Source organism: Nymphaea colorata, chromosome 9 (genome assembly GCF_008831285.2).
Source record: "Nymphaea colorata isolate Beijing-Zhang1983 chromosome 9, ASM883128v2, whole genome shotgun sequence".
Lineage (NCBI taxonomy): Eukaryota > Viridiplantae > Streptophyta > Magnoliopsida > Nymphaeales > Nymphaeaceae > Nymphaea > Nymphaea colorata.
In genome coordinates this window covers 8,080,883-8,152,971 of record NC_045146.1, presented here as the reverse complement: position 1 = coordinate 8,152,971, position 72,089 = coordinate 8,080,883, and the positions used below count along the sequence as shown (strand labels likewise).

The 72,089-nt window shown below is 37.9% G+C and overlaps 1 protein-coding gene and 1 long non-coding RNA gene across 6 annotated transcripts; one reads left to right on the top strand and one right to left on the bottom strand.

Annotated features, from left to right (window-relative positions):
- The first annotated feature begins 5,453 nt into the window (after positions 1-5,453).
- On the top strand, positions 5,454-6,666 carry LOC116260925 (uncharacterized). The gene is made up of 2 exons (XR_007574290.1): positions 5,454-5,740; positions 5,851-6,666. It is a non-coding gene; the product is annotated as an uncharacterized LOC116260925 (long non-coding RNA).
- Positions 6,667-18,871: 12,205 nt separating this feature from the next.
- On the bottom strand, positions 18,872-68,160 carry LOC116260301 (plant intracellular Ras-group-related LRR protein 6). Of its 5 annotated transcripts, none has more exons than XM_050079496.1 (22): positions 67,964-68,159; positions 67,532-67,595; positions 67,228-67,364; positions 67,024-67,110; positions 66,330-66,405; positions 65,976-66,050; positions 65,822-65,891; positions 65,652-65,729; positions 65,445-65,505; positions 65,273-65,351; positions 50,805-50,895; positions 49,022-49,082; positions 48,862-48,932; positions 41,803-41,832; positions 40,006-40,079; positions 39,795-39,932; positions 39,422-39,526; positions 24,144-24,268; positions 23,973-24,066; positions 23,770-23,844; positions 19,411-19,466; positions 18,872-19,321 (listed from the first exon to the last, which is right to left on the bottom strand). In XM_050079496.1, exons 1-22 carry the CDS (start codon positions 68,026-68,028, stop codon positions 19,249-19,251), a joined length of 1,785 nt encoding a protein of 594 aa, XP_049935453.1. In that variant the 5' UTR covers positions 68,029-68,159; the 3' UTR covers positions 18,872-19,248. The 5 variants fall into 5 exon arrangements, with proteins under 5 accessions (XP_049935453.1, XP_049935454.1, XP_049935452.1 ...); XM_050079497.1 differs by having other exon boundaries at positions 23,973-24,069; positions 65,849-65,891; XM_050079495.1 differs by having other exon boundaries at positions 23,973-24,069; positions 67,964-68,158.
- Between the last annotated feature and the right edge of the window lie 3,929 nt (positions 68,161-72,089).

The following is a 72,089-nucleotide window of genomic DNA, read 5'->3' as shown; positions in this document are numbered from 1 at the left end:
AATGTTTCAATTTTTAATTCTTGTATGTCTACTTTAGAAATTAATGCATGTTGTCATATAGTCTATTTTCTTATTTAATCATAGTATATTAGAACCATGCATATGCATTGGTCTTTAAACTACAGTTCTAGTCTAGGACCATGTAGCAACTAAGTCTAATTGAATAGTAGCATGCCTTGAGACAACATCCCGGCATGTGAAACCCAACTCAACCTAGGATAAGCGTGGGCACATTTTGAAGACATGGTTTTCATATGCACATTTTCCAAATACCTCAACACATTTCAAAATATTTTTTATTAAAAACCTAAGTTCATACATGGTTTAAACCTAGTTAAGAATTAAAACCAATTTAAGTCTTTTAGGATCTCACTCAGACCGGTCCTAGAACCCATTACATCCTGACCTAGAGCTATTGCAAGTTCTAGAACCAGATCTAACCCACTCAAAGCTTGAGCCCAAACTCACTTTGGCAAAGCTTTAACGAGATCTACCCCAAGCCACTAAAACATAGTCATGAGAATCCAGAATAGATCAAGATCAATTGGATTCATTCATGATTCTGGAACAATTGAGCTTAGAATTTGAATTGGGATCTAATTCTAGGTTTGACATAAATTATGGGTCAAACCCCAAACTTTGGACCTACAACACTGAACTATTAAATCAAGTTCAATTGGATCAAACCTCGATTCCTGAACAAATGAATCTGGGTCATAAAATTGGACTTTGGATCTAATCTTGGGTCGAACATAGATATTGGACTAAATCCTTAAACCTTAGATTTAAAACTTTAAACTTGGATCATGGATTTCACAATTGGATCAAGAAGATTTTGAACCTTAAACTCGGATCTCAAACCCTACCCGATTTTGAAACTGGATTAGATCGACCCAGTTTAAATGCAGATCATAATCACTTAATTTTGGATTTGATCTACACCTTAATCAAACCTTGAATTGATATTGGATCTTGATATTAGATTTTGAGCCTTTGATTTGGAACTTAAAAGTTATTGGATTTTAGATTTAAATTTTAGATTTTGTTGGGTCTGTGTCCCCAAAACTCTAGAAACCAAGTCTAAACCATGTTTGAACTTAGTTTTGCATGCATCATATTGGACTTAGGTTTCGTTTGCATGGATCAATGATTATTAGGATCATGAACTAATGATCATTAGGATCATGAACTAAGTCCCTCAATCATATTATCAATTCATGTAAATCCAAAATCTGATGATCCACATAGATTTAAAAATCATATGATTATCTAAACCTAGAGCATGTTTGTCTTTATTTCAAAAGGTCTAGACGATAATCTGAACTTAGATCATAAACTTAGTCCTTGGCTTGATAACCCTTGGTAAAGAAGACAAGATTGGTTTCTTCTCTCGGATTCCTGCACAAGGAAAATGGAGGCAAGTACAAAATTTTATTTTTCCATCTACAAACAGTATGCATGTAAGATTGAAAAATTTTGCATGTAAACACAAATTTAAGTATATGCTAGAAAAATAAATAAACTAAACTATGTCATTACTAAAGCAAATAAAGAAAAGCTAGGAACGAAGCAAGAAATAAATTAAACTAAGCATTCTAAAACCAAAGAAAACCTAAACATGCAGAAAAGGAAAGAAAAGCACTAAATTGTAAATAAGAAAAGATAGAAGCAGAAAATGAAATAAGTTAAACTACAACGTTACTAAAGTAAATCAAGGAAACTACAAATAGACCTGACCGACCCTGCTATAAGAAGAAAGGGGTGACAAGGGCATAGTTGACCCAAGGGCATAGTTGACCCATGCGCCTAGCCTAGAGACATAAATTCAAGTCTATACAAGGAAAATTCATTATTACTAAAGTAAATCAACAAAACAAAGGAACTAACCAAAAAAAGAGAAACTAAAGCATGCAAGACAGAAGACAAAAGCAAGAAAAAGAGTAACTTGCAAATAAAAAATGGAAGAGGAAGGAAAAAGAAATTACCTAGACCTAAAGACCCGACCGAGTCTGCTCCTATGGCCTTGGCACTAAGCCTGGTTAGGACTAGGTTGACCGCTAATGCAGCATGGACCAAGACCTAGGCCAAATGACCCTAAACTATTTACATTGAATTGAGGCAAGCCAATTCAAGTACTACTTTGACATTTACCAAAGTATTATACCCAATGGCAGCTCTTAAAGTATGGAGAGAGAGGAGGGCATGACCTTTTCTTATAGTAGAAGAAGGAAGTCTATCCTCCTTGGTGGATCGATATAAGACAAAAACATTGAGTCCTCTATCTCATCTCCAAAACACAAAACTTTATTGTAAATCGTATTTTTTTCAATCAGAAAAATATTCTCACAGTGGGGCCTTTTTTTTCTGCCCTGCCAATAGTGTCCCATCAATCAAATCCGTCGTCGCAGAAGGTTCCGATGAGGATGTGGATCTGGAATGACGACTCTTTTGAGGTCGGTCCATGGTGAATGGAAGATGTCTAACCAAGTGACACTGGAAAATGAACCTTTGATCCCTCCGAGTCACCATCCTGGCTTATTACAGATATCAGCTTCCAGCATTCCCGGCTGCAAACTACACGAAAGTTGTCCCTTTCTTATGGTTCTATCACATAGATGCACAGAAGAGCAGAACGAACTTCATGTATCCCTTTTCCACTCAATCCACAAATAAGATCGGACGTTATTCCAGTTCGTCTCCATTATCTAGTCTTTCTATGGTTGAGACTAGTGAATGGAAAGAAGTGCGTGGTCAGAAGCCTGACTGAGAGTTGAGTCTAGAGAAAGAAACTCTCTTGGTTCTTCAGGGTCTGTTGTTCCAGTTGGTTCCGTTGGTTCATGGATTGCCAAAGGAGTGAGTCTATGGAGTCAATTCTTCACGGGGCAATGATCGAGTCCAGTTCTCGACTCATTGAGCGAGTATTAATGTATAGTAAATATACAAGGCTGTGAAAAAGGAAGAGAGCGCTACACAAATTCCTTAACCTATCTCGAACTCCGTCCCTAAGAAAAGGCACTGCTTGTCATTAGTACTCACTATACCAAAAAAAAAGAACTAAGTGCAAAAAAATATCATTAGTACTCATTATATCAAAAAGATGTCATTAGTACTAACTGTACAAAAAAATGCCATTAGTACTGTTATCATATGTGATCCAAATTCGATTCCATGAAAAGCAATGCATGCATGGAGAAGTATCGATTATTGGTAAAGGATTCAGAATGACATTAAGCTTGGAGAACAAATTATACATGATGTGAGGTGAAGAAAGCATAGATTAAAAGCATAGTTTAAAACAGATATATCATAGAAAAATGTTTATGCCAACCACATACTGATATTGATTCCAATTCCATCTGGACAGGCTTGCTCAACAAAGAATTTCAAACGATTTATGTTTCTTCGTAGGAATTGACATGAAGCACAAAATACTCTGGCATGAAAATCAAAATTGGTAGGTCGTGTGGGTAGGTTGACCACATTGGGGCATACACAAGGTAAAAATAAGGCAGCAATGACCTTGTTCGCTCCTTCAAAACTCAAAAATTAAAATTTTATAGATATCAAAATGACATTTTTCTAAAGCTTGCGCAAAGGCAAAATAGAAAATTTTGATTTGAGCCATGTCCATCTAATCTAGCGATGGAAATATTCTCTTGAATTGTTGTTGATCACAACAATGTAAAGTTTTAATTGAGAAACTGGACAAACCTTAGTAAATTTGTAAAATGGAAATTGAGCTAAAATCTAGACGAATGAACTGAAATTAAAGTCTGAAATACTCAGATTGGACATTAAAGATTATGATTCTAGCTTGGCATGAGTTGACATGATATAGATTTGGGATGTTTTGCTTGGACCTGCTAGAGCTGGTGAGAAAGTGTCATTATGATTTTAGGACAAAGCTCTATAACTCAAATGTGGATTCCAGAACAAAAATAACTGAGGAACTATTTATGCACTGAGGAGAGGAGATCTTATATTTATCTCAGTCCAGCTTGACATGGTTCTGGTGTTTTAGAATTGGGTGGTACATGGTCTAAATGAGGTGATTTAGGTATAGTGAGATGGGTTTTAGCTACCCTAGTGGGCTAACTCTAACAACTTATAAGGGCAAGTAAAGCTGAAAAATGGCGTACTCAGGGTTTTGATAAAAATCCCTGTTTTTTAGGTCAGGGTGCAGGGATGAAATGGTCATTTTAGAGCAATGGCAACCTAGGTGTAGGTCTAGCTGCTCAATGTTGGTGTACAATGCACTTGTTTGGCTCGGTAATGAACTTTGTTTTTGAAATTTGGCTTTTGAAATCCTATTTGGAAATATCATGTTGAAGAGTAAAATCGTAATTTGGACTTGTAAAAGTTGTTTTGGGTGTTTGTAGATGCCGGTCTTTGATATTGAGCTAGGAATCCATGCTTAGTGGCAAAGACAAAAACACCAAACCTTGAAAATGATGATGAAATCTTGAAATCAGCAAATCCTATATATATATGTATATAGGGCGAGTATAAATACTTGTGTGATGCTCGTGATCACTTGTGAAATGCTTGTGAGATGCTTCTGAAATTTGACAAACATCCCTTTGCTTGTACCTCTTTTGTCTTGTAAGAACCTGGATGATTTCGTTCCGTTCCTATAAGAGCAAAATCTTTTCAGCCAAATGTTATGAAAGTTGTGTAAAATGACTTGCTTTTTCATTTTCAAGTGATAAAACGGGAAAATTGCTCTCCATGTCATATGGTTTCTTCACACTTCACACAGGATTTTCACTATCCATGCTCCCTTTGTAATCACAAGAAACTTACATTTATAATTAGAGAAATTTTGACTCAAGCGACTTTGATTTTCAAACAGACATCTTTGCTTGTTTTCCTTTCTTAAATTTGGTTGTTTTCTGCTCTTTTCATTCTTGTTTTTGTTTTTCCTTTTTTTCTTTTTAGGCCAACGTTCACCTACAAGAGAAATATCTAACCATCCCAGAAGCTAGTATGAGGCTCTATGGCTTTGATGGTCATGTAGTTTTGACATCTATCATGTCATGTCTACCAGACTTTCTATTGAATCCTTGCAACGAGTTTTGGATCAGCAACTCTCAAACCAGTTGGTCTTAGGATACCAGGTGTAAAACACTCCTCAAACTTACTTGAGCGAGCGTAGAATATTTTAGAAGACATAACTAAATAAATGTTCAAAGATTGCACAACTTCATAGGATAGGATAGATGCAAATCAAACTTTACGCCTATTTGGTACTCTCAAGTACTGGTCTAGTGGAATGGCTACATTTGTTCCAATACTATCTCTCAACGATCATTTTTCATATTTTGCTTCTTGGTAAGCTCTTGTTTTATTAAGAGGCCGTTTGATAGGTGTCCCTCGCAAGGAACGAACAAGCTTGTTCCGTTTTATAAAATTCCAACACAAACATCAGACACAGAACAACATGGACAGGAAGGACACTGGAACAGGGGCTATATATTCTTCCTCTCTTCCATGTTGTTTCGTGGTTACCCATGGAACTCATCACCTGGGACATGCTCTTGACAGAGTCTCTGTCCCACTCCCTCTCGCTCTCTCTCCCCCGCACCCACAGCTTTCTCTGTTTGTCTTCCATTCCGACATCTACGCGTTGAGGCAGCCTTATCAACGGTGTCCTGGCGGCATGTTCACCAAGTGTTCCGGTTCTCAGCTGCTCACCGGCTTCCTTCGCTGGTGCCAACCGACTCTTCGGCATCCCATCCTGGTGAGAGGCCAATCTCTGATTCCTCCTTTCTTCTCTCTCTCTCACTCTCGCTATTAGTCAAACGCCGTATGCAATGTCCTTTACTGAAGCCCCTTCTGCATCATTCTTAGGTCAAATCTGGGGAAAGCTTCTCTTGTTGTTGTAGACCCTTCCTCTCCATCATATTTGGGCGAAATCTTCTCGATTGCAACTAAACAAGAAACAGTTGCAAGCAACAACGATACTTGATTTCACTTATGAGAGAGAGAGTACATCCCACTCGTTTGATTAATTGCTAGAGAGATGGAAATCCTTTTAATGACTGTAGTTACAAGTTTAGGGCTATAGATGATGTTGTAGCCAACGTCTTGCATACTTACAAATTTGTTTGAGCTTTTCCACAGTGGTCATATATTTCTATAGTTATACTTCTACGAGCCTTATTTGACCAGAAAATTCACATTCTTGAAGAAGATCCTTTGTACTTTTAGGTTTTTTGGATCGACAAGCAGGTTTTAGCTAGGGAGGTTCTTATTAATTCAAGTTTAAGTTCACGTTACAACCAGCATGAGCTTGATCTGGTTTTGGGTTTAGCCGATTGTTGAGATGGTTTGGGAGGTCTCTGTCTTATAATCATACTGATTGAAGTATCTAATTTTCTTGCAATAACTTAGCAAAAATCTGTGTAACTAGGGTTATGTAGTATTTGGTTATTCAGTTGACTTTCTAAATTTGTAGTGGTGACAGTGTGGATTTAATGATGTAGACCTGACCATCAAAGTTTGGTGGAGATCTTGCAATAACTTTTGATGTCCTTGAGAATGCTTGTTTTTTCCTCAAGGGTACTGGACTATTTAATTGTTCCATTGACATTGTAGTGCTCCCACTGTGTGATTGTTGGATTTGATGATATGAATGTGACCTCCGAGGAGGTGTTTTTATGTAAATATTTGTCTGTTGGATTTGATGATGTGAATGTCACTTCCATAGGCATTTCAATGGATTGGCTTGAAATTATTTGGGCTTTTCGTGTTTAACATTCTTTCTTTAGTTTATCAACGCAAATGGGTTGAAGCGGTTTTTTTAGTTCTCTCAACCAAAAACTTGAGAAAAACTATGCCTTTGGGATCTTTATATTGGCCATATTTGAAGAATAATAATAAAAAAAATCATTGTATTCTTATAGGAAATGTTTATATCTTGGAGTCCGCAGAAGACCGTTCACGCTTGACAAAAATATACTTTAGATGGTTTGCTATTTCCCCCCTTTTTATCTATATTTTATCATCTAATATTAAATTAATATGAGAATGCTCAATTTTTATGGTTCGCAGGAAGCAAATACATGGCCCAATCAAGTTTACAAGATGAACAGAAATGATGAGGAGACTCTTGATGGCCATTGTACAGTACTATTATAGAAAGAAAGAGTATAGAAATGGGGAGACCATGTTTGAGAGTAAAAGGAAGTAGCTAGAAGGTTGTTTATACTTATACATGCAATTATGAAGAGTTGATGATTCATGAACAGTGTAATTGTTTTTGTATAAATGGCAAAAATTATTTTTTTGAGTTGATGATCTCTTTCTCTCTCTTTCTTTCTCTTTCTCTCTCTCTCTCTCTTTCTCTCTCTCTCTATATATATACATATATATATAGAGAGAGAAAACTATTGCATCATCTTGGCTATTCAAAACACTTCCTTTGAGTATTTTTATAATGGAACAAGGACTCCAAGAAACAAACATTAGACAGGACGAACGAGACAGACAATAAAAATAGAGATAAAACAAATGTTGGACATAAGGAACATAATGTTTGTTCCTAAAACTATCAAACAATTGATAGGGAACACCATTGACAGGATAAACAAAATAGTAGTGTGATGGACATGACGTCTTGTCTGTTCTATCCTATGGTACAGCTATCAAATGACCTCTAAGGGCTCCAAGTCAGTGACATCTTTGAGACTTCGATTCCTTTTTTTTCCTTGAATTTTCTTCATGGCTTACAATATGGTCATGTCATCACTTTCATCCTTCGATGATCAACAAATCATTGGCTGAAAATTTTCTGTTGTGTTAAGGATACTGAAATTATTTGGGTACTTGTAAAATACAATATGATAACTTGTTATGAATATTCATCAAAATTGTGAAGCTTGTAATGTTGACGTGCGTCAAAGAGCAAGAATGTGCATTGAGGTGGAAAATCTTGTATCCATGTGCATGTATTTGTTTGCACCGAAATGTGAAATCTTATGCAAGGGTATGCTTATTTGTGTTTTAAAACATGAAATTTTATGCTGATGCATGTTTGGTTGGGTGCACCAAAGAGTGAAAGTCTTATACCAACATGTGTTTGCTTGCATGCGCCAAAGCACAAAATTTTACACTGAAACATTGGGACTTATGTGCACCGAAATGCAAAATATTACGCAATAGTACATTTACTTATGTGTGTTGAAGCACAAAATCTTATACTAAGACACATTTACTTGTGTGTATCACAACACAAAATCTTATACTATGATACATGAGTTTGCAAACGTGTTTCTTGTGTGCACTGAAGCGCGAAATCTTATGTCATGGCATGTTTATTTGGAGACGCCAAAGCTCAAAATCTTATACTGTAACACATTCTTATAAACATGTGTAAGCTGAAGCACAAAATCACCTTGAAAATTTGTGAAATTTGGGTAAATCGAAAGGCAAAATTATGTGCAAAAGCACAAAATTTCAGGAACTTGTATAAAGTTGGAAGACTTGAGTATGCCGAAGCATGAAATTAGAAAAACTTGTGTGCATTGAATTGCAAAATTGGAGAACTTGTGTGCTAATGTGCAAAATTTGAAAAACCTGTGTATGTCTAAGTGCGAACATAAAAAACTTGTGTGAAATCGAATAACTTGTATGCACTATAGTGTGAAATTGGAAACATGTGCATCAAATGCTTGAAAACTTAGAACTTTTGAAAAGATAAAAAAAGTTACAAAATTTGCATGCATTGATTGTGTAAGCATGTTTCTCGATTTCTCTCGGATTTTGAAAGCTCTGAAACTTTCCTTGTTCAAAAACCTTTGTAGCCATTTTCATTTCTTAGAATATGACCTATTTGCTTCTTTTACTAAAAATATGTACCAGTGTGAGGAAGACACAAAGAATGCATGGGTAGGGAGAGAGGGAGGTTAGTCTACCCATCAAAGATCATTTTATTGATAGTAAATATTTGATACAATATGATTAGACATAGATTTTTATCAAATGATGAGCATTTACATGATCAAGCAATTCAACCCCCATTAGCATCAATTAATCGATATGAATTGCATGACAAATCTTTCTTAACAACATAGGATCCATTCCGATTGGGTGCCCACTTTCCATGAGGATGAATTCTTCCATGGAATGCTCATTAACTTTGAAATTCTGCTCTATTACTCATTTGGCATAGCGTTATTGTATCTTCTATCATATGCCTCTACATGTTCTGCTGCTCATAGTCTTTTTTCATTGAGCAAATCTAATTGTAGCATCCACTATCTCTACTACTGATCCATTAGGATCTCAATGAGGGATGCAAACATGTAAACAAGATTTTACACGTGTAAAGGGAGAACCACACCTGTACTATATACCAGTTTTGCTATAATGGCTTCAGTGGGAGTTTTGATGGTTGTCTTGTAAGCCCATAATACATTGTGCAGCCTTTCATGCTAGTGAGGACCAGTTTCTATAGTTTTTTCCATAATTCGGATAAGATCTTATTAGTTCTTCCGTTTGGCTGTTTTCCTGTGGATAACAGGGTGCTGAGAAGTGATGCTTGATTTTGAATCTTGAGCAGAAATTGTGCATTCTTTCATTCTTAAATTGCATTCCATTATCAGACATGATGTCATGCGACATCCTGAATCTACACAAAATGTTTTTGTGGATAAAAGAGACAATGTGCTTGCCTTCCACTATTTTCAAGGTGATTGATTCCACACATTAGTGAAATATTAAGTCACAGCGAGAAAGTACTTGTTTCTATTTGATGTAGGAGGGTTTATGTGTCCCACCACATAAAATTCTCACATTAAAAAAGCCATAGCTATACAATAGAGTGTAAATATGCTACCAAAAAATGTATGTCATTGGCATAAATCTAGCATTTTAAGCATCCTTTGACAAACTTGTAGCAGTCTTGTTGCATAATTGGCCAATAATAGCCTACTCAAATCAACTGATTGACCAAAGTCTAATAACTGGCATGCCCTCTGTAGATTCCTTCATAGGCTTTCTTCTTGTTAAGACATCCAGAGTATTATGAACTGAAGCTATACATGCTGATTTAGTCAGTCTCCCAACCTCGAAAGCTCAGCAGAGCTTGTTTTTCTTGAAGGTGATGTTGAATCTCAAATTGGCCATGCCATTTGCAAACTAATTGAACTCCTTCTTGATATCAAACGATTAGATTTCCTCGAATTGCTGGATGAAAGCTCAGGCCATTTCTTGATAGGCTGTTAGTTTTGGATATTTTACCTTTCATTTTTCATTGACTTGGTCCACAATGAGTAAGGACTCGCTATATGTATGAACCTTTTGAATGTTGAAACTAAGAAGTGTCCTTACCCTAAGTATTAATCATTCATAATCAGTCATGTTGTGTCTCCATGTGAATTCTAGTTTAATAGAGTGACAGGTCATCTCCTTTTAGAGAGTGAGTAGGAGAATCTCAATGCATGTTCTTACTATGTACTTAGATCCATCAAAGAACATTGCCCATGACTAAGTAATTTCAATTAATTCATTGACCAATGGGAAATGTGCCAAGTGATTAACCAATGCTTGTCCTTTAAAATAAGTTTTTAGGAAATGTACTTAAAGTCATAATGCATAAGGAGTACCTACCACTTGGCTATCCTTCATGTGAGAAATGGCTGCTCCAAAATGGACTTGAGAGGATTTAATTTTGAGACTACTTTTCCCTTGGACACTTTTCTTTTATAGCCGAGACCTGTTGTGCCCTTATGCCCGGCTCCGCTACTGATTGACTCAATTATGCCATTTTCATTGGCGCTCAAGTCTATGTATGGGTTGTGCCCCATTTTGATCATCAAATGAAATCCTTGTAGAAGGTCAGTCCTCTCCAATCGATAGTATTAACCTACTAACTAAGCTCATGTCCATTGTACCTAAGCATTCAAAGCTGTCTTTCAGATGTACTTTGTTTGGGTGCCAAACACTTAGCATCTTGATGGTGCACATAGGACGAGGGACCATAGGCTATGGTAGTCTTGCTTTTAGTTTCTCAGCCATGACCATTGCCATGGTGCATCCATGACTCCATTTGACACACTGGTGTAGGGTGGATGGCATCATTTTCGCCTTGTGGATCCATGGTCATTCGAGTAACAAGTTATATGATGGTGGCACATCTACCACATAAATAAGACTGTAAGGATGGTGAAGTTAATATGTAAATCAAGGTAGATCTTCCCTTTCACCGCTGGTCAAGGCCATAGATGGTCATTGTCATCTGGCATGTAGTGCTCATCATTCTAACTCAAGGCTTTGGGGTCATATGCTAGCGGATATTTAGACTTCTCTTACATCTATCAAAACATGTGGAACATTCATGCCCAGGGTCCTCACCATGATGTAAAATGCACTATTGTGAACTTGGTGAAGCTTTGGCAAATCATCCTTTGAGAAGGTAAGATGACCATTTACCATGACCAAATTGAGGGTATGTTCTAGAGTTTCTGAAATGGTGTTGGATTTAACCTTGATATGGCTGAGCACTTCCTCCATGACAATCCTATGTACAGCAGAATTGTTTATGAGGTCCATAAAAAAGATGTTCAAAGGGATGTTTAAGACCTGATGACACTAGAAGATTTGGGCTGGTCTTCAGCTTTTCTTCTCTTCTCTCTTGATCTATTGTTTATACACCTAGGTTGAGGCTTGGTGGTTGTGGTTGTCTCTTTGACTTTGTAAACTAACTTTTGGGAGTTGGTGGGCTTGGGCTCATCCGCTTGTATATACATTGCAACTGTCTTTTTGCTAAAGGCCTGAATGAAATTCAGCGGGCTTTACGTGGGCTTGCTTTTGATGGTCATGATGACCATCTTTTCTTGTGTGCAGGCCTAATATGATCTTGCAGATAAAAGGTATGTTAATAACCATGGCAACTGTATTTTTGCCATTGACCTTAAACGGGTCCTTGAAGACCTATGGAGTGGTCACTCTAACCAATAGATCCTTATCAATGCGATCTTAGATGACATGCTTGAACGGTATGCAATCTTTTGTACTATAGCCCAAAGCACGATGAAATTTGCAGAACTGGTCTTTCCCATTTCCCTTCATTTCTCTAGGATCTGATACATGTGGCAGCAAGCTGAGACCTTTTGTTAGAAGATATGCTAGAATCTCCTCCCTCTTCTATTTTAAGGGAGTGAATTTTCTATCATGCATCCAAGTTGGACTCTTCTCACTATTTGCACGACTTTGTACTTTATCTTTCACATTCTCTCCTTTGGTCTTATAAACATGCTATTGGTTAGCATGGCTGGGTTGCATGTTGGAGACCAAGTTCTTGATGACAAAGATTCTACTGCCCATTTTCATGATCCAGATCAAGATCTTGTTGGTGGCTTCCACTTGTTTGTTTCCCTATGAATAGTAGAGTGCTAAAAGTGATCATTGCTTTTAAATTTTAAGCAAAAATTGTGCATCCTTTCATTCTAAAAATGCATTTCATTATCAAACCTATCATGTGGCACCCTGAATCTCCACAAGATGTTCTTGTTAATAAAAGACAATGTGTTTGCCTTCCATTGTTCTCAAGGTGAAGGCTTCCACCCACTAGCAAAATGTTTCATCACATAAAAAAAGTGCTTATGTATGTTTGACGTGGGACGGTTAATTGGCCCTACCACATCAAATGGCCACATTAAAAAGGGCCATGGAAATTCAACAAAGTGTAAATATGCTACTGGAGCATGTATGACATCGTCATGAATATAGAATTTTAAACATATTTTGACAAACTTGTAGCAATTTTGTTGCATAGTTGGCCAACAGTAGCCTACTCGAATTAGCTGCTTGATCAAAGTTTGAGAACCAGCATGCCCCTTGCAGTTTTTTTCATAGGCTTCTTGAATTATTTCTCGAGCTTCCCACTTGTTGAGACATCAAGAGTAATCTGAACTAAAGCCATTTGATAAGTATGTCAATGGTCGGTACCACTAACAAGTTTGACTCATATTTCTCGATGAAGGCATTGACCACCTTATCAAAAGCCCACATTTGCATGGGATCAATAGATTCCATATACCACTATATAACATCCTCTTCTAGGCTCTGAGGGAAACAGATGAATAGAACTTTGTTTTTGTCCTAAAATTTTCCATGTTTAGCGAAAATAATTGACATATGCGTATGTGGATTTTCGATGTCTTTGAACTTGCTAAACTTTCTTAGAAGTCCCTTGAGATCCTCATCATCCAGACCTTCACAAAAAACCATCCTGGAGTAGGTTTTTTTGCCCATGCTTTGTATATGCCAGCTAGTTTTGTCCATTTCCTCGTTTTGGGATTGGGTACGGTCTGTTACATGTCCAATAGAGGTTTCCAGCTCCTTGTCCTTGGTCTATCCTTTTGATTTTTTTCCAATCGACCCTACTGCAGCTTCATTGTTCATCATTTGCTGGATTATCTTCTAGATTGTCAGCATAAGAGTGGGATCAACTTGAGGAGAGTTTTTCATTTCCTCCTAGATCTCTAGTTCTTTTTTCCTTTTCACCTTGGGATCTTGTGTGAAGTGCCATAGATATTTCTTGTCACTATTTCACCTAAGAAGAACATGTTAACTTTAAAAAAGAGGTAAAAGTAACATTGTTTTAGAAACTCAAGGAAGAAAAGACATGTATTTATTGGAAAATTGAAGGAAAAGTAGAAAAATCAAAATATCATTGTATTGTAAATATTTTTCATGATATAGACTTAATGACAATAAAGAGCGAGACATATAGTTTCTGATCACTTCATGTACATTATAGACCTAGCCGATTCCCCATACGCATAAATCCTAATCCCTACAAAGGACCAGGATGAAATGACCAGACTCTGGATGCTCTACCATTCCTCGCTTTCTATATCAAAGTCTGCTACTATGTGGTAGCCTCCTCGCATCATGTAAAAGTTCATCGGTTGTTAGCAAAATTGTGCCACTCACAATTCTGAATGATATGGGACCATGAAGAATGGTATAAGCAAAAAAATGTTTATCCTCCTGTCTTGGTATGTGTAACGATCCAACTACTTCCTGTAGAAGAAGTCTGAGACAATGTGTTCCTCCACTAACTCACCTAACAAATGCATGTATGCATGTAATGATAATATGTTGCTTGTGGGCCTAAAAACTGAACCTTCATGGACAACGTGCCTGTGGAACCACTCCTAGAAAAGCTAGAGGCAACCTTCTATCATGTTAGAGTCTCCCATAAAAACTCATGTGAGAACTTTATATAGAAATGCCAATCCAGCCATGGCAAGTGAAAGATGCCAAGTCCTGGTGCCCTACCCTTATTCTGAAAAGCTAGAGAATGCACAGTTCCATGGTGCCCTACCCTTATTCTGAAAAGCTAGAGAATGCGCAGGTCCATGGTGCTCTGCCTGTTGAAGAAAATGGTGAGTCCTACCATGTAGACCATCATCACCTCCTTGGTCATGTGTTGTAGCTTGGTATCAAGCCCTCATCTCATCTATAAAGCCTTTGAAATGTACATGAAAATCCACCAGCCAGAGGAAGCAGCAACCTCCCTCCTTGAGATTCTAAATCCTAATGCATGTAAGTGTACAATAAATCCTTGTAGTTGCTGGCCTGAAGTTGATGACAAACTGATCATCCACCAGGTTCCTAGGTTTTCCTACTGGTTCTCACTGACCCAAAATGTGGGTAAACAAATCCATGAGAGTAGGTTGTTGTTGATTTGGCAAACTGCTGATAATGTCATTGTCTTCATACCACAGTCATATAAATGATGGGGGAAGATGTCCATGAACTATTCGAACCACTGAGGATCCCAGCCTGGCACGAGTCCATCTATGGGAATGTACCTGGTGCCTAGGTCATTTCTAAGAATAGAGTGTACAGCATAGCCTTGGGAAAATGTCTTGATGATGGTAACTAACAAAATGACATGGCAGGGGTTAGGATGGACATTTGAATGAGTACAAAATAGAAGATGGCCAGGGTAAATGATGTGATTGTGTCTATCAAGGTCAACCCAAGAGCAAATTTGGAACTTACAAATGACAAAATTTGATCTTCACAGGCTGAAGTGAAACTAGGGGACGACACAAAGATTGCAAATCCTAGACAATTTTGACACAAGTAAAATTGGTTCTTCTGAAATTCATGTCTAGTTTTTTATGAAAAAGATTGTGTTTGACTTTGATCAAATGCGATGCTTGTAAATAAAACACATAATAAAAAAAAAACATGCATAAAATGCTCAAACAGTACTCTAATGACACGGCTCTATCATGCAAACTTCTGGGGATCATCTTCATCTCCCTAACTAGATATCTGGGATTTGAGATCATCAATTGTTCCATATATCAGATATGCCTAATATATAGATGCCTAGAGCATGTGGCATAGACTCCTCCAAATATGGTTATAGGGGTTGTGGATACTTGTTTTCCTTGATCACTCATCAATATACTAGGTTACTGCCTTAGTACGGGTGAGGAGAGGGACAATACCAGCCTTCAATAGGTTGGCCCATCTCTTGAACCACCACGAGCTAATGAACACATAGAGTATTTCATGACATGATGACTGTAACGTATAGGTAAAAACGTATTTAGAAATATGCAAGTAAATGCACAGTTAGTTGGCTCTAATGCAATGGGGCCTAAGATGGTGATTAAGGTCAAAACCAGAGACAAATATTGTTATCAAGCAACTCCTCCATTGAGAGAGGAAATATATGACCATGTATCTATGTGAGCATAGATGATCTCTCTCAATTCTAGGTTCTAATGCACATCATGCATGGGATGACATTTGAAACTTAGAAAACTATAACATTTAGTCTGGTCAGATAGTGATAGGTTCATCATGGTCGCCATGTTTGTTTACATGTAAAATTTTCATCATACTTGTAGAAAGTATAAATGGGATATAATTTACATGTACTTGCCTCTATTTTTCATGTGTACAAATCTGAGATAAGAGACCCAACCTGTCGATATGAGGTTTGACCAATCCTAGCAACTTTACCAAGGGTAATCTGACTAAAAACTAGACTAAAATGTTTCAATTTCTAAGTCTAAATGTGGTCTAAAACCTAATAAAGCAATCGTTCCTTAATTTTAAAATCATTCAGGTTTTAAAATCTAAGTAGAACATTAGAATTGGATTTATAAACAATGAGAAATTAATTCTACATTTGTTCAATGTCTAAATCATCACAGATCCATGCAAATCGATATATTAAATTTTATATGATGCATGCAAATCTAGATCATGTAGACTTGGAGTCTAGTCAATACTAGGGCTCAGGTGAGAGATGTGGTCCTATTTCTACGCAAAATTGGATCCAAATCCAAAAACTTGTTATCGTGATGTGAAAGATTAAACTCTTCATATTTCATGTAACTCTTGTTCTAAGTTTGGAGTAGGAAAAATCTCAGATATGAGATATGTCTTCATAGATTCAAACCCATTATTTCAAATTTTATATCTCAATATCAAATCATGATCCAGATATTTGTATCATATCCAGATCTACTTTCTAGAATCTTCCCAGGTCCAGGATTCACATGTGAGCTTAATGCATATTGTATTCAAATAATACAACATGGATTTCTCACTCTATATTTAATGTTAACTCATATGAATGGCATGAATCATGTGAACTTCTTTGCTGAGCAAGCCGTCATAGACAGAATCCGAATTAGTATACATATGTGATAAAAAATGAACAATTTTTATGTGATATATCTGTTTTAAAATATCCTTTTAATGTGTGTGTTTTCTCGGCTCCATATTCATGCATCATTCATTCTCCATACCCAATGTCAATCTGAATCCTTTATCAAGAATTGATCAGCACTTCTCCTTGCACAAATTGGTTTTAGGGAATTGAATTCGGATCACAGACGAGAATACAACAAATACAATTTGGTGAAAAAAATGACCTCGTTTGCTCCCTCCAAAACTAAAAAATTCAATTTTTACAGATATCAAAATGACACTTTCCTAAAGCTTAGGCAAGGAAAAATGAGAACTTTTGATCTGAGTCATGTCCATCCAATCTGGAGCTGAAAATACTATCTTGAAGAGTTGTTGATAGCAACTGTGTAAATAAATTGAAAATTTGATTCACATATTGATCAAAATTCAGCTCGAAAGATTGAGGTAAACTAAAACTAGATATCCAAAACTGAACAAACCTTAGTAAATTTGTAACATGAAAATTGGTACCAAATATGGATGAATGAACGGAAGCAAAATGCTTAGAGTAATACTAAAGAATATGATCATAGCTCAGCATAACTTGACATGGTTTAGATTGTGAGAATTTTAGTTTTGACCTACTAAAGCTGGTGAGAGAGTGTCTCTCTGATTTTATGACAAAGATCTAGAACTCAAGTTTGGATTCTAAAACTAAAATTAACTAAAGAAATGCTTTGTTTATACTAAGAAGAACTTATGTTTAGCTTGGTCTGGCTTGATTCCAATGTTCCAGAATTGGCTGGTGCACGGTCTTAGTGAGCAAATCCAGCTATGCATTGAACTGGCTTTAAGCTAAGGAAACCCTACTAAGCCGACTCTAACGCCTCCTCCTGAGGCAATTTAAAGCTAAGAAATGGCTTAATCACTCAATTCCCAGAGTTTTGACGAAAATTCCTACTTGGGGGGGGGGGGGGGGGGGGGGGGGGGGGGGGAGGGGTGTAAATGGTCATTTTACAGCAATGGTGACCTAGGTGATACAGGTATAGGTGCTCAATGCACTTGTTTCGCTCAATAATGACCTTTGTTTTTAAAATTTGGTTTTGAAAACCAATTTGAAAATCTCATGGTGAAGGGTAAAATGGTCATTTGGACTTATAATTTTTTTTTTACCTTTTTTATATATATATATATATATATATATATATATATATTGAAATTAGCCAGCTACCGGATATTCCCATAACTTTTCAAAATTGTACCAGTTTATGATATTGTCGTGGTTTAAGGTGTTTTCTAGCAGCAGATTTAAATATTTAGTCATCTGGTCATCGGTTGATTTCAACTTTTCTATCTATGGGTTCCCATTGTTGGGGAACCCATTGGATCTCATGATTAACAAGGAAGCCATCCAATTTCATCTGTTGAAATTTCTGCCACCTGAGCCCAACCTACCCTCAACTTTCTCTCTCCTGTTCTTCCTTCCCTATGAACCCTCTCTTCCCTATCACTCCATCTCTCACACCATTCTCGCTCTCTCTTTTTTCCTACACCCATGCCCACCAATGATGCTGCATCATCTCATCACCATTGGAGTCACCATGCTGTCACCCCCTTTTATCTCATCAGCAGCAAAAGGTCGCTATGGTTTGGTAAATATGAGCGGTGCTTGGGCATTACCTGAAGAAGCATGGGCTGCAGGAAAGTGATAGGCAGTCGCAACGTGTGGGCAATTGTCCATACGAAGCCATAAAAATACTTGTTTTATATTTGATGCTTTAGGGTAATTTTTATCATTTACATGTTGATACCCCTTTAAAAATTTCACATTTATTACTTATGCCTCTTACCTTGGAATTTCTATCTTCATCCCTGGGCAGCTTATAATGTCTAAAAGTTCTATAAACTGTGTTGGACTGTAAGTTATCGCTAATGTTTCTCATCCAACTATTTTATTAACAACATCCGACAAATTTATAATCTTCTCTTCATAATTTGAATAGATAAATCTGCTCAATGCCAAAACACAAAAAAGCCCTTGAATGGTCATGTACCTTTTTCATCAAGGTGTTCGAGCCTCTTGAGCAAAACTTGCAAAGGCCGTTAGCGGTGACAAAGATTTCAGGATAAAAGACTCCACATCTTTCAGCCCAGTAGGCATAAGACCATTTTGTTGTCCATTGAAAGAACTGAACCTTAGTAGTTTTGAAGATCTGAATCAATATCCTAATCGGACAAAATGTCAAGTGCTTTTTCTACTTTTTCCTTTAACAAGGTCACTTTTAATAGCAAAAAAGAAGCATTAAACGCAAACTTACAACAAATAAGAATGAGATAAGTTACACGGACATGTTGCTGATAGGCTAAGAAACTTCACATAGCAGCTTCTCCAGAAGATGGATTTTTTTATAAACCATTCTCACCTTGCGAAAACTCTTATGGACTGCTGGCAACCTTTTTGAACTTCTTTAGAGCCAGACCTTCAAGAATCCCTCCACTTTTTAATGACCTTGACTGGGTTAGCATCTAAACCCAACCTTTTATTTAGCAACTGGAAGTAGCTGTAGTCAGACATGCTCAAGCTGGAATTTTATCCCTCAAGTACTTCAGAACAGCTTTTGTCCCCCGTTCTAAAATAGGGCGTCGGATGCTGAAAGTTCAATCAACGATGCACTCAAACAGGCAAACATAGCAAAGGTAGTGGTTAAAAGCTTGAAACATACCATGGAAGCAACCTACCTCCTTAATGGATTCCCATCAAGTCTTAATGCTTGTAAGCTAGAATCAAGCAACCCCTGAAACATTCCATTTCACATGTAAGACCAAAGTTGCCAGGGAGGCAAATCACAAACAGAAATGCCTTCATGAAAAATTGAACTTTAAGGCTTACATGAAGTAGAAAATACTAATAATTGTGATTTATGTGGAATAGAACATTTACGCCTATCATAATGCACATTTGTTTGAAGGTTAGCCTGACACTCAGAAAGAGGGAGGTGTTGCTATATATCAGCTGCATGTTGCAATCTATAGCTAGGACTCACATCTGAAGTTATCTCTTTTAGCAAAACTACCTGCACGACTGGACCATTGTTGAGATCTACATGTCTGAATAGTGCAAGCTTTTCAACATAAAAGATTATCTTTTGTAATTAATAGACAAGATTAATAATCCTAGACAAATCAGTCAATTCACTTTTAAATCCTAATGATAACCTGATGTATGCATCAGAAAATATGAATTTTAATAATTGCCCCACAAACACATATAATAACCAACATCCCTGAGAAATTGAAAGCCATGCACGCATGCTCCCTCTCTCTCTCTCTTTCAAAAAGCTAAAAGGAAAGAAAAGAAGATATCTTGTTCTAGGAATGTTGAGTTCTGATACCTTGATTGTCTCAAGTTTCAGTTTGCCGTTACTACCAAGGCTGCATGCAACTTTTCCCTTATAAATGATGGAACTACCAACCCAATAAAACCAATAGGTTCTATTCGTGGCTGTGAAAAGTTGAAAACTTCAGAAAAAGTACAGAAAGTTCAAAACCTCATTGTTCAAGTACGTGATAATGTTGTTATGCGTTGTCCAAGCACATGACAATTTTGCAATATCAATGCTACTTTAATCACTTCTATGAATTCTAGCTAATGAAAATGAACTTGTATTTTTCATGATTCTTCCAAGACTTAGTTTCAGGCTGACTTTCGGCCAAAAAAGTTACCTTTTCTTTTAAGAAGATTGCCTGAATTCATACAGGAAATTTTTAGTGACAAACCAAAAAATCACCCCTTTTGTACATGATATAAGTTATACTTTAAATGGCTTTTTTCTTCATTGTTTCCATTTTTATGCACGATATATATTTTAATTACTTAGCAATGAAGATTATGCTTCAACATCGTGAAGCCTATGTTGCTTCATGAAAGATTCAATGCCTTGTCTCTCCTCAATACCTTAACATAACGACCAACATCTAATATCTTGAAGGATCTTGACATTGTCAGGATTTTAAAGCCAATTAATTATGGTGGAGAAGAACATGATATTTTTAAATATCAATGAGCATACATATCCTAGAAGACATGGATAGGCTACACAATGGTCAGGAACCTTCTAAGCTAAAAAATGTTTAACTAGAAGATCATTTTTCCTTTCATGTACTATATATGTGTATAAACAAAAGTGTAGTTTACTATTTAATCTACAAATGTGTCTTTCATTGATCATGCATTCACTGTTTAAAATTACAAAAGTTATTTAACTTTTCAGAGTGAGTGAGAAGGTAGGTTATTAATTATGGATGAAAGATAAATATTGGTTAACTATATTTTAGGAATTAAGAACCTATTTGGAATTTTTTTCACAAAGATCATGAGTTCCACAAAATATATTGCTGCCCCAATAAAATGTTAAAGCACAACAATAAATGCTAGGAAACATGTATACTTGAAAATTCGTAAAAGCAATAGTAATTGAGAGTTGCTCCTTGTCCAGCTTTAATAAATAACAAGTCATACATATTTCCTAACAATATTGGCAATATGATTGTGATAGTATCAACAAGAGTAGTCATGCTAATATCAGCTGTAACCCCTTAATGGAACTCCAACTTATGTGTTATTTCATGTAAGAGTAATCATATGGATATCGCCTCCATGTATTTATAAATCAGAATAAATCACAACTAGACCCTGATATTTTGAGACTTCATGTCCTTACCCATGGTCCCTGCATATTTCCTAATAATATTGGCAATATGATTGTGATAGTATCAACAAGAGTTGTCATGCTAATATCAGCTGTAACCCCTTAATGGAACTCCAACTTATGTGTTATTTCATGTAAGAGTAATCATATGGATATCGCCTCCATGTATTTATAAATCAGAATAAATCACAACTAGACCCTGATATTTTGAGACTTCATGTCCTTACCCATGGTCCCTGCATTTTACAGAACCTGAGTTTCAAAAAGTTGTGCATGGACATGAGTATTTTGCGGTAGTGGTCATCCTCTAGAGATATTTCCAGTTTCTAAAGCTTGGAAATGGAAAAAAAAAATGTTTTTCCAAGATAACTTTTGCACTCCAAGTCTGCAAATTATAGACATCCTGATTCTAGATCATTCTCATTTGGCAAAGCATGTATTCTTTTATTCTTTTTTTGGTTTAAATAAGATACATATACTTACTAATATTTGAAGACCAGCAAACTAACTCTTTGATCAAACTTGATACATATGACACTTATCGAAAAATTTAATAGATGGACCTTACATATTTCCCAAATTTAAACACTTGGTGTGATAAGAAGTTCCTCTTATTGAGAAAAATATTGGTGTTTTTCATTTCTTTTTGTGCATGGATCTGTGTGTATATATATGATGTAATACATCTCTGAATATAGGTTAAATATGCAATTTTGCAGCTTTTGATATTTTTTTTTCCTTTTTCTATTTTTTCTCTTCTTTACTGCAACGTAACTGAGTTTCCAATCATTTTTCACCTTTGACCAACAATGATTTACCACAAGGTGTTAGCCCTGAGTTTGAGGAAGGGTCTCCCTCTTATCCATCTCTTGAAGACATTCTCACAAGGCTTAGTGGGGAAGAGACAATGTATAGCATGAGTGTAATGAAGGAAAGTGTTCTTGTTGCTTGAAATGAGAAAAATATGGAAGATAGTGGTACTGTTTTAGCTGAAAATGTCAACTAGACGACTAATTCACCAAAGCCTTGACGTGTCATTTTCTTGATGACTTTTTATTGCCACAAGTACATATGTACACACTACACACATCCATATATATATGCATACAAACATACATAGATATATACATACACATGTATATGCATACAAGGATTCACATCTGCTGGATGTCTGAAATCTAAAGCCCTTACAGAAAGCTCCATAAAATTTAACCCTTGATGTACCATAAGCAGGTGCCAACGCTCATATGGCCACTGTTTTCTAACAATTTCTTCTTTTTTTTTAACTTTTAGCCATCCAGCATCAGGCAGATTTGAACTCTCAATATATATATATATACACACACACACACACACACACACACACTTATATATATACACACACTTTCAAGTGTGCATATATATGGAGAAATTCCCTAAACATGTGGTTCTATATAATATATATGATATAGCTGGTGTATTTATATTTTGTATGTAGGTTAAACACATAATTTTGCTCCTTTGACTGTTTCTTTTCCTTCCATATTTTTTTCTTTTGCTTTACTTTTATAACTCAATTTCTGGCCTTTCAACTTTGACCAAAATTTAAATAACCATTGGCTAGGTCAAATGGCTGTGTCATTAGCAGTTAGAGCTGGCCCAACTGCTAGCCAGAATACTAAAAGAAGGGTCAAAAAAATTAAAATATATTAGAAAACATTCTTCCATTAAAAAGGAGAAAAATCCCCAAAAAAAACTGTGATATATTCATTTTTGCGGTTCCAAAATAAGATGTTTTTTTTTTGCTTTTTTATTTTCAGGTTCTTTTATGTTTTCTTGAATTTGAAGACAACATACAGTAAAGTTAATATCATCCTGCCAGACAGTAGCACATCAAGTCATTAATCCCAAGCAAAAAATAGATAAATTGTACAGCCAACAATGGGTTGCATTTGGCTGATCAAAACTCAGGCCAAGGACCATTGTCACCAGCATACTAAAAAACCATCATTAACATGTCAACCAACAGTGGAGCAGAGTGATGGTTCAATGGCTGCCGTCTTTCACCATACTATCTATGCCCCAGAAGGCTTAAACCACTGGCTCTGTTGCTTCCTGGGGTTTAACTCAAACAGCCAACCCCAGGCTAAATAGATCATCACAAATACAATATTGGTGGAACTTATGGTCAAAGAAATTGAAAGAGTATATTAAATACAAAAGCAATACACAAAAGTGAAATGTAACAGTTACCTGAAAGCTTTACACTTTTAAGTGTCGCTACATGCATGAAGTGATCCTACTGAATTTACCACTTTCACATTGGTTTATTTTGGGAAAGCAAATTCATTGTATCTTAAATGTACTTCACTTTTCCATAAGCAAGGCTGTCCATCAAATATGAACGTACCAACTCTGCAGGCAGTGTGGTGATATTGTTATCAGATAGGTCCAGTTCTGTGAGAGATGTCAAGTTCTTGAAGCCCTGGTTTCCAACCATGATTATTTTTAATGTCAAATTAAATGAGAATAGTTACAACCGCATACAGAAGTAACATCTTTAACAATTGCACAAGAGAGGGGAAGTCTCAAAGGATCATTAGTGAAAATTACCTCTGGTACCGACACAAGTAAATTTTGACTTAAATCCAGAATCCGAAGATGATGCAAATTCTCTATATCTAAGGGAACTTTCTGCAACTGCATTCTTCTGTAAAACAAATTGGTAAGTGCAAGCCTGATCAACAGAGCTGCAGAACACTAGCCTTACATTCGATTACATACCTCATGTAGAGTTCTTCTAACAGCAACATGCTTGATAGTGAATTTGCTTCTGGCAATGCAGCTGTGATCCCACTCAAATCCAATATTTGGAGTTTTGAAAGATTACTGAAGGCATCTGGTGGAATCTGAAAGAAAGAGCCTCATGAAAATGGAGCAATAGATGGTCCTCTAAAAGTTATTTGCAATGTTGTAAAAAGCGTATTGTAAGCCATATCGGTCCGGCTTAAGATACGCTATATCATAAAATATCGTAACCATATTGTATTTAAAAAATAAATAAAAATCAGAAAAATAAAAAAAAAATCTGAAAAAATAGCAAAAATCAAGAATAATATGTTCTTCATAAAAAACATGTTTTACAGAATGATAGACTTATTATTGCTATGAAGTTACAATTCATCCTTCATAAACATCATAATTCATAATAATAGTCAATATCATTCTAGAAAGCATGACAAGGAACATAACATAACCAAATGTATATCATAATCTTATAACCTTAGATTCATAAATCATAAGGTCCATAAATCTATGAGATAACACATTAAAAAATAAGTTTTAAAATGTTATGTATTACATCACAAGTTGATCATGAAATCGTGAAAATGTTCAATGTCAATATATATACATGAAAGCACTCCCGACTTTCATTCATAATATCCGTCATCTTCATTCTCATCTTCATCTTCATCTTCATGAAGTTGAAGATCCTCACCAACATATCCAGCAGGCTCTCCTTCATCAGCAATTTCCATTTCTTCAGCTTCAAGGTTGAAGCATTGAAGATCATCATCATTTATAGTTGGTTCTTCCTCAATCCATGCTTCAAGATCATCAAAGTTTTCTAAGCTGATAGGATCAAACTGAGATGTGTGCTTTCTTGCTGATGCTTTTTGTAATTGTCTATGTTAAATAAAAGAAAGCTTGTTAATAGACAATTTTATATATATATATATATATATATATATATATATATATATTAAAACAAACGTAAATATTAAGCTCTATTATCTTTTTTCAACATCATATTATATCGAACAAAGACAAAGTCATTCAACCTTTTATGTTCGAGCATGTTCCTTTTCTTGTTGTGTATATGTTGGAAAACATTCCAATTCCTTTCACATCCACTAGCACTACATGTCTGATGAATTTAATTGCAAATGTAGAAACACGAACCACGTAGAGGAAGAAGAGGAAGAACACACGATGTACGTGGAAAAACCTCGGACGAGAAAAAAACCACGGGAAGCTCTACCTAGGTGCACACCCGCAACCCTAGGAGAGAGTAAAAACTTATTTCACTTAATTCAACACTTATACATAACTAACAATATAAAGAGGGAGAGAGGAGAAGCCGCCTAGGGTACCGAGCCCACCTCGGTACCCGCGCCCCATAGAACCGGGTCCAGATATGGACCCGGTTCCCACAACAACATATTCTAACACTCCCCCTCAAGCTTGGCATACATGTCAAACATGCCAAGCTTGCTAACATTCTTTTCGAATGAAGAAGTACAAAGCCCTTTAGTTAGGACGTCTGCAACTTGATCTTCAGACTTCATATATGGCAGAATTAGCTCCTTTGAGTCAATGCGTTCCCGGATAAAATGACGGTCAATCTCCACATGTTTGGTCCTGTCGTGTAGAACTGGATTATTGGCAAGATTAATCGCAGACTTGTTGTCACAGTACATCTTCATTTTATCTCCCAGTTCCACACCAATATCGGTCAAAAGAATCTTCAGCCACAGCATCTCTGTAACCCCCATTGCAACAGCCCTGTACTCAGCCTCAGCACTAGACCTCGAACATACTTCTTGCCTCTTACTTCTCCAAACAACTAGGTTACCTCCAAGAAAGATACAATACCCTGTAGTAGACCTCCTTGTGTCAGTGCAACCTGCCCAATCTGCATCTGAGTAGCCCTCAATAGTAAGTTTGTATTGTCGAGTATACAGCAGTCCTTTTCCTGGGTCATTCTTTAGATATCCCAACACTCTTTCTGCACTCTTCCAGTGACAATCCGTGGGAGCATGCATAAATTGACTTAGCACATTTACCGCATACGTGATATCAGGGCGAGTTAGAGTAAGATAGATAAGCTTACCGACTAGCCTCTGATATCGCCCTTTTCCTTCCTCATCCAGAATAGTGCCCGTCTTGATACTTATCTTAGTCCCCGACTCCATAGGAGTAAGATAGGGCCTACAACCAAGTTTACCTGTCTCCTTTAGTAAGTCAAGAGTGTACTTCCTTTGATTCATAACCAGCCCTGTCTCTGATCGAGCAATCTCTATCCCCAGAAAGTATCTCAGCTTACCCAGATCTTTGAGGTCGAATTCTTTAGCTAATCTCTCCTTCATCTTTCTGTTTTCTTCTTCATCACTGCCAGTGACAATCATATCATCAATGTAGACAAGGAGAAGACTCACCAGACCATCTCTCTGCTTTATGAATAGGGTATGATCTCCATTTCCTTGCTTGTACCCAATAGACTTCATAACGATCCTTAGTCTCTCAAACCAAGCTCTAGGCGACTGCTTCAGGCCATACAAGGCTTTCTTGAGGTGACAACATTTTCCCTCTTGAACATACCCGGGAGGCATGCTCATATAGACTTCTTCCTCCAGATGGCCATTCAAGAACGCATTTTTAACATCAAGCTGGTCCATGCGCCACTTCCTGTGCACAGCAAGAGCAAGAATAACCCTCACGGTCTTCAACTTTGCAACAGGGGCAAAGGTCTCAAGATAGTCGATCTCATACTTCTGGCTGAACCCCTTTGCAACCAGACGAGCTTTATATCGATCTACAGTGCCATCAGGTTTGTACTTCACGTTGTAAACCCACTTAGAGCCAACTAAGTGTGTCCCTTTAGGGATATCAACAACTTCCCATGTTTTGTTCTTAGCTAACGCACCCATCTCCTCCGTCATAGCATGTAACCACTTGGGATCATCCTTAGCACCCACCGACCTGGGAATAACAACTTTGGATAAGGTTGTGATAAAACATTTGTAATTTGTACTGAGCTTAGCATAAGAAACAAATCTCTGAATAGGGTGAGAAGTACATGACCTGGTGCCTTTGCGCAAAGCAATGGGGAGCTCTTCATTCGATGGACTTGGGTCATCCGGGGAGATCACAGGATTGGGATTGGTTCTGTCCTCATCACCAACATCTTCCACTGTAGCTTTCTCCTTTCTGACATAAACCTGGCCAAACAAGTGATCCCGGGCAACAGTGGGCTGAACATCCACCGTGACCCCTTCCATATGACTGCCCTTCTCATTACTGACCGTGACCGTGTCAATCACACTGGGACTAACCTTGTAATCCAAAAACTCCATAAACTGAATCAGCTGATTAGAAGAATACTCTTCCCCTTTGTTCCCAAGACACTCCCCCTGAAGAGGATTCACCGGAAAATACGACTCATGTTCATGAAATGTGACATCCCTCGAAACATACACTTTGGAAGTAGTGGGATCCACACATTTGTACCCCTTCTGAGTAGAAGAGTACCCCAAGAAAACTCTTTTAATAGACCGGGGATCAAGTTTTTTGAGAGTAGGGCTATCATTATGCACAAAACAACTGCACCCAAAGACACGAGGAGTAAGAGGCCACGGATTCTGAGTGGGCCACAGGGTAGAATAAGGAGACTGACCATCCAACACCCTAGTAGGCATACGGTTAATGAGATGTGCGCTAGTGAGAAGTGCATCACCCCAATACCGCTTCGGGACATTGACGTTGGAACATAATGGCCCGGGTAACATTCAAAAGATGACGATTTTTTCGTTCAGCTATACCATTTTGAGGAGGGGTATAACTACAAGAGGTTTCATGAACAATACCCTTGCCTTTCAAGAAATCATCAAGGGATTGGGAGACATATTCCCTTGCATTATCCGTACGGAAAGCTTGAACAGTTGTATGGAATTGAGTCTCAACAAAGGCAACAAAGTTTTTCACAACTGCTGGAACCTCACTACGTTCTCGCAACAAGTACACGAACGTACATCTAGAGTAATCATCAATAAGCGTCAAAAAATAGTGACAACCACCACACGTGGGTACTCCAGAAGGACCCCAAACATCGGAATGAACTAAGGCAAACGGATGAGTGGTTTTATTCAATGAAATAGGGTACGAAGCCCTGACATGTTTAGCCAATTGACACACTTCACAAGCGAAGGAGTCAATGGAGACAGAAGCAAACAAATGAGGAAACAACTTCTTTATTAACGAAAAGGGGAGATGTCCAAGACGCTCGTGTCATCGCAGAACAGTAGATCTATCGTTCACACCAGACAAGTGACCACTCGTGGCAGAAATCAATGCTGAAGCAACTTTTACCGACAGCCTGTAGAGCCCATCAGTAACCGAACCAATCCCAATCTTCTTCCCCATCACCAAGTCCTGCAGGGAACAGTGATCAGCAGAAAAAATCAGATTACAGTTTAATTCTTTAATAATACTGCTGACAGAGAGTAAGTTCACAGGAATATTTGGAACATGCAGGGCATTGTGGAGACGGTATTTGTTCAACAGGGACAAGCTCCCTTTCCCAGCCACAGAGATAGAAGACCCATCTGCCATAGACACGCGTTGCTTGCCAGAGGAAAGTTGATATTCTTGAAAGAGTTTAGAGTCCCCTGTCATGTGGTGAGTGGCTCCACTATCAACAATCCAATCACCAAGAGAAGGGTTACCTTGTTCAGTCGAGGCAACGAGGGCTTGGGCTAGCTGAGCCCCTTCAGACGTGGAGGACTCCTCAGGGGTAGTAGATAGGCGGCTGATGTACGCCTGTAGCTCCTTGAGTTGATCAGGGGACAGCTTGGACTTTGCACCACTAGAAGGATTGCTCTGACTGGAATCAGACACAGAAGGGCTACGCTTGCCAGAGGGAGGACGACCTCTGACCAATCTCTTCTCGGGATGAAGATCCCAACAGAAATCCACCGAATGCCCCAACTTGTTGCAATGAGTGCAATGCCGGGCAGGATGCTGCCCAGTCCCTGAGGCACGGCTGACAAGAAGGGCCATGACCGGTGTCAAGATGCATCACCTGGCGACGTTGTTCTTCAGACTCAACACGAGCATATACTTCCTCTATCCCCGGAATCTCATCACCATTAAGAATCTGGCTACGAATAGACTCAAATTCATCCCGCAGGCCTCCCAGAAACAGAAACGTACGGTCCATCCATTCCTTTTCCCAGTAGAGGGAATGATCTGAACCGCACTTCCACTCATCAGTCACATGATAATCTAGCTCCTCCCATTTGGTCTTCAGGGCAGCATAGAAGGCAGCAACAGACAAATCACCCTGTGTCAGGGAGTAAATACTGCGTTTAATCTGATAGGTGCGCAGATGTCTCTTATTGCGACCATACATCTTTGCAAGCACAGTCCACATATCGAAAGAGGTCGGCTTCCGCAGAATGAGGGGCTGGATATCGGAGGACACGGAGCTGATAATCCACACCTTCACCTGGCTGTCCTCCAACGCCCACGTCGCCCATTGAGGATCAGATTTGATGGGCGCAGGTTTGTCGCCAGTGATCTAAGAGAGACGCCCACAGCTAGTAATCCCAATCTCGAGAGCGGCAGACCAAGATAGGTAATTGTCCTTGGTCAGACGGATGGAGGTGACCTGGATCGGCACGTTCTCAGTCTTGGAGGCGCTGCCCGCGTTAAGAACGGCATCTTTTTGAGTCCCCATCGCTTCTGCCATCACAAACAAGCACACAGCAACAAGAGGCACAAAAACGGAGAGGTGACGGCGGCGGGAATGAGGCAGCGGCGACGGAAGGCAGGCGACGGCGCAAAACAGAGGCCACCCACGGTGACAGAAACCTAGAACGGGCCGAACGGAGGACTGCGGAGGCGCAACCAGCGGCGGAACGGAGGACGGCGGCGGCAGAGCAGGGCGACGTCACAAGGGCAGCAGCGGCGCCGGAACTTCAACGGCGTCGGGCGACGAAAAACTTCCACGTCTAACGATCCTTGGGAAAAAAAAACTCTTCTTCAACTTCGATGGCTCTGATACCATGTAGAAACACGAACCACGTAGAGGAAGAAGAGGAAGAACACACGATGTACGTGGAAAAACCTCGGACGAGGAAAAAACCACTGGAAGCTCTACCTAGGTGCACACCCGCAACCCTAGGAGAGAGTAAAAACTTATTTCACTTAATTCAACACTTATACATAAGTGACAATATAAAGAGGGAGAGAGGAGAAGCCGCCTAGGGTACCGAGCCCGCCTCGGTACCCGCGCCCCATAGAACCGGGTCCAGATATGGACCCGGTTCCCACAACAACATATTCTAACAAAAAAGTTTAAGGTTTGAACAATCATTCTCAAACCTATTCCACCACAAATCTAAATAAAAATAAAATGAATCTCATCTAAAACAAAAAAAAAGAATCAAACGTAATAAATGCGAAGTAAATTAAAAAATTTTGTGTATTTACCTGGACGCATGGTTGCCCTGGCTCAAATGGTTGTGCTTATTCTCATGTCTCCTATACAATTATCATATAAATCCAACCATAGTCACAAATAACGTCTCATAATTTTAAACAGCGAGGTTTTCCTTGGGTATAATACGGCGGACTTGAAAAATATGAAAAAAAATGGGAAAAAGGTATTTTTTTTACAAAAAATTAAAAAAACTAAAAATAAGGGGAAAATAAAATAAGTGAGAAAATAATAACACAAACATCAAAAGATAAGTAGACTTGCAACAAATAAAAAAAAAAAAAAACTGTTTGGCATTAAAAAAATAAAAAAAAATGAAAAAAAGCGAAAAAAACGTGTTTTTTTCGTTTTTTATATTTTTTTTAGTTTTAAACGGCATTTCATTTTCTCGCATTTTTTGTAACTATGGTTCATCCAACTCATTGTACACAACATCTTGTGCTCTAGAATTTGTCACTAACACTTCAACACAATTTAAATGTAGTAGAAAATCTAATTACATGATTTAGATAGTAGGTTGTAGCATAAAGAGGTTGATGAATCTGTCCAGTCCACCTTTTATCTATAATCTTCCATATGGGCATATATATAAGTTTTTCTTCTCTATCAAGTTGTCTCGAATTGCCTCTTTTGCTCTATTCATAGCTTCATACAAGTATTCTATAGAAGGCTTATCCTTGCTATCAACTAACCTGAGGACTTTAACTAATGAAACACAAACCTTCAATAGCTTCACACATGATTCCCAAAATTTGTTATTAAATATAATATCCACAACTAAAGAAGACTTTCTTTTATGAGCATGTGGATATGCAGCCCATTCTTTGCTAAAGAACATCTGTCTCAACAGAGTTCTTTGTTTCACTATACTCTGCATAGTCAACACATTTGTGGCAAAACTAAATTGTGCAGGTCATATTAATTCAACTCCCTTTGTAAATTTTCTCATCAAACTCAATACATATGCATGATTATAGATAAATTTTGTAATCTTTTGGCATTGGTCAACAACTGATTTCATATCATACATCTAACTAAGATCTTGAAGTATTAAATTAACACAATGAGTGGCACATGGACTCCAATTAAATGTTCTATACTTTTAAAAAACATATCTCTTGCAGCTCTATAATTTGCAGCATTATTTGTAATAAACTGTATAATGTTTGCAGGTCCAACCTCTTGTACGACATTATCAAAAACATTGAACAAAATCTTAGTAGACTTAGGAACATCAGACAAATCAAGAGATTTCAAGAACATTGTACATTTAGAGCAATAAACAAGAAAATTCACAAGTGTTCTTGACCATGTATCAATCCATCCATCTAACATAATGGAGCAACTTGTTTCCTTCCAGCTTAATTTTAACGAGTCGCAATGTTTCATTACTTCTTTCACTGTAGCTTCAAGAATTTTTCCCCTCAACAGATGATATGATGACATTTTGAATTTGAGGCCTGTAGAAGCACTTGCTTCTGCCATGGCCTGGAACTGAAAGGAATTAGCTGCATTAAAATCAGAATGTGTCCCTGCAAAATGGTGTTTCATTCTAATAATCCCTCATGAAAATGTGTTCTCACAAAAGCTACATTTGATTCTTAACTGATCATTCTCCTTCACTCTTTTGCACCATTGCCATGTGGGATCGGACCATGCCATATCTTCACACAAAAACGCATGCCTAAGGTAAACTTAACAAAAAAAAGTCGAAATCTATGAATCTACGATAAAAATATATGAATCTATGGTAAAAACAAGAGATTTCATACCTTACGGAGAAGAAATCGAAAAAACCCCTTTCCTCTCAACAGGAATCAGCCACCCACGCACAAATCCACAGTGAAAATCAATGATTTCCCACCAAAGGGTTAGAAATGAAGCCTCCAACTCTAGAATAGGGTTAGAAATGAAGAAGGATCAGTCTTTTAAAAAGTTTTCGTAAAAAAGGGGGTTCAGGCCCCTCTTTTTTGTATCGTATGATACGGAGCCTTGTATGGCATGATACGTGCGACACAAGCACGATACACCACCTGATTACGATATAGGTGGTGTATTGTATCGTGTTTTTCAAACGCAACGGTACGTATCGCACAATACGGCCCCATATCGTACGATACGTACAACACCATATCGTACGGTACGTACAACACTGGTTATTTGAGATGCTTAATCATCAACGCAAGAAAATATTAATCATTTTAAGCATAGATACTGTTGACAATGTTGGACAAGAAATCAAAAAGTCATGTTTCATTAACCCTAATGCCTGCTTAAATATAGATTAGTCAAGATTACAGCAGTCTAACTTAAGGATAATAATGAATAGTTAAATATTTTAAACTATTATCACTAACTTATAAATATTGCTTTAACACTCTTCTTCAAGCTAAAGCATACATATCTATCATGCTTAACTTGTCACAACACTTCAAAAACATAAATATTGAAACTGGTTTGGTGAACACATCAGCCACTTGATTTTCTAATGCTACATGAACTGTAGACGTACATCTTGATTGAATTAAAACATGAACATAATGTCAATCAAATTCAATATGTTCCATCATCTTACAGAAAATTGGATTATTAACATGTAGTAGATTTGTTGTCACACTTCATTACTAGGAGAATAGGAACATGAAAATCAGTTAATATGGATTTAATCCATATCATCTCAATTATAGTTTGAATCGTAGCCGCAAATGCCGTTCCCAGGTTTTTATTGATGACATTTTTCTATGTATTATTTGACAAAGTTGCTTTTTTGGGAAAAATTCGAAGATTTAAAAAATTAAAAAATAAATCAAAATAATAGGTAAAAAGATAATAATAAGAAACTAATAAGAAGACATGAAAAAAACTTCTAGTCAAAATGATAAAATAATAAGCATTATATTGCATCTAAGAGATCATGTTGAATACCTAAAACAAGAGGAAATAAACAGTGAACAAAAGTTCCAAAAAAAATGAAAGTAGAAAATGAAATGAAAACGTAATGAAAAAATTGTGAAAAAGATTGTGATAAATTGATATTTTAAATTTTTTTTCAAAATATTTTGATTTCCCTTTTTATTTGTTTTCTCATTTTTTTTCATTAACAAAGGTGTATTTGTGGACATGGTCTGAAGACTCTGAACCATAGCTCTATATTCAAATTTTGTAATAGATCTGGCTATAAAATTTCGCTTCTTGCTCCTCCATGCTATGTCACATGGGTGTGGGGTGTGGATGCTAGTGCAAATGCAGCTGCGGGTGCTGGTGCAGCAATTTTTCAAAAAACATTAGGTGCAAGTGTGTCAATGATGTTTGTATATGTGTGTGTATATATGTATATAAATCATTTGTTACATAGTTATTTAGCTGTTTAGTATCCTTATTTATCTATATTTAGATATAAACTTTTGTAGTAGAGATAGTTTAATTATATGCACATGTAAAATGATCAGTTTTGGCTGGTTCAACTGACCGAACCGGCTGTACTATGTCAGAGAAGCACCAGCGTTGGCACGGGTGCAGTAGCCATTTAGAAGCATTCATGTGACATGGCCTCCATGTAACCAAGTTCCTCCCTACAAAGAAAAAATCCTGATAGACTTTTTGTCTTTGATAGTACTGCATAATCAACATCAAAATATTATACTACATCAAGTGTTGATCCTTTTTAAATAACAAGTCTTTTCCAAGAGAAGAATTTATATATTTAAAAATCATCATAGATGCACCTTAGTGCACCTTGGTCAATTTGTTCATAAATTGACTAACCTTACTGACAAAAAGATATATAGTAGATCTTGTGACAATAACATAAAGCAGCTTACTAAAAGGAAAGCGATATCTACTGCTATCAAGCGGTTCATGTGGTCCATCAAACAAACGCCTCTTGGAGTGGACATGAATATTAGCAAGTTTAGCATCCAAAGTTCATGTTTCTTTCAACAAAACTAGCACAATACTTGCATTTGGATAACACTAACCTTCATCACCTCAAGCTCTTTCAGTGCCCAAAAAATACCTCAGAGGTACAAGGTCTTCGGTGACAAAATGCTTTTAAAGATGTATGTTTTTCTTAGAAATACTTTGCATGTTACTCCCTATTAACATTGTGTTATCTAAATATACAACCATAACCACCACTACTTTACATGTGTTCTTAATAAATAAAGAGTGATATGATGTTGATCTACAAAACCAAGGACGATATAACTTCAATTAACTTTAAAGCCACACAGGAGAGCTTTGCTTTAAGCCATCTAAAACTTTCCTTAGTCATGCAAGATGAAAGCATAACCAATTCATGTAACTGGATCTAGTTAGATCTTTAGTACTTGTAAATAAATCCAGATCCGTGATCCATCCCTTTCTCTATATCAAGGGACGTTGGATCATTTTGTAGAGAATCAATCGGTTGAAAGAAATGAAGTGTTTTCTTATTTTTCTTCTGTTCTTCTTGTTCCTTGCTCGTTTGCTTGAGTTTTAGTTAGTTTAAGTTTAGTTGTGAATGCAGTTGGATTAAGATTCGTTAATCTTAATTCTTCTTGCATTAATTGGTATCAGAGCGAGGCTTTTACGAAAATGAAAGACCAAGTTCAGCAAACCTTGGTGCTAACTATAGCAAGGCAGGAATCTGATTTATCTTTCATTAGAGAGGATCTTGTTGTCGTAACCAAGGACATTGATGAAATCCATTGATGAAATCAAACGAATGCTCTGTTCATTCCTGTAGTGTGCACAGAATAAAGCAGAAAATTACCAAGTGTATCCTGCTGGAAATGGTATTCCCAATCCCAATCTTTGCACATTGAGAGCCGTAGAACAACGATTGCAAGATTACTCTGCGAGAGACGCCAGGGCTTTAGGGGAAATCTGGAATGCTTCAATGGAAGGAGTTCCTGCCGAAGGTCAGTTGCCAACAGGTGTAGCGAATCCGTCGCCCAGGCTCCCCGCCAGAGCTTCACCGTTTCCATCTGGAGGAGGCGGAGAACCAATCGCGCCTTCCTCCCATCGTCAAGTTGGTCTGCCCACCGGCGAGCAAATGAGGCACCATGTACAGTGAAGGGGGCATCGTCGGCATCGGGTCCTACCTGTGCGCAGGGTGAGCTACGACAGACATCGGCAGCCGGCAGTGGTGATAGAGACGTCACTGGCAGCTTCGCTCAACCAAAGGGGCAGAGTCTGGTGGCACCTCCGCCTGTCCGGCCGCCGCTCGTCGTTTTGTCTTCCGCCACAGGTCGTGGATCGAGGGAGTCGCCTACCACCGCCGTTCACCCACCATCATCATGGGTGGGAGGCGATGGGCGCCCCTCCCTCTGGTTTGTCCCTTCCGCCTCAAGCGGAAAGGGGGAAATTCTAGCGGCGCCGCTCAAGGCGCTTGAGGGTTTGGGCCGGTTCCTTTTGGGACTGGTTCAAGCAGAACCGGGTTTTGGACCTGGTTCGAGCCTGTGTCGCCTGGTTTAGCTTGTAAAAAATGAATAAAAAAGAAAAAGTCTTTTACCGCGATATTAGCATGTGTCTCATTGCCAGTCTATTCATTTGGCACTACATTCCTACAATATCGTAGACAGAGGACTTGAGGCGGTTGGAAAGGATGAACGCCTCAGTGAAGGGGAAGTACGAGTCCCACAGGCGGGCGGCATCCGCCACGCTCGCCGTCACGGACGCCACATTCATCAGCGGTCTCAGCTAATGGCTTCTCTCCGTCGAGAAGCCCAACGCCTTCACTACCGACTACGACGTCCCCAGGAAGGTTAACCCCTTCCTTCCGATCTCTTGCCTCTACCGTTTCCTCCTCTGCCTCTTGATTCTTGAATCGAGTTTTCTCCTAATTTCGGGGGGTTCCTTTCGTCTTTCTTGTTTCCGGCGATTGAGGGGAGTCGAACGAGTGGACCGTATTGCACAATACATGGCATATCGTCCCGTATCGTACGATACGGTACCTGTATCACACGATACGTGCGATACAGGTACGATACACCCGCTTTTTACGATACAGGGGGTGTATCGTATCGCATTTTACAAACGATACGATACGTATCGTACGATACAGCCCCCTATCGTACGATACGTACAACACTGGTATCGTATCATATTTTGTAAATGATACGATACATATCGTACGATACGTATCGTACGATGCGTACAACACTACATTTATATGTAACTTTTAGCCACTAACCTTGCCTTTATATATATATTCCTATGAAGCCATCTAAATTATACTTAATAGTGAACACCCATCTACAGCCAACAATAGATGCATTTGAATGAAGTGTGACTAGCTCCTGAACCTCATAGGATATTAAAGTTCTTGCATACCATGTCTCCACTAAAGATCCAACAAAGCTTGGTGATGATCCAATGAAATGAAAGTAGATCATAGGGCAGTCACAAAACATTGCATATGGTTTCCAAGCCTAGCATTTGTCACAAAACTCACAATCTTAGAAATAGGATTCAAACTTCAAAGTGCCTTATCTTTTACTTTCTTCAAAGGAGTGGATCTATCATCATCAATCACATGTGCATCAATATGCATCCATGCTTCTAGAGCCACATCATGAAAAACCACGTTCAAAGTGCCTTATTTTTTACTTTCTTCAAAGTAGTGGATCTATCATCACCAAGCTCATGCGCATCAATATGCATCTATGCTTCTAGAGCCACATCATGAAAAAATATGTTCTCAAGATGCACACCTCTAGTGAAGGAGAAAGCGGTAAAGACCGGTTAAGTTGGTGGTTTTTGAGCATATACTACTAGGGGATCACAAAACCAAGGAGGATCAAATTTTTCAGGAACCTTGGAGGAATTAGGCTCATCGAGCCATGTAGAGGGAATAGAATCTAAAAGAAACAAAGGTACAAGAAGAGGCATAGTGTCATTTGGATCAGCTTGTAGTCTCGACATTGAAGTAGAATAATATGGAACAAACTCAGAGAAAGTCACATCATCTACAGGAACATATTCTTTTCTAAAAATAAGATGATAACATCTATACCTCTTCTAATTCTTGGATATCCAAGAAAATACACATTGTGGCTTGATTTGTAAGTTTATTACGGTTAGGGGCCCAATTTATGCACAAAACATGCACATCCATCTGAAGGCTTTAGAAAATATGGAAAAGGAGTGAATTATAAAAATATTTGGAAGGGTATTTAGTCTCCCACTATAGAAGATGGCTATGGTTGATTAGGTAGTTGGCTGTAGGAATGGCACCCCTCAATATAAACTATGAAGTAGGAGTACTATATTATATGACTAAGGTTCAGGCCTCAAGTAAGTATCTGTATTTCCATTGGACTGCACCATTTTGTTCAGATTTGTCTGCACAAGATGTTTCGTGGCAAATTCCATGGTTACAATAGAATTGCTAAAGTTTTGTGGGTTTTGAATTCAAGAGCATTAGGAGTGCAATTAGTTTTGGCTTTTGATAGAATCATCAAATTTATTCTTTTTAATAATTAATGGTTCAAGGATACATCGAGCTTCAGGTCTCTCTTTCAGTAGACATACTCATGACAATCTTGAAACATCATCAACAATCAGTAAGTAACCTAACAGTTTATCCGACTAGGAACATGAGTTGGCCATTGGAACAATTTTGATTAGAAGGAAAGGAACTTTGCTGGTGCTAGGTTGACATGTTCATTCTGAATATACAACTAGACAAAGACTATCATCAGCCAAAACAACATTGTATGATTTGGAAGTAGCTCTCAACTCAGCAAATATTTGAGAAACTCCACACAAATGCCTAAAGCCACCTGAATCAATAATCCAATTACTATCATGGTCATGCAAACTATCTCTACAAAACAACCAATATCAGCCATGGTTGTAGATGCTCTAAGATTGGATGGATATAGAGAACCTAATTCATCATATTATGCACGATTAAGTTACTAGTATGACTTGACGAAGTAGCTGCTGCAGGGAAAATGACAACATGGCCAATGACTTTGGGAGGAGTAGATTGTGTAGGTGTGAGACAACCATGCTTGTCCCAGAATCTGTGGATGTCTATATTTTCCATAATGTGTATTGAAGCCTACTCCTACCTCCCATACTTCTAACTCAACCTTTTCCCTTGACATTTTGTGAGGTGCCAAATCCATATCCAGAGGAAACCACTAGCACAGTAATATTCGGTTCAGACTGGTTGACCCTTCATAAACAGTTTCACCAATTTGTTGAAAAATGCAATGGTTTTAATTTTCACATATGTTTGACTCCCTGTCCCCTCTTTCCTCATGAAGGAAGGAGAGTGGATTCCTAATTTTTCTCAGTAATTGCATCCAAAAAGATGATGGTTCAAGAAAGAGGATAACTGGTTATAAGGAGAAACAATTAACACAACAAGCAATGCTAAGTCTTGCATATAAGGAGTATGGACAAAATAACTTTAAATGACAGGAACCAATTCATGAGTTTCATTGATATGAAGTCACCAACTGCTGCAATTTCTAAGATGTACAAATTTCAGAACCAAACCGCTTAAGCCAATATTATACTGCTGATTAATGTAACAGTAACTGCAAGTTGTTATCACCAAACCAGTATTCAGTGTTATTGCTTTTTCATGAAAATGGAGAGCAAAATTAAATGTCCAAAAGTTGGACAATATTGACAACAACCTTAAATTCTCAATAATGCTCAATGTTAGCTAAATGAGATGAAATGATCTCTTTGCCCATATAAAAAGAATATTCTAAGTATCTCGAGCTACCATGGATTCAAAGAATTATCTACAGTAACCAAAAAAGAAAGGGTTAAAACATACCTGAAACAGTGGATTATGATCCACTTTCAAACATGTGAGATTGGACAAAGATGAGAGGACTTGTACAGGCCACTCACTGATCTTGTTGTAGGACAAAATTAAAGCCTGGCCATCATAAGTACAAGAATAATTCTGATATTCCATCACATCTAAGCATAAGATTTGGAACGTTAAATACATTGAACAACATCATGTATTTGACTCCTTTTCAAGATAAACCGACACAATGTATGAAATCCACTCATCATTAAACACAACCAACAAAATTCAACATTTAACATACTCTCAGTGATTACCACATGTACAGTTGCAGCACTAAACCAAGTCAAATTTTAATAATTGAAGGATCAGAATAACAGGAGATGAAATTCACCTGTAATGAAGAGCAAAATGAAAGTTTTTCAGGCAGCTCCTTGATAAAATTTTTTGAAAGATCGACTTTCACAACATCAACTGACTCCAACACTACATCTGGGACGTGGTCCAATGATAGTTCATGGAGAGAAAGCTCCTGATGATCAAGGCTTCTTATCAGCAGGAATACCAGCAACAACAATAAATCTTACAAATTGTGCAGGACTAACCTTTGAAGAAAGAGACAAACGAGCTGCTGTAGCTACTAGATCATCTGTACTACTGGGTTGTGCAGATGCTGATGCTGCAAAAATTATTCCAATAATTGTTCAAAGGTACTTATCTGTCATCATTTTCTTCTCCCTAGGATCGCCTACTGAGTCTTCTAATCAATAATTTAATCCAAAGCCCTTAATCATAAACAATTGCAGAAAAACACAAGCTAGGGATGAACTAAAACAGGTAATTCAGTGTTTGACAGACATGGTTATATATTTGAAAAAGCACACAATAGAAAAAGGAGATCTGCTGTAACAAGAATGCAACGTCAATTTAATGGGAAAACTGATTTTGGTTAATATAAATCAAGCAGAAAAGAACCAGTAAAGCAGCATTCACAAAACTCATCAAAAACCATCAAAATGTGCATCAAACAAGATTGCAAACAGCATGGCCTAAATTGACAATAAGACAAATCTACTGTCAGACAAGATTGCAACCGCATGTTTCAAATTGACAATAGAGACAAATCATATGAAAACTGAACCTGGATAGGATAAAGTTTACAAAGCCCCATATATGTATAAATTGTGCATTTTACAAACCATACTCAACTTTTCTTATAATTGATTTTAGGGAAATATTTAGAAAACACATGTAGAGATTTGCCAATAATCAAAAAGAACACCCAACATTTCAATATTCAAAACACACCAAGATTTCCTATGGTTAATTTAACAATTCTGTCAGACTTTTTCTTCCATCAAATTGACTATTTAATCAGTAAAAAACTACCATCTTGCCCTTCAAAAAATGATATGAAGAATACTAATTTTGTGATAAATATAGGCTTTTATTGGATAACTTTCTAGCCCTAACAAAGAGAAAAATGGTTCGCCTATCTAATTTAGACATTAATGAAATATTAACCAACTTGAATATAGTTAATTATATACTAATATTATTCGGTATATTTGAAGAGGATAATGTTAAAGTAATGAACTAGTATTTGGTTTGTTTGAGGGTGCTTTAACCTTTTTGTCACACTAAACCCAACATAAGTGATAACCTAGGGTTAGTTGGCAAAAGGGTTATTTTTCACGAATGGTGCAAAACTTGAATAAGTTGTTAACAATATCAAAAAGTTAATTATTATCAGAAAAAGTTTAGGTGTATTTTAGAAAATCAGGGGCTGAACAGGGGGGCTGGTGGGGGCCACGACGCCCCTCATGTTTTGAATAAAAGACCTTTACTAGTTACATTTTTTGAAAATTAGCCCTCTTGGCCTACATGCTGCTGTTGCTCCGTCGCCGCGCCGCAGCCCTGCACCACCATGAATAGGGTTTATTAATTTACCTTTCGTGTGAGATGTGAGAGTGCAAGCTGCGTCTTCCAGCTGAGCCTTACCTCTTACCAAGTCTTTGCCTCTTCGGTGAGGTTTTGAGGAGCGAGAAAGCTGCATTTGACATGTGAGATTTGCGGAGTGACGAATGATAACCTGCGTCGAGTTAGTTTTTTTATGTTTTCATATTAATTTCTCATTTATTTTCTTTTTACCTAATTTTGATGATTTTTTTATTTTTTTAAAAATCGTCAAGGTTTTCCCGATATTTTTCTGAAGAAAACAGCTTTTCTGAAAGATACCCACAAAAACCTCGTCATTAAAAACCCGAGAACGATTTTTTTGACAATGATATATATGTATACACATCACTGCCCCCTCCATAAATTTTGGAAATTATCACACCTGCACTTAACAACCATGTGGCATAAGTGTAGACCAGAGTGAAGGGGATGGTAGAACCCACCTTCCGCTTGACCTTCACCAATCTTCTTTCCTATCAACAAGTCATGAAAGGTGCTTCAGACACGATCAAATATCACTTTACAGTTTGATGCGCAGGAAAAATATTGTGCATCAGGGGAAAGATTACTTGCTTATACAGAATATTTGTGTGTCATCAAACACCAAAAAAAGTCGTCGCTTTTGAGACTAGATTTGGGAAATTGCCCTTAGAAAAAAGTTGGACACTATGGGGTCCGATTTTTTTAGAAGGATATTTTTTCTGCCCATTAGGGCTTCGGCATCTCAACACTCTCTTTCTTTTCATTGCTGCACCTTCCTCAGATGCACTAGTCACTGGTGGTAAGGGGGTCGCAGCAGCGACTCCTCATCAGTCAGTTTCTTCATCAACAATGGCTTCTCCTCAACTGCATGTGGAAGAGAGCTTTTTTTTCTCCATTGGTGAAGGCAGCATGTCCAAAACCCTCAACACTCTTTTATCTCTCTTTTTTATCCATCTCCTTGGTCACCTGAGTTCACCAAAATCTGCTTGGTTTCCGGCATATGGGATTCCATTTACAACCTGCATATGCTCAGACTATTTCCAAAACAGTTACCTGATTTACTTAGGGCTGCACACGAGCCGAGTTGATCCTAAGTTCAACCAACTCAAACTCCGCTTGACACTTATTTTGCTCAGCTCGAACTCGACTCGAGTCGGGCTCTATTAACTTACTTAGGATGACTTCTTTCTTCCTTGCTATATTTTCTGGCGGAGATAGCTGTGTAGGCAAGATAATGAGAGCTTTAGAGGCTTCTGCAAAAAAGATAGAAGAATAACAATAACAAAAACCTTTAAAAAAAAAAAATCAGATCGTGAATTTTGTGCTCAAAGCCCTCACTCGGCTCGAGCAGAGAACCCAAGCTCGTGCAAGCAAGGGTTCTTGGTTTTGAGCTGCACGAAAGAGGGTTCTCAGTAGAGAATCAAGGAACCCTCAGTCGAGCAAAAGGGTTTTTGAGAGCTCAGAACCCTCGCTAAAGAGAGGGGGGGGGGGGGGGGATGGCTTACCTTTGGTCTCACCCACCGTTGTCAGTCGTTGAATCACCGGCGTCGCCATGGCCGATGCCATCTGCCACCATCGGAGGATGGAGGAAGCTTTCGTCGAGGGTGAAGGAGAAAGGGTGAGGTGAGATGGGAGAAAAGATGATAAGGGCTTTGCAATGGGTAAGGACGAGCGTGGGAGAGGAGAGGGAAAAAGAGAGGGAAAGATGAATGACATTGACTCAAAAGAGTAATGATGAGGGTCGGTGGTGTGTGTAATGATGAGGGTGGGAGGAAGCGTGGGTGATGAAAGAGAAAAAGAAAGGGAAAACTGAAAAAACGCGTGAACAAAGCAACGATAGTAAAACAAAATTGAAAAAGTAATGATGGTATCATGGCGTTGAGAAAAAGTGAGGTGAAGGGAGAAAAACGAAAAACTAATGAAAAGTTTGTAGCATTTAACAAAGAAAACAAAAAGCCGAGCCGAGTCGAGTCCAACCAACTTGAACTTGGCTCGCTAATATACTCGAGTTTATATTTAAGCTCGAGCTCGAATCGTACAAAAAACGAGTCGAGCTCGAGTCGGGTTTACTCGAGCAAGTTCGAGTCGAGCCAAGTGCAGGCCTAGATTTGCTGGAAGTTTATATGAGAAAGAACCCTAACAAGCCCTCACCATGGTGTGTTCCCTAGCAGACACTCGTTCTCTCTCTCCTCCTTTGTTATATGCTGCAGGATCGAGGCAGCAATTTGATGAAGCAGGTGTCTTCTTCCCAACGGGGTGTCAATTTTTCTGGCCTCCTATAGTAAATTTCAATCTCTCAGGGCCCGTTTGAGGGCCCGTTTGATAGCATGGAAGAATTTAACGTGGTAAATTTACCATGGTAAATTTTTCTAAAAAAATTTACAGGATGAAATTTCTCCCTCTTCCAATTTGAGGCCCTGTTTGATGACAAGGTGGAATTTAACGTGGTAAAATTAACCTTGTTTGATGCACAGGGTAAAATATATGAGAGACTTTTTTTCTGACCGTTAGAAGTTTTTTTTTATCTCCTCCAGTTTCACGTGGGAAAGTGGGAAAGCAAAACATCAGGACAGCCCCAACATACAGATACAAGAATGCTAAGTTTTGGCACCTAAACAAGGACATACGCCCACCATTTCAGAGGGCGTCTAGGGTGATGTGAGTTTTGCAGATGATCTGCCATGACAACCTATTAAGAAATGAAAAGGGCCACTTCAGCTATGGGGTTTCTTTGTAAAGGACCGCTTCAGCTACTTGGCGACAGTTGGACAGTAGTTCAACTTGCTAAATGCACACGAACTAGTTGCCTCAATTTCACCCAAAAGAACGCTGAAACACTCTTAGGCTCAATGAAATTCACATGGTAAAGTAAAGCAGGGCCATGTTTGCTTGCACACAGAATTGACACCTCTGAGAATGAACATAGATAATATCTTAATATGAACAGAGGATAATATCTTAATATGAACAGTAAACAATACCTTTCGTCTTCACACGAACAGAAACAAAATCATAATCGAACACCCAAAATCGTTAGTAACAGAAACAAATGTGAACGCCCAAAACTGAACCCCAAAAACGGATGCAACAAAAAATGCACATAACAGAGAATAAGATGTAGACCATAACAAAAATAAATCAAACAGAAAAACACATCAAAATGCACAAATTGAACGCCCAAAACTGAACCCCCAAAAACGCCAAAGGGCTGAAAGATGGAGAAAATACAAGCATAAGAGCTAACATGCTGCGGAGGAGAGAAGGAAGAAGCGGAACAGTTGCGGCCGGAGCTTTGTCATGCGGAGGGTATAAGATCCGAGCAGGGACTTGGAGCTGATGCTGGAGGCTAACTGTGGGGAGGGGAGGAGCGCTGCTATGTAACGAGGAGACTTGTGAGGGGGAGGAGAGCTATGAAGCGCTGAGGAGAGTTGTGAAGCGCTGCGGAGAAGGAGCACCGCGAAGTCTTCAGCGTGGAGAAAAAGAGAGGGGTTCGACAGAGGGAAAAAATCCACGGGCGTTAACTTTACCCTCGTCATAAAAATTTTTCGCGTTAAAAATTTCGGCATTTGATGCACTCACCAGCAACCGCGTTAAAATTCCCCTTGTCGTACCATTTTCACCCGATGCACAGGATTTTTCCTGTGCATCAAACAGGGCCTCAGTCTTGATTTTTTTTGCCCCTTTTTTTATCGTCGACTTTGTCCCACAATAGTGCCTGTGTAAACAATTCATATATACTTTAGCTTGATAATGGTATGCTACACAAATGCATTGTCGGTCGTGCATTTTTCCTACATGATGCACAATATATTTTTGAGTCCACAAAATGAACCATTGGACCATAAACAATTGAACGCCAAATATTTTATCCACGAAAAGTTTATCATGTCCAACAAACACCAAAGTTTTCTTCTCGAAAAAGAATTCCAGGCCATCAAACATGCCTAGGGTTTGGAAAAGTTAATATTTCTCCTACCGTACACTTTTCTAGCATTTTTTTTCCATGAAAAAAATTCCGTCCAGAAAAAATATGTGCCATCAAACACTACCTTAACCTCCTTAGCAGTACAGCTGACAGATAGTAAATTTTCAGGAAGGTAAGGAGCATGAAGCATATTAGAAAAATGAAATGTGGGGGAAATGGACACATTTCCTTGGCCCACAATAAGAGACCAGCTCCCATCTACTAGATGAACACTAGCATGCTTAGAAACAGGTTCCAGTTTAAAAAATTTTGGGAAGACCCAGACAAGTGTCTAGATACACTTGAATCAATAATCCACCTACTACCTGGCATTTCAGGTTATCACTTGTAAAACAAGCAACATCAGTCACAAGTCCAGCCTCACTCATCATACTTCCAGTCCGAAAAGACAACTCACTATACTTCAAATGACTCAAACCGCCTTACGGGATTTTCTTTCCCAAGTTTAGCAACTAGAGCTTTGGGCACATCAGACTTGGAAGATGATGTAAAAGGTCAATTAGTCTTATCCTCCTCTTCCCACAATATGACAATATATACACAGATGTCTTCCTCTACCACCCTTACCACAACCATGATTTATTCCTTTATGTTTGTTATTTTAAGCTCTTGAATAAGTCAAAATTAGTACTAGAAAACAGGGAAAATAAGTATATCCACTAGAAACAACCACAAACACACAAGAACATCACCTAAACACAGCCAACAATCTTAAGAAATCAGGTTATTATAAGTGCAATCATAGCTTTCCAACAGCGTTGAAGCATATACATATATAATTATATATATAAATAAATATAATGCACTTGTCCAAGTGCATTTGCATTGGATGTGTGCAGTAAGGCACATGCCTGATGAACCTATGGCTATGAGGGTCCTTCTCTCTCTCTCTCTCTCTCTCTCTCTCTATATATATATATATATATATATATATATATATACACACACACACACACACTAAATCCCCCCAATATCATGGGATTCCATCCCTCATAGGTTCATCAGGACACACCCAATGCCAATGCACTTGGGCATATGCATTGAGGAGTCAATACTCAATAGTCATAGAAATGCTACGGGCTTCATATAACAGACTCTATATATATATATATGTATATATATATATACACATGCACACACACATCACTCCCCCTTCTTTGGTATTTATCTTATCAAGCATGCACTTGACACCCATGTGACATAAGTGTAGACCAGACTGAAGGGGATAGTAGAACCCACCTTCCTCTTGACCTCCACTAATCCTCTTTCACGTCAACAAGTCACGAAAGGTGCAGTAGACAAGATCAGATATCACTTTACAGTTAACCTCCTTAGCAGTGCAGCTTATCGATAGTAAATTTTGAGAAAAGTAAGGAGAATGAAGCATATTAGATAAAAGTGTGTGGACATTTCTTTGGCCCACAATAGGAGAAGAGCTCCCATCTACTAGATGAACACTAGTATGCTTGGAAACAGGTTCCAGTTTAAAAAATTTAGGGAAGACCCACACAAGTGTATAGATGCACTTAAATCAATAATCCACCTACTACCTTGGGCCCTTGGCAGTTCAGGTTATCACTTGTAGAACAAGCAACATCAGTCACAAGTGCAGTCTCACTCATCATACTTACAGTCAGAAAAGACAACTTACTATACTTCAAATGACTCAGACAGCCTATGGGATTTTCTTTCCCAAGTTTAGCAACTAAGAGCTTTGGGCACATTAGACTTGGAAAATGGCGTAAAAGGTCATTCAGTCTTATCCTCTTGCTTCCCACAATATGTACACTGACGTCTTCCTCTACCTCCTACACCACAACCATGATTTCTTCCTTTCTGTTTGTTATCTTAAGCTCTTGAATAAGCCACAATTAGCACTAGAAACAAGGAAAATAAGTATATAGACTAGAAACAACCACAAGCACACAAGAACAGCACCTAAACATGGCCAATAATCTTAAAAAATCAGGTTATTTTAAGTGCAACCATAGCTCCCAAACAGTGTTGAAACATGCATATATATATATATATATATATATATATATATATATATATATATGATGCACATGCCCAACTGCATTTTCATTGGGCATGTGCAATAAGGCACCCGCCTGATGAACCTATATGGGATGGAATCCCATGAATGCAAATGCACTTGGGCATGTGCATTGCGGAGCCACAGAAATGCTACGGGCTATATATATATATATATATATATATATATATATATTATTTATTTATTTATTTATTTTTGGACTTGAGAACATATACCTTTACTTTACTTCATCCAGCATCAAACTTCATCAATGACACTGAGAAATTTCAAATTGGAGTTCAGCTATAGGCTCTTTTACTTTTAGCAACACGCCTCCACCACAACTCCAATTTGATTCAGACTTGAGTCAAAAATACTGGACTAGGTTGAACAAAATATCACATATAGGAAGACGCCTCAAAACAGCCAATAATCTGACCAGAGTAGCAGCTTCAATTTTCCTTGCCAATGAAATGGCAAAAGAACCAATTCAACATGCAACAAAGAAGGCAGAAATAGATTTTTAAGGCTGCTTCAAAGAAGACGAACATCGCTCCCGCAGGAAAATGAACAAACAGTTGGTGAGCAGCGCATATGAGGCAAAGGATGCAGACTTCCAGGCACACAAAGTCTGGAAAGAAGAGATCGATCAACATGCATGAACCTAGATCAAACTTAACAATATGAACAGCAGACCATAGACATAAACCAGGTTTCAGATCTGATCCCAAACTGCCATCAGATATTTTGACATTGGAGGTTTTTTTTTATCTATCCACCAAATCAATCTCTGATGCCATACGCAACTTACACTAAGGCAGGAGAAAATAAAATATGAACTTGAAGGAAGTGAGAAGAGAGAAGAAGGAGAAAGAGGAAAGAGAACAACAGTTAGATAGGGAAAAAGAGAGAGGGAGAATCATCCTTTCTCTTAGACTCCTAATCCCACTTAAATAGAGATTAAGGTTAAGATTAAATATCAATTAGACATACATATTTTATCAAAATTACAATTACACGAACCCCCATAACAAAAAGTATGTTGCCATTTAACAATTTGTATATAGAATATAACATTATCTTTTATTTTTTCTATATTTATATATAATATCACGATTTTTATTTTATTTGTTGATACCACACAATATTACAATTTTTCAGTTTGTACTTTAACCTTGACTCCCTTGCAATTTGATTGGATATTTGACCCTCCCAACCCAAAAAAAAAAAAATTTACTATCAGATATAGTCACATATTTTCTTCAATTTATAGAGCCTATTCAACAGACATTAAGTAATTAGCAAAGAGGACCATGTTCAATGATGGGTCCAAAGAAATAATTAACATCAGCAACATAAGATACAAATCCACCAAGACAGTGCTATACCCAATCACAAGTTGCTAGAATTGATTCAAAGAAGATACCCATCACGTGTTTAGCAAGTAATTAAAAGTCATTTTTATAGAAGACATTTTGTGGATATGAAATTATTTCTCACCACTCTCATCAGCTGAAATTCGACCACGAAGATACTTCAACAGTGTTGCAGTTGGACCACATACCAAATTGCTGAAACAAAATTGAAATGCACTTAGACTATTCAGCTCTATTCTTTCAACCTATAAACAAGTAGTAGAGCAGACAACCCATCATATCACCTCCTTAGACTTCGAAGAGGATTGCCAGTCAATAAAAGCTTCCTCAAAGTCGTCATCATGCCTAAACAAAGTAGAGTCAGTCTGCTTGTTGCATGCAAAAGATACAGAAATGTCTTGTATATAAGATAGTAAATGCAGTCAACAGAGATTGACTAAGAAAAACTGTGGACAGACTAGCAACAGTTCACCAGTGGCTTCGCTTACAGCGAGAGCAACCTTTATAACAAAGGATATCATAGAATGATTTTGATGGAATGTGGAGACAGATGAATAAGCAACATGGCAGAAATCAAGTATCAAGTGACAACTCACAATAAGAGTGAACTAAAGAACAAGTCCAATAAAGCAAGTTAAGAGTAATCCATGCCTAAATTTTTCTTAGACAGGCTAGCTTTTCAGAATACAACAAAGAACAAAAGGTTTTTATTAATGAATATCTTCAAAGAATCTACCAAGGAATTTTCTTCAAAATAAATCAAGTGGACCCAACATAACACCCTTCAGACAATTTTTCATGTTGTGAAAAACTATTATAATTTGAAATGCACTTTGTGTTGTAGGCCATTAAGACATGAACTTCATAAAGTGTTGTAAGGTTCTAACTACTAAATTGTCTTAGCATTGCAATGATAGCAATTCTACACATTCATAATATGTAGATGTGTATTCATAATATAACACATTACATGAAGTTCATAAAGACATGAACTTCATTTCAGTGTTTATGAGATGTGTATTCATAATATAACACATTACATGTTGCAGGCCTCTTAGTTTTGCAAAGGATTTCAAACAGGATCATAAGCTAGACCATTCTCGGGCTTCACACTGTAAGCTGCAACAGGATCAACCCTTCATGTCACAATAATCACTGTGTTAGGATCATCTTCAAGTCCAAGTACACTCCACAGTAACTATCTAGCATAGAAGGGATTTCACATTTCCAAGGTTCACAACAAAGTTCACTTGGTAATACAAGTGCTGCTGATTCAATAAACATTTGCAAGTATACTTGGCAATAAGATTATTTGCCTATTAGGATGTTAACTCTCCTGCTTGGATAGCTCAAGTTGAGGTGAAGAGCAGGTATATCAAAATCACATAAACTGAACAAAATTTTTGCCTACAACATGGAAAATCGAGAAATTAAAACTAATACTAAATGATGTGTCCTTGGTTTTCAATCATTCCACAAAAGTACTGCAATTTCATATGACAGATTGACAGTTACTTCGTGCAGGATGCACCATGACATCTGTCTCTTCTTACAGCTACAGATTTATTACAACTACGACGACAGAGTATGTCAAATTCTACTTGGATAACTGAACTACTTAATGATCAACTTATACTGATAAGCCTCATGATTTCTTCCATGTCCTCTTCCAGCACCATATGATATAACCTTGATTTTCATCCATTTTCAATACATTCACATCTTCCAGTTACTGCTATATTACAGATCACGAAAATTATGTCCATCCAGCTAATCCAGCCTCAGAGTACAGACCTTTTGTGGTACACCACATTGCTGTCAAATATGCCATGCAAAATAAATCAACATCACTGTCAATGACTTGATCAATAGGGGACCAATATTATATGTTTCGCCTCTTGCTTCAAAGCAAAGTTCTAATCCTCAAATTACATCCTCCCAAAAGGTCCACTAAATTAATATTCTCCATTTACATACTTCTTAAACTCCTCCAGAAAAGATAATATTCTGATAGGAACTTATTTGTTAACAAGAATACATTAAATAATTTAATTTAAACATATTTACCAATTTGAGGAGGTAATCCAGACAGAGAGTTGTTTGACAAGTCCAAAGCTGAGAGATGCAGCTTGCATGCCTCCACAGGATACTCCGTCAGCTGCAAAAAGAAGGAAATTGTCACAAGATGTAGATACTACCTTGTCAGACACAAATATAAGATAGAATTAACGAAACACCTTTCTGGTCCCAGTTGCTCTCACAAGAAATTAAAATTTGGAAACTATATTTGAGCAACAAACAACAAACATCTGGATGATTTCATACTCTGTCACACAGGTACTCCTCTTAAGGAGGAGTACCCGCACGGTACCGGTATGACACCAGTACCGGTGCGGGTACAGCATCGGGTACGGCGTGAGTGTGGCATTGACCGCACCGGGTACGATAAACGTACCCGAGGTCATTTTCAACCTTTTTCAGACTCGGTCAAAGCAGACCGAGTCCAAAATTGTCTGATTTTAATTTTAATGGTTTTTACATTTTAACGTCAAAATTTTTGAAACCCTTAAACATGTTTTAGTTTTGTTTTGTTTCGTTTCGTCTGTCTTCACTCTTCACCGAAGACCAACGACGGCGCACGGCGAGCAGCGGACGGCGACAGTATTTGCTTGCTTTCATTATCTTCCCAATTTCTGTCAATGCGCTGAGCCTTCCATCGTCTCTGGTGCCGGTGGACCAGATGTCGGCATCGAGGAACAATGCTCTCTCTCTCTGGGCTGGGATGGCATTTCTTTTTCTCGTCTGAAGTCTTTACCGTTTCTTTGGTTCTGTCTTGTTTTCCTATCTTGCATCTCTTTTTTTTGTTCCCTTGTTTCCCCCGATATGATACTGATAGTTGGTGATTCTTCATTCTTGCTTCGTAGTGTTCCTTTTAAAAAAAAAAAAACTTCGTTCTTGGTCTTTCGTGATCCCTGTTTCCATTTTCGTCTGAATGATTATTAGAGGATCTGTCTGGTATTCTCTCCGATCCTTGTTCTATGTTGATTTTACATGCTTGATTGTTCCAATCTAGCGGTTCTAGTTTTTGTTCCTCATTATGGTTAAGTCTCTTTGGCGATCTCCCCCTTATATGGCTTTGGTTCTGTCTTGCATCTCTTGCTAGGTGCTTTTCAGATTTAAGTTGTAATGGCTGATAAAGGAAAAGAAACGATGCCTACAAGTGGAAGTGGAAATATGGCAAGCAGCAGTAGTAGTGTTAATACCGCTGCAGTAGAGATGGATAATCCATCTCAGCCTCTTTGGCGCTATGTGAAAAAACTAAGAAAAGCACCAGGTGGCGGTGGGAATGTAATTTTTTCTTGCAATTTATGTCCCATGGAATTAGACCATACGAAAAAGTTAACAAAGAATCGATAAAGGTATTCAAAAAAGAACACAATGTAGCTGAGAGTCTGAGACAAAGAAATCTTCAACCAAGTCAAGTGAACTATTTGTTCTTCTTTATGCTATTGAAAGAAGGTGAAGATGCTTCAAAGAAAACAAAAATGAACATGGCGATTGGAGCTACCAAAACATTAGCACAAGCATTCAAAAATATGGGAAGGGCAGAGATGGATAGAAGGATCGGAAGGTTCTTTTTTGCAAGTTCACTTCCTTTTAATGTAGCCAGAAGTCCTTGTTGGAAAGATGTTGTTATGGGTTTGGCTAATTGCACTTTGAGTGGTTATGTACCCCCGAGTTCAGAGAAGTTGAGAATAGCAATTCTTGCAGAAGAGAAGGCAAACATCGAAAAATTATTAGAGAAGAAGAAATTTTCATGGATACAATATGGAGTATCCATTGTTTCTGACGGGTGGACTGATATACAAAGACAGCCACTGATAAATTTTATTGTTTATTCGCTTGATGGACCAATCTTCTTGAAATGTGTTGATGCATCTGGAGAGTATAAAGATGCTGAGTATTTAAAAGGGCTATTTATAGAAGTCATCAAAGAAGTGGGTGAAGATAATGTTATGCAAATTATGACTGATAATGCTCCAGTTTGCCAACGAGCAATGATGAATTTGGCAAGTGATTCCAAGTATAGTCACATATTTTGGACTCCTTGTGTGGCACATAGTATAAATCTAGCACTTAAAAGTATTTGCAACCCATGAAAAGATGATACAAACGCCGGTAAATTGTGTTCATGGATTGATGAGCTTGAGCATGATGTCAGAAACATCAGAAATTTTGTTGTAAACCACAACAATGTTCTTGCTATATTTAATAGGCATTCTGATTTGAAATTGTTGAAGGTAGCAGAGACTCGTTTTGCATCCATTATTGTAATAATAAAAAGAATAAAGCAGGTGAAACATGCATTAACACTTATGGTGACTGACAATGATTGGGAGTTTTACTGGACTGATGACATTGTGAAGGCTCAAGAAATTAAAAAATGTATTTTAGATGATGAATGGTGGGATAAGATTACATATTTTCTGTAGTTTACAAAGTCTGTTTGGCAGATGCTGAGAGAAGTTGATAAAGAAGGGCCCATGCTTCATAAAGTTTATGATATGTGGGATAACATGATTGAAAAAATTCAAAACATCATTTTTAGACATGAGAAGAAGAATGTTGCACTTGATGATTATGAGTTTTTCGATCATGTGCATAAAATTTTAGTAAGAAGATGGAATAGAAGCAATAACCCTTTGCATTGTATGGCACACTCCTTAAATCCCAAATATTATGGACAAACATGGTTGGCTGGAGGTACTGGTCGTGTTCCTCCTAATCGAGATCCAGAAATACCAAAAAATAGGGAGATATGTTTGGGAAGACGATATTCTGATTCTCATCGGTTGAAGATAATAAATAATGAGTTTGCGAGCTTCTCGGGTGGAAGAAATGATTCAATACAAGCTGCAATGGCAAGAGATGAAGAAGATCCTGCTAATTGGTGGTTATGTTTTAGAGCATCAACACCAAATCTCCAGCAACTTGCGTTGAAGTTATTATCTCAACCTGCAACCTCTTCATGTTGTGAAAGAAATTGGAGCACTTATTCTCAAATTCACAATATCAAGAGAAATAAGCTAACTAATAGGCGAGCAGAAGATTTAGTTTATATCCACTCCAACCTATGCTTACTTTCACGTACTTCAGATGATTACAGGTATTTCTTTCTTTTTGTATCTTTGATATAATGACATGTATACATATGTATATTATGTTGGTTGTTTAAAGTTAATATTAACTTAAATAATATTTTGATTTTGTTGCAACTTGCAGTTCAGGATCATCCAAGTATTGGGATGTTAATCCAGAGGACATTGACGTGGAACTTGAAGGAGAACATGATTTGCATGCTCTTAATATGGACCTTAGAGAACCTGTTGTTCCTTCTAATCTTGATGATGTGACTGAGGAGAATCAAGAAAGCTGATATATTTTGTATGTTAATTACTTCTATACTGTGTTTAGTAGTATGATAGTATCTAATATCTATAAATTTTGGATTATGATTTATGAATATGTTATTTTGTTTATAATTTTTTGACATATATATGTGTGAATATGTTGTTCTGTTTGAAATTTTTTGACATATATATATATATATATATATATATGTGTGTGTGTGTGTGTGTGTGTGTACGGACATACCCCCGCACCCAAGTTTTTCAAAAATGGTCTGTACCCGCACCGGTACCCGTACCCGTACCTATGTGACATAGATTTCATATTTAAGCACTTTTTAAGACAGTAATGTAACATAATCAGTCAAAGGCATGCCAGGGGATCAGCCTATACACTCAAGCATAGCCTGGAAAATAGGCCCATTGGCCTTGAATGTAATCAATGACAGTACCACCTGCAGTGTGTGGTGAAGGTATGTCCCCCCTCTACTTCCTTCTCTCTCAAACCCTTCTTCCTTCAATGCGCAAAAGAGAATGAAACTCCTTCAATGTGTGCTGAAGGTATGTCCTTCTTTCTGTTTTTCCTTCTTTTCTGTTTTCCAACCTTTTTCTCCTTCTTCTTCTTGTTCTTCTACGTGCCTGTCATGACATCTTTACTCATTTAACCACAACTCCTTTATTCTTCTTCACCACAACCTGCTTTTTCCTTTCTTCTTTTTCTCTGGCACAAGAAACTGCCACACACTCCTTTTATTGTGCCTTTAGTTGGTGTCTCACCTAGTGAAACTAACATTCACAGGAAATCAGTAACAAGAATAATATTGCGGCTAAAAATGTAAGGAGAAAAAAAAAAACCAAAATCCCAATATTTCCAAATATGAATCCTTCACAGGTAGCTTGTGCATCCCAAAATCCACCCAATCAAAAGAATGACAAGAACCATCTTTCTCAGCATTGAAGAACCTCCCCTCTTCCACCCCCCACCCCCAAACCCCCACAACCACCCAAAAGAAACAACAATTTATTATATTCATAATAACGGAAGAATGAACCAACAGCAATCAATTATGCTACTTATAAAGTAGCACAATCTTAAATTTCCCCTAGCTCATCTGCTTTAGACCTCTTTTCTGTTCAAGTGAAAACAATACCTTATTTTTGAAAAGACAACTTTAATTTCTATTTGTATCCCTTTGCATATAGTCACCAAATCTCCAGATCTGAGGAGTATCTAACCAGGGAACTGACACACACACACCACTTAGTACACTTTATTTACCTTTTAGACATGCCCAACTATATACATCCCAAGTGCATGAAATGGCCTGGAAATAGTCTCATATCTAAAATGTTGGTAAAAAAAATAGATGGGGATATATGCCTTGGTCATATCATGATACCTTGCTTTCTAGTTCATTTTTGAATGTCACATTTATGATTTGTGCTTACATCATAGCCACAAATATCGTTCTCGGGCATTTATCGGTGATGCTTTTCTCGGTTATTTTTCAACAAATTTGTTTTCTCTAGGAAAATCTCAAAGATTTTTAAAAAAATAAAAAAATCAAAATATTAAGTAAAAATAAATAAACAATAAACTAATAAGAAGACATACAAATATCCAGTTAAAATGATGAAAATGATAAAGTAATAAGCATCATACTACATCTAGGGGGTCAGGTTAAATATCTAAAACAAGGAAATAAAACAATGACACAGAAGTTGAAAAAAATCAAAATGAAAAATAAAAAATAAATGGAAAAAATAACGAAAAAGCATGATGAATTGATTTTTATTTTTTAAATATTGCATATTGTTCCCTTTTTTTTTCATTTGTTCACCAATATCGTGATATTTTTTAAAATATCATATCTATGGCTATGCTGTGTGTGTGTGTGTGTGTGTATATATATATATATATATATATGTATATAGTAATCAAACTCAACAACAATAGGCACCAGGTGGGCCTAAGTCGTGGACCATCTACAAGCATCGACCATGGGCTAAGCAGACCAAAAACAGTAAGGGTGCATTTGATGAGGAGGCATTTCATGGTTCAAGTGGAAAAAAAATCTAAAAATTTAATTTTTCTCCCCATTGCAACAAAGGTGGAAAAAAAATCTAGATTTTAGGCAAACCTAAAATTTTTCTTCCTGTATTTTTCACACGTTGAGGGATGTGACTTTAAACCCAAAAAACATTTTTTGCTCATTACAGCTGGGGTTCTGTTTCTCCCTCAGAGGCATCCAGTTCTGGTGCACCTGTAGTCCCCTCCTCTCCATGAGATCCAGTGCATCATTGAATTCTGGCTGCTTAAGTCCCCAAGGAGCCCCACAAATTGCCTAATCAGGCCCAAGGAGGGCTCTCCATCCTTGAAGTAGCATACCTGGAACAAACTTGCCTAATGATGCCCAAGGAGGGCTCCCCATCCTTGAAGTAGCATACCTGGAACAAACTCTGCAACATGCTATGCATGCAAGTGGTGGATGCCCGTGTGCTGTTATACAGGCTGCACCTTGGCTGGCTGTAACACCTTGCCAAATAGGCACAGCCAATGCAGACGTTTAATATATAGATTCTGAAGCAGATTTTTTGTACCTAGACAGCCCACTGCTAAAGGTTGCATGATAACATTAATCCATGATTACGTGAAGATGAAATACTTTCACTTGGTAGGTGTTAGGAGCCAGCTCAATAAGACTTGTTTGGGGAGTCTATTGGTTCTAAGTTTTTTCTGTAGTTTCTGTGTGTCAGGTCCTCAGTGACCCAGTTGTGTTCTGTGAGGGATATAGCAGCCAGGTGGGTCGAGTAATAAATCTCTATTAGTAACCAACGCAACCCAATATGCCTCCGGTATACATAGTGTGGGGGATTAAACCCTACGATAGGAATGAATTAGAGGTTAAGTGTGTGAAGCTGGGCTTCCAAATAGGGTTAGCTCCTGAGCAACCCCCAGTTGTCAGCAGGCACTAACAACTGGTATCAGAGCATGGGCGACTGGGTGACTGCAAGGGAAGTGATGGTGGCCATTGACGCGCACAGGTCAAGAGTGGAGGAAATTGTGGAGGCAGTGGATGGAAGGCTCCAGGCGATAGAATGACAGCATTCAGAGGCCGGTGCAAGGATGCGGTCATTCTAGGTGGAGCAGCAATGATTGGCAACTATGATGAAAGATATTCTGCAACAGAGCAGAAATTGTTCCTCTTCCCCTAGCATGGAGTGCACAGAGACAGGGGAGATAAGCAGAAATCAGCAGAGAAGGGGTGAAGCGCAGGCTCAAATTCCACCGTTGGGCACAACAGACCCTGCGTCATCAGTCCGCAATAGGGGAACCACGAATGGAGCTGGGTGGAAACCGGTAAGGTTTGATTTTCCACGATTTTCAAGTAAAGATCCATCAAGCTGGATCTTTATGGCCGATCAATTCTTCGACTGTCACAGCATCATTGGCGATCAAAGAGTGAACCACACAGTCATGCATTTTGAAGGACCAACAATTCACTGGTACAGCTGGTTGTTAGCACAGCAAGGAAAACCAGCATGGGCAGCCACGGTGGAGGCATTGAAGGCACGGTTTGGCCCATCAGCTTATCTGGACTATAATGTCAAATTGTCCAACATTAAACAAAAGGGCACAGTCGTGAAGTTTCAGGAGCATTTTGAAGACCTCAACAACACGGTGAGAGGTTGGTCGATGGAAGCACTAGTTGGGGCGTTTGTAGGAGGCCTCAATGATGAAATTAGGATCGAAGTACAGGCCGCTTGTCCACGCAGTCTATCAGATTGTTTTGAATTAGCCCGAATGGTGGAAGAAAAAAATAAGAAGCTAGGAGGCATCACAAGGAGCTGGGGTGTGGAAAGGAGTCAGACGATAGGTCTGCTCCCAGAAAATCCAACCGGGGTTACTGGAGAAACGAAGGCCAGTCCAGTCGCTAAACAGGTGGTTCATCGCCTCACGCCTGAGCAGATCAAAAAGAAGCGCCAGAGGGGAATATGCTTCCATTGTGATCACCCATGGACTCCCAGACACGCCTGTTGGAAGCTGCATATGTACTTGGTTGAAAAAGACAATGAACCATGGGAAAAGGTAGAAGGGTCAAGTGATGACACGCAGCAGCAGCTAGTGCCCACCAACGACCTACAAACGGAGATATCTTGGCACACCTTAGCAGGAGATGAAGTTCCACAACTCATGCGAGTAAAAGGGCGCCTTTGAGGACAAAAGGTGAGTGTGCTGGTAGACAACGGATTGACTCATGATTTTATATGTGAAAAATCAGCAAAATCTTTGGGTTGCAGCATGGAGATGCAGCTGGTGTTTGATGTAGTAGTAGGTGATGGCAGCACCCTCAAATGCAGAGGAAAATGTGGACAGGAGACTTGAAATTCAAGGACACCGTTTCCTTGTGGAGCTTTACACTCTTGCAATGGCAGGAGCAGACCTAGTTCTAGGGATTCAGTGGCTAAGAAGTTTGGGAGAGGTGGTATGAGACTTCATCGGCTTGAAAATGCATTTCTGCAAGGAGGGGGAAGGAGATCAACATTGGAGGCAGCTCCAAGGAAGAAATGCGAGCTAGGGATGATGGCCAAAATGATGAAGAGCAGGACTGTGTCCTTCATCCTGTTGCTGTCATCAATACAGGCTGCAAAAACATAGCCAATAGTGATGCAACATGGTGACATTAACAAAGACAGGTTGGATGCCCTACTAGAATTCAGCAGGGTGTTTGACGCACCCAAAGGAATCCCACCCTGGCGTGATTCCAACCACCACATTGAGTTGCAGCTGGGAGCAGGGGCAGTCAAGAGGCGTCCCTATAGGTACAGCCAGCAGCAGCTCGAGATATTGGAGAAGTTAGTGCATGAGATGCTCGTCGAGGGCATTAGACAGCCAAGCCACAGCCAGTTTGTGTCGCCCACCTTGCTGGTCAAAAAGAAGGATAGAAGCTGGCGTTTCTGCGTCGATTGCAGAGCATTAAACACCATCACGGTGAAGGACAAGTACCCTATACCTGTAATCAAAGACCTCCTAGATGGGTTGCATGGAGCTGCATTGTTCTCCAAACTGGATTTCTCTTGTGGGCTACCACCAGATTAGGGTGGCAGAGGAAGACATCTAAAACGCAGCTTTTCACACTCGTAGTGGTCATTATGAATTCAAGGTCATGCCGTATGGGCTAACCAATGCCCCGGCGACATTCCAATCCTTGATGAATGACATTTTCAGACCATACCTTCGCAGGTTCGTTCTAGTTTTTTTTATGACATTTTGATGTTTAGCGCAGAGGAAGACTCCCATTTCAAGCACCTACAAGCAGTCTTAATGACCCTGCAGCAACATCATCTCCATTCCAAACTGACCAAATGCATGTTCGGAGCTCCACAGATTAACTATTTAGGACATGTCATCAGTAAAGGCCAAGTGCAAATGGAGGAAGATAAGGTGGCAGCAGTGCGACAGTGGAAGCAGCCATGGTACACTAAGGAGCTGCATTCATTTCTAGGATTGGCTGGCTACTATCGAACCTTTGTCCGAGGATTTGGACTCATAGCTGCACCACTTACCCAGCTCTTGAACGGAGATAAATTCAGTTGGAAATTCCGAAGCAAACGATGCCTTTGACACATTGAAACAGGCCATTACAGCTGCCCTCGTCTTGAGCATGCTTAATTTCAATGTAACCTTCATAGTGGAATCTGATGCTTCGGAAATGCCTTTCGACATGTACAAGGCAATTCAATGTGCAATTAAGATTAAGGTGCTCTATGATGACAAAGTTCATGTCTTATTGTAAGGCAATCAAGAAGGAGTGTACCCGCTGCAATTTTTTACTAAACAAAAGAAGGCCATTATGAATTGCATCAGCAGCAAGGGGATATCTCTAAGTATGCATAAGAAAAGGTCCTCTAAATTTAATATGCAGGTGCTAGACATATCCAAAAGCTATTATATGAATTTGTCTTATTTGAAAAGCAATGTGAAACTGCGATGTGGCCTCCTAACTTGCTTCATTTGAATGCAAACTTCAAGGAGGGAAAGGGAATGGCAGTTGATGCAAGTCAAGCCTAATGTGCGGGAGAAGATGGCGTACAAGATTGATGCTTCCAAAATGAAAGCACGTCTCATGGGGAGTAGATCCTGCATAGACCAATTGGCTCACAGCAATAATGCACACAAACATAATTTTGGATGAAGATAGACTCGCATCAATTAGTATCAGAGCTGGAAAGGCGCTCCTCTGGTGGGCCCCCATCTTTAGTCAGTCGAACTCACTGTCAACTTCATCCAAGCATTGTAGCATCCCACGCTTGTGAAATATACTTTTATGGAGAACAAATTTGGGATCCTGCTGAACAATGGATCATCCTAAGGGTCTTCGGAACAAGACCTAAATTAAGGGGGATGGATTGATGTGGCTTTGCCTATAACGACACCAGTCCATCCACCCATGGTCGGGAAAACCTGACCAAACTAATCAACAAGATTATTCCTCACCAGACCAAGGTGGATGACATGTCAGCAAAGGGCCACTGTGTGACAATTGGGTCATCTAACAACTGTCACATCATCAAGAGCACCTACAAGGAATTATTCATATTTTCATATGGTCCACCAAGCAGCGATATGATGAATTGATCACCCTCCCACTTCTCAAATCAACATCAATATATGCAATCAATTGCAATAAGGATGAAGATGATAAAATTAGGCTTTCTGTAAGAGTGTATTTTAATGTACCGAACAATACACATAACAGACCCATGTAATTTACAGGGGAGGTTTCTCAGGTATCATTTGTTCTGCTAGGAACGGGATTTCAAAAAATTATAAAATATAAAAAAATAATATAAAAAATATGAAATTCTGGATTCTACTAATTTTCTGACGAAAACATTGACACTAGTTCACAGTAGCTAGTGAAAATTTTAAATGATAAAAGAAAATAAAAAAACTTTTAAAAATACATCAAGCCATTTTTCCAAAAAAAATGCATGCCATTTTTATAAAGATGCAACAAAGTGCCAGATTTTCATTTTTCAAGTTTTTCAAACATAATGATTTTCATTTTTTTTGTTTTTCCTTCAATTTTAGTGCCATAATTTGAAAAAAAAAACCAATATTTGTGAAAATATATATGTGACAAACATTTGAATCCATAATAACAAAAAATAAAATTAAACACATAGATAGGCATACCGTAGATATACCCTAAAGGGCCTAAACAATAATTATATACACATTTAATATATACAATGTAACAAATATATAGGGGGAGAGAGAGAGTCCATTATGAGAACAAGATTTTCCTCATATATTAATCAGAAAGTCCTTTTTCTCAAGAAAATCTCAAGAACCCAAAAAATTAAAAAATAGTATAAAAATTTATGAAAACTTGAGCTTTATAATAGATTTTCTTGCAAAAGCACTACTAAAAATTCAAAAAACAATTATGAAAATGTTAAAAGAAACCTTAGGTTGTCAAAGGCTCATATAGGCTCACTTTTTTATATTGCCATAACAATTCATATACTATTAGGCTTTGAAAATTTGTATGTTATCTTAGTTTTTAGGTTCTTAAAAAATCTCTGCTTTACATACATATATATTCTCGAATATTTTTCCTTGTTTATGAGAATCATATAAGATGACAATTTTGTGGCAAGAAATGTTAACATAAAAGTCATGGTTATATCTAGGATTTATATTTCCTTCTTTCTTCTATTACATTAGTAATTTTAGGTTCACTTAGAGATTTAGTTTTAGAAATTAGAACTAGAGATTTACCAGTTGGTATTTAGGAAATGATAAGATTTCACATGCTCTATATTATTGTAAAGTGTTGTTATTTAATGGCAAGATTTTTTTTCCTTTATGATATGTACCTTGTAAATATTAATTATTTAACTTCATTAAAATTGATCTTTCAAGCCTTTAATTATGTTTATCATCATGTTATCAAATGTTTGTTGTGCATCTTAGTTGTTCCATTGTTATAAATTGATAGTTACAGGTTTATCATGGAGAAATGTTTTAGTTTTGTTCTTCTAACAATTGATATTAAATTTTATCAGTTCTTGCAGGGAACTGCTTAATGAGCCTAGTCTGCCTAGTCTTACCTAGTCTCTAGGGCTCATCTAACCATGTAGGCTGCACCTAGTACTTTTGATGACATAGTATACGTATACATGCACACACACACACATACATGCATATGTAAAATGAAGGTGACTCTGTGTATTTGTTTAATCGATGTTGTATCATTTTAGCAACCTTTATGTGCATGTAGTTGATTATGTGTTTAGATATGTGACTGTCCTTAATAACATTTAGCATTGAAATTCGTTATTTCTATGTTTTCTTCCTTTCTTAAATTAATGCTTAAGTGCCTAGTCCAGCCTAGGCATGCTTAAGCTCTAGGGTTTGGTCATCATTCAGGCTCAGCCTAACGCTTTTAACATGGAAGAAGCCTCAAAAGTGTACTTCTAAAAATTTATGAAGCAAATGTGATAAAAACATGTTAAAAGCAAACCATTGTCATTTTGGAATTTTGCAAACGTCACAATTTGGTCATGTTTTCTTTACGTTAACTCCTCCTTTTTTATTTGTTTTAAACAAATGGTGATACTTGTGATAATATACATACACACGATATGTTTTTGTTAAGGCAATTGAAAAATGTGTCCCACAAACTATGTCGCGGGTGCAGGTGTGGGTGCGGAGCAACTTCAAGATCACGGGTATGTGGGTGCGGTATGTATATATATATATATATATATATATATATATATATATATATATATACACACATTCATGAAGACATTAAAATTAAACAAACTAAAAAAGTATCATTCACCATTTCAATCATGATGAATGGAGTGGCTGAATGGAACAGTGGAGTGTAAAGAGTAAGTAGGGGCGGAAGGCAGTTAGAAGTTTGGGGGTTTACCTGACACCGGAAGAAGCTGCAGCACCTGCAGCTGGGATGGAGTACGACGCAGTTGGCTGAATGGAAGAGTGGAGTGTAAGGTGTAGGCAGGGGTGGAAAGCAGGAAAGAGTTTTGGAACAGGAGGCTTACCTGATGCCAGCGAGGAAGACCACCTGCAGTGGCAAATAGGAGGGAAGGAAGCAGACAGTGAACAGGAGGGAAGGAAGCAGACGAGGGGGTAAACATGCAGAAAGAGAAAAGAGAAGGGCAGAGGGAAAAAGTTAGAAGAGAAGGGGGAAAAGGCAGAGGAAAAAGAGAAAAATTTGAGGGACCGGTCAGTGTTGACCGTGTCCAGCAAACACTAACGTGTCCGTGGCATGTCATTTCCATGTAAACACCCAAACCTGTGTCAGGCCGAGTCGACACCGACACGGTAGTCAACCAGCCGCATCCATGTCTCATAGCTCACAAACTGACAACAGGAATAAAAAAAAATTGACAATTAATAATAATAACAATAATAAGACGAAGAGGAAGAGGAAAAAGAAGAAATAGACTACATGCATGTCTGTACACAGTTTAATGTGTTTATATCATAGTCCTCAGGTATTAAACAAAAGGTCTGTTTTCAAAAAAGTCAAGAAAATATAGAGGACAAAAAATAAAAAAAGTACATAATAAATAACAGAGAAAATTAATGAACGTCAATTTTCTACTGATTTTCTCACACAAATATTCGTTGAAGTTCAAAATAGTTATTAAAACGTTGAAAGAATCCCCAAAAAAAAGTCAAAATATAAAAAAATAAGCAATTGAATTTTGTCACAAAAAATCGTAATATTTTCATGATATTTTTCATTTAGGGTATATTATCAAAAGTATGTGATTTTCCCTTTGTCAAAGGGAAAGGAAAAGAAGTCGATATAGAAAAAGGAAGCATATATGATGAAGAGATAGATAATAAAGATGGAGAGGAACTAATTTACATGGACAACCTAGAAGATAACATGGATGAATTGGATTTTCATGATGAAGAGACACAAGAAGAACCGAATAGGGCACAGTAATGTCATCTACCCTTCATTTTTTTTGTTTGCATCCTTGAAAATTTTTGAGTTAATGACTCAATTATTTTGCAAGTTTTGAGCAAGTGATGCTCTTAGAGTATGTCGGTACAATGATTAAATTGTTGTTGCTCCTATTTAGTGAGACACTTTTTAAAAATATATAAATCATGGTTGCATGATTACTAGAATTTCATACTTTATGTGGTTGGTTTAAATGTGATAAAATGTATTTTGACTATGAATAACTAGTTGATATTTCATTTATAAAACACTCTAGCTCCCCTTTTCTTATTTTTTATTTAATTTTTCAGATATTATGAGGCTTGCACTTTACCATAGAGATTCATGCCTCTCTTCATCCTTATGTGGGGCGCCTCACTTCACTTTAACACTATTCCCAACATTTTTGAGCAGCCTAATGAGGTGAATATACCTTATGTCAGATAGGTACGGGTGCCGGTGCAGGTACCGGTGCGGGTACTAACCATTTTCAAAAAACTTGGGTGCGGGGGTACGGCCGTATATATATATATAAACAATAAGAAATACTTTGAAAATATGTATCAAAATAAAGAATATACATCAACATAAACAAATAAATAACATAGAAAATATATATCAATGGCTTTTGCAATAGTGTGTTTAAGAAACCTATAAAAAACTTTAAACATATGGACAACCAAGCAGCCCCCTAGTCAAATATGAACATCAATCGAATTTTCACATCCAAAGAATAGAATAAAAAGTACGGTGGAAAAATTAAGCAGTTTGGATCTATAGGTACCCAAGTGCCAAAGTACTCATTTTGGGTACGGGTACGGCGACACGGGTATGTAGACCTTATTGAAGTACCCATGTGACTTAGAATATACCAGGTCGAGCATCAAGGACTAAATTTTGTCTTATATTTGAATGAACCTATTGTGCCATGAAGAAGACTTAATTTTTTCTAAGTAAACATTTCACTTGAAAGCAAGACCAATCTGCTACAGCTTAAAAGAAAATAATATGAAGAACCAAAAAATAATTCCTATAGAAATGTCCCTAACAGAACTTAAAATGGAAAACAAAAAGGGCAAAGAATATGTTGTCAAAAAGCACAGTCAAGCATGGAAACTATTACAATCACCTGATTTGAGTGAAGATCCAATGTCCGTAGAAGTGATAACTCTCCTATTTCTACTGGTAATGAAGACAATAGATTGTTCCTAAACACACAAAATTTAGACGGAGTTAATGTGAAAACAAAAAGTGAATCATTTAGGAGGGAGAAAAAATGAGCCAAAATTTTGAATACAAACCCCAAGTATAGTTCCGATAGTGAAGCACATCCCGAGATCGAAGATGGTAAAGATGAAATCCCTAGAACAAATTCCAGATGTAAAACATTATAAGACTCATACACAGTAAAAAACAAATCAGTCTTCAAATATTTAGTGCCAAGCATGCCAATAACAAAAAATGGGAAAAGAAGATTGCACGTTGAAATAAAAGAACATCCAACTCACTATTTTGATGTAGATCAAGACGAATAAGTCGAGATAGAAGTCCTAAACTTTCTGGAATCCTAGCAAGAGCATTTTTTGCTACAGAAGTAAACCAAAGAGAAACTTTTAACATTTTATCAGAGAAGCCTTTTGGAATGCATGATAGACAACTAAATAACTCAGATACTCACAAGCATTAAGCTCAGCAAGAGATTTACATGATGTGAAAATACTTTCTGGCCATGCAACCAACTTGTTTCCCTGGGACATTCAGCAGTTGCACATAAGATATGACTCAACAAAATGTATATCATTGTAGAAGAATTAGTTGAAACTTGGGACTACCTCCAGGTCGAGCTTCGTTAATTTTGCACAACCAACTAACTCCTCAGGCAACTCCATCAAAGAATTGTTGGATACCTGAGGAAGAAAACAGAACTTCAGAGCATGTTCAAAAAAAATAAACAAGAACAAAGAAGCTGAAAAGGACTCAGACATATCATACGACATTGAAAACAAGATATCAAGAAAAGATCCACAATACATCTAAAGCAACATAATGCCAAAAAGATGATAACAGGTGAGCTTATTCCTCTTATTGATATGTACTAATGTACCCCAGGGGAAAAATGGTAAGGAAGAAGATGGGAAGAAACATAGTATCCCAAAGATAATAACTTTCCGCATGATAAAAATAACCTTTATTTCAGACAGTTCTGCACACCCCCCAATTGCGTTTGGAAGTTCTTTAAGTAGGTTGCCTGAACAATCAAGTCTGCAAAGTAGAAACATCTCATCAAATGATATTGTTTTGTCAGAACAAACTTTCATATTATTTGTAATTCCAGATGAACAAATCATGTGCCGTCAAGCAGCCTGAACTCATATACAATTGAATATAGAAAACGAGCAACTTCCTTGGTAAAAGTTCCACCTTGTGGTAAACATAGAATATTCGTCATGGCAACAAGTGTAAAGGATTAAACAGAAAGGTACTTAAATGTTTCAATTTTCAGACAAAGAGAAAGAAGGGAAAACGAGATTTGGATGGACAGGATAGGTTGGAAATGTGAAATATCTTCCAAATTACAGGTCTCATATCCAAGTAATACAACTAGCCTTGTCAGTTTGAAATATTTTGGTCAACAAAAAACAAGAAGTCTAACTTCTTCAAAGAAAGGGAGAGAGCTTTTTTTACTCTATTCTCAGTGTTACCCATTTCCAATGTGATGGTCCCTTAAGCAAAAGACTGCATATAACTGCGTTATTGAATCATGGAAGGGGTACATCTGTGTTCTTCTTCTGATAGATTACAGTTTTATATATGGCAGCCATCACAACCACAAGCAAAGGATCAATAGGCTACAAAAATCGGAGAAGAAAGCAGACTTACTTGATAAGAGAGGTTAGTGAACCAATCTCATTTGGCAAACAACTTATCGCGTTAAATGATACGTCCAGCATCTTAAGCACGGTGAGCCTACGAAACGAGAAAAAAATCATGTTCAACAAAGGCCAAGAGAAAAAGTACACTGCCTTCACATTCTAAGGAATTCAAAGATATAAACACACACATTCACCACCAAAATGTGCTTACTCTCCAATAGCAGCCGGGATTTGTGTAAGTCTATTGTGGCTGATGTTAAGAACTGTCAAGGATGTCAAGTTCCTCAGATCATCCCTTAATACCTCAATGCTATTATGAGCTACGATAAGTTTTTGCAACTCCACAGCCTGCTCAAATGGTGAGAATAGTTCTAAGAAAAAGAGAATCCATTACACAACGAGATCAATGTCGGAAAAGAATTTTTCTCAGTTTGCAGTTTCTGCCCCACACTTATTAAAAACTAGGCACAAAAAATAGCAACGAGGACCATGATAAGGATGAAATATATATTTACCTCCCACCAATTTTCCCCCTCGCCACAAGCATCCATGTACTTATACACCTCGTTTGGTATCTCCCTGGGAAACAATTAAAGGAGGATGAAAGAGGGAAAATGATGAGTCCATTAAAAAGTGTGAGAAGGCAAGTTACAATAGAAAAACGACTTTTTTAAAGGTCGATCAGTCGTTGAACGTCAAAGGTGGTATGAACGATGTCGTCATCACGGAGAAGGTGACGGCCACGGGAATGGTAGCAGTGGTCCGTGTAGCAGTAATGCAGATCCCGGTATACAGACAAGACGCAAAGGATGACAGATGATTGTGAAACAAGACCGGAAACGGGAAGAAAAAAGAAAGGTAGACAAAATGTTGGTAGAGGGGAACTAAGGTGACAGTATTATAAGTTTTTGTTGAAACAAAAATAGTTATGCATTGCAAATCGGCACCTGAGGGAACGATTGGAGAGATTAAGGGAGCCGGAAGCCCTCGCTGCCTTCAAAATGCGATCCATCTCTCTCTCTCTCTACTCCGGAGTCCAAAGAAAATAATTAGATCCCTTTTCCTCCTGTGACTGCTCACAAAACCAGCTCCCTTTCTTTTCTTTCTTCGCCCTGTGCACCAAAAATTCGGCTTACGTTGCTGCTACGTGGCATCGGCAGGTTTCGGGTTTTGATAATAGAATCGGAATCGACAGCAACCGTATCATCTTAAAACTTTTTTATGTAATTGCCAACTATCTTCAATACACGAGAAAATAAAATCTAATGTTGTGCATTAGAAAAATTCTCAAACTATTGTCCATCAACAAGCCTAAGCATATTATTATTTAAGCTAAGAGAGCGCAAACGCATTCACTATTGCAGTGACCTGTGAAAAACACAAACGCCTCTCGAAGCCATAAAGATTTGTTAGATCATCACCATGTGACTCAGGCTCAAAGTTTATCCTTTCACATTGTCGTCCAAACCTACGAGCATTTGGGTGTGGGTATTCTCTTATCTGGTGACCCATGCACCATTTGAAAACGATGCCGCACAAGCAACATATGTATTCAACATAAGGATTTTCAAGAGAGTTTTAGGAGAGATCGCATGTAATGCATCGACACTATCGTGCACAATACATAATATCACATGCATTATGGTTTTTAGAAAAGCAAGGAATTAACAAGAATTCAATTCATTTGTATTGTAATAAAATAACGTTCTCATTCCTTGGTTACCAAAATAATCTTGTCATACATACAATGTGATTTGTTGATATTGCATTGCAGGGGCTCAAAATACTATATGCGCTCCATGGATGGAGGGTCAGAATGAGGAAATGAGGTGATCCAGATTCACAGAGTCTACTGAAGAATGTTCAATGTTTGAATCGAGGGTTCTTGTCTTAATGCACTACTTATCTCATTTTTCTTGGTAAAATTGGTAAAATATATTTTTTTTTGAATAAGTCTGAATCTTTCTAGAGCAGTATCAAGGATCTCATCGAAAACTTACAGCAGCTTGCCACACAAAGGCTAAGAGAAAAAAGAGCACAGGTATGATAATATTTGCTTTCGTTTATGATCGAAAATGGCTCCCACCAGCTCTTTTGACTTAGAGAAATGCACATACCCTTGCTCCGGGCTAAGATGCACCAAGCTGCAACAGGTGTTGGAAAATTGAAAGACCTCTCCAAAATTTATTGTTTTAAGAAGACACCATCGCAGAGGATCTGAACACATTGTTGTTCAGAATGTAAAGGTTAGCCTAACTAAGATGGAATGATAGGAAGAGTGTTTGGGGCAACAAGCTCTGGACAATAGTGGACAGATGGCAGTGGCAATGAAATATGTCGGTAAGAATTTAGTGGTGGAGGGAGGAGAGGAAAATGAGAAGAAATGAAAGGAAGTAATGGACATTGAGGATGTAAAGTGGAGGCAATGAGCGAAAAAGATGACGGTGAAAAGGATTTGGATGAACAGATATGAGAGATATTTGTCTATGAGAAATCCATCATCGAAAAAAAAGGGAAGAAGAAACAAATTGTACCTTTTCATGAGAGAGGTTGACGAAGTACAAGTGGGAAACGAAGAAGTTCAGCAATAAGGAGTTCGGTTAAGAGTGGAGGCGTACAACTACATGCCTGAGAGAAAGGAATTTACAATGAAGATATAGTGAAGAAAGAGGTACACAATGAAGAAGATGAAGAAGAAGAGGTAGAGATGGTAGCCTCTCTCCATGTACCAGAGGAGGAGGAGGAGGTTGGAGAGGTGGGTGTAAAGCTTTATAGCCGGTCATCAAACGATGGAGATGACCATCGTTAGAGGCAAGAGGAAAAGTGAGCAATAACAACATGAGAGGAAGGAGATGATGAGGGTTCTCACTGGGATATACACTGACCTGCAAAGAAAAAAAGTGGCCGAGTATGGCCAAATACAATAAAGCATGCCAATGGCTGCCAGAGGCAAGGACTCGTTGAGGTATGGTTGCTTTGCTTTGTAGTTTCAAGGTACAATAGCTAGATTTGGTGTTTAGCTTGTGCAATCTTGTGTTTGATAATTAGAATGTATGAAAAAGCAACCGATGAATGATTGCACAAGTCTACACACAACACTTACCTTATGATTTTCGTTTTCGAAAAAGACAAAATGTGATTATATGCCAGATAGAAGTTGATGAAGAGCGATCTTGAGTCTGATCATATTTTTTATACACTTCAAGCTATGATATGGAAGAAGTTCAATTATATAGACAAAGGTTAGTCAAATGGGCGCAAGGCTTATACCTTAAGGTGTCGGTCAAACATATGATTTGGAAAAGAAAAACAGTGATTGTATGCCCGATAGAGACTGATGAAAAGCTATTTGAGTTCAACATTATTTTGTTGTGCCTTTTCCTCAGGGGACTCAATAAACTACTTACATAAGATGTAACAGTCTTTCTAAAGCTGGATAAAACCAAACCAATCAGTAGCTCTTCTTGAATGTAATATCCAACTCAAACTGTGTACATGAAGCTTGAGTAGGTGGCCATACTTGTAATCATAAATCAGAAAGCATAGGTGAAAGCAACAAATAAACGATCGCACAAAGCCTCGCACAACACTTACCTTACGTCTTTCGTTTTGTAAAAAGGTGAAGGGTGCATATATGCTCAATAGCGACTGATGAAGGAAATCCTAATCCAATTGTATTTTTGGTGTATGCTCCTCAAGCTATGATATGGAAGAACTCCAATCGTGTTGATGAAGGTCAGTCAAATGGTCATAGGCCTTATCCCTTAAGTGTCGGTCGAATATATGGATTGGAAAAGACAAATGGCGATTGTGTGCCTGACAAATGCTGATAAAGAGTGTTTCTAAGTCTGACACTATTTTTTGGTGTTTTTTTCCATTAGGAACGAAATGGACTACTTACATAAGAGTAAACGGTCTTTCTAAACTGGTTCATGTTCAGCAGTGTCCTGGAACACAACCCGACAAGTGGGGGATCATCCACGTTGTCAAGCTTTGAACTAAACCTGTCAATGGCGCTTCATGGATGTAATATCCAAAACAAACTATGTGCATAAAGCATGAGCAAGTGGTCTTACTGGTATCATGAACTGAAAAGTATGGAAGAAAGCAACTAATAGATGGTCGCACATAGCCTCTTGCAACACTTACGTTATGGTTTTTGTTTTGGGAAAAGGTGAACGACAATTTTATGTCCGATGGATGCTAATGACGATTGTTTCAAAGTTCAATCCTCATCACACTATGAAATGAAAGAACTCCAATTGTGTGGATGAAGGTTGGTCAAATAATCGCTGGGCATATACCTTAAGGTGTTGGTTGAACATGGAGTTTAGGAAAGGAGAAGGGTGATTGTATGTCCGATCTTGAGTCCGACATTGTTTTTCAGTGTATTTCCCTCAAGGGACGCATTAGACTGCTTATATAAGAGCAAACAATCTTCTTAAAGCCTATGCATGTTCAATAGTGACTTGAAACACAACTGGTCAAGTAAGGATCATCCTCATTGTTAGTCTATAGAACAAACCAGTGAACGACTTTTCACGGATGCAATATTCAACTCAAACTATGTACATGAAGCACGAGCAAGTGGTCTTACTTGTGATAATGAACCAAAAAGTATGAAAGAAAACAATTGCTAAATGATTGCACATAGCCTCACACGACACTCCCCTTATGGTATTCGTTTTGGAAAAAGGCAAAAGGTGATTGTACATCTGATAACGCTAATGAAAAGTGATCTTGAGTCTGATCATGTTTTTTGGTGCACGCTTATCAAACTATGAGTTGGAAGAACTCCAATTTTATAAATGAAGGTCGGTCAAATGTTTGCAGGTTGTCAATTGAAGGTGTGGTTTGGAAAAGGTGAAGGGTGATTGTATGTCCAATAGACACCACTGAAGAGCGATCATGAGCCTGACTCTATGTTCTGACACCTTTCCCTCTGTGGATGCACTATACTATTTATTTAAGAGCAGATGGTGTTCCTAAACCTGGTTTTTTATGTTCAACAGTGACTTGGAACACACCCGGTCAAGTGGAGATCATCCTCAATATTAAGCAGTGAATGGAACC

Coding starts and splice junctions, on each gene's coding strand:
- LOC116260301 (XM_050079495.1), bottom strand. CDS start 68,028: ATGGATCGCATTTTGAAGGCAGCGAGGGCTTCCGGCTCCCTTAATCTC. Junction 65,730..65,821: donor TCTTGCTGAGCTTAATGCTT/GTGAGTATCTGA, acceptor TTACTTCTGTAG/CAAAAAATGCTCTTGCTAGG. Junction 23,845..23,972: donor TACTTGTGTCGGTACCAGAG/GTAATTTTCACT, acceptor GTTGGAAACCAG/GGCTTCAAGAACTTGACATC.